We start from the raw sequence: 63,764 nt of genomic DNA, 5'->3' as shown, positions 1-63,764 counted from the left end.
AGATTTCAGCATGTCTCACTTGTTTTCAGCTTGTTTTGTGCAAAAACCGTTTGATCTTGAAAAAGTGACAATCTTTTGATAAATCACTTTCCCTCAACATTTTGTGACGGGGAACACTTTGAAATACATAAGAACATCGTAACTAAAGGAGAAATAAAAAGAATTTGAAATTTCATTTGTTTTCGGCCTCTTTTGGTAAAAACTAGGTTTGACCTTAAAAAACACACTTTTAGCTGAAACTACACTTTTCCATCAAATTTTAGCATGTCCAACACTGTGAAACACTTAAGAACATCATTTCTAGCAGTATCCTTAAAGAAAATTCGAAGTTTCATTTGTTTTTAGCTTTGTTATGTTTGACAATTAAACGGAGTGCCTTTAAAGGGTTTTTCAGCACGTGTAAGGCCAAAACATGAAAAGTTGATTCCGGACAGTGAATTCTAATCTTTTAAAACGTTCTCTTTCTACAACTTAGAAACTTCATTTCCAATACAGAAAGTTGAAGATTTCAGCATGTCTCACTTGTTTTCAGCTTGTTTTGTGCAAAAACACGTTTGACCTTTTAAAAAGCTACAATCTTGTGATAAATAACTTTCCCTTCAACATTTTCAACATCTAACACTTTGAAATACATAAGAACATCCCAAACTAAAAGGAGAAATAAAGAGAATTTGAAATTTCATGTGTTTTAGGCCTCATTTGTGTAAAACTATGTTTGACCTTGAAAAACACACTTTCTCCTAAAAGTACACTTTTCCATTAAAATCTTGCATGTCCAACACTGTGAAACACTTAAGAACATCATTTCTAGCAGTATCCTTAAAGAAAATTTGAAGTTTCATTTGTTTTTAGCTTTGTTATGTTTGACCTTAAACGGAGTGCTTTAAAGTGATTTTCAGCGCGTGTAAGGCCAAAACATGAAAAAGTTGATTCCGGACAGCGAATTCTAATCTTTTTACAACGTTCTCTTTCTTACAACTTAGAAACTTCATTTCCAATACAGAAAGTTGAAGATTTCAGCATGTCTCACTTGTTTTCCGCTTGTTTTGTGAAAAAACACGTTTGACCTTAAAAAAGCTACAATCTTGTGATAAATCATTTTCCCTTCAACATTTTCAACATCTAACACTTTGAAATACATAAGAACATCCCAAACTAAAATGAGAAATAAAGAGAATTTGAAATTTCATGTGTTTTAGGCCTCTTTTGTGTAAAACTATGTTTGACCTTGAAAAACACACTTTCTCATAAAAGTACACTTTTCCATCAACATTTTGCATGTCCAACACTGTGAAACACTTAAGAACATCATTTCTAGCAGTATCCTTAAAGAAAATTTGAAGTTTCATTTGTTTTTAGCTTTGTTATGTTTGACCTTGAACGGAGTGCTTTAAAGTGATTTTCAGCGCGTGTAAGGCCAAAACATGAAAAAGTTGATTCCGGAGAGCGAATTCTAATCTTTTTACAACGTTCTCTTTCTTACAACTTAGAAACTTCATTTCCAATACAGAAAGTTGAAGATTTCAGCATGTCTCACTTGTTTTCCGCTTGTTTTGTGAAAAAACACGGTTGACCTTAAAAAAGCTACAATCTTGTGATAAGTCATTTTCCCTTGAACATTTTCAACATCTAACACTTTGAAATACATAAGAACATCCCAAACTAAAATGAGAAATAAAGAGAATTTGAAATTTCATGTGTTTTAGGCCTCTTTTGTGTAAAACTATGTTTGACCTTGAAAAACACAATTTCTCCTAAAAGTACACTTTTCCATCAAAATTTTGCATGTCCAACACTGTGAAACACTTAAGAACATCATTTCTAGCAGTATCCTTAAAGAAAATTTGAAGTTTCATTTGTTTTTAGCTTTGTTATGTTTGACCTTAAACGGAGTGCTTTAAAGTGATTCTCAGCGAAATAAGGCCAAAACATGAAAAAGTTGATTCCGGACAGCGAATTCTAATCTTTTTACAACGTTCTCTTTCTTACAACTTAGAAACTTCATTTCCAATACAGAAAGTTGAAGATTTCAGCATGTCTCACTTGTTTTCAGCTTGTTTTGTGCAAAAACACATTTGACCTTCAAAAAGCTACAATCTTGTGATAAATAACTTTCCCTTCAACATTTTCAACATCTAACACTTTGAAATACATAAGAACATCCTAAACTAAAAGGAGAAATAAAAAGAATTTGAAATTTCATTTGTTTTCGGCCTGTTTTAGCAAAACTATGTTTGACCTTGAAAAACACACTTTTAGCTGAAACTACACTTTTCCATCAAAATTTTGCATGTCCAACACTGTGAAACACTTAAGAACATAATTTCTAGCAGTATCCTTAAAGAAAATTCGAAGTTTCATTTGTTTTTAGCTTTGTTATGTTTGACCTTAAACGGAGTGCTTTAAAGTGATTTTCAGCGCGTGTAAGGCCAAAACATGAAAAAGTTGATTCCGGACAGCGAATTCTAATCTTTTTACAACGTTCTCTTTCTTACAACTTAGAAACTTCATTTCCAATACAGAAAGTTGAAGATTTCAGCATGTCTCACTTGTTTTCAGCTTGTTTTGTGCAAAAACACGTATGACCTTGAAAAAGTGACAATCTTTTGATAAATCACTTTCCCTTCAACATTTTCAACATCTAACACTTTGAAATACACAAGAACATCCCAAACTAAAAGGAGAAATAAAGAGAATTTGAAATTTCATGTGTTTTAGGCCTCTTTTGTGTAAAACTATGTTTGACCTTGAAAAACACAATTTCTCCTAAAAGTACACATTTTTTTATCAAAATTTTGCATGTCCAACACTATGAAACACTTAAGAACATCATTTCTAGCAGTATCCTTAAAGAAAATTTGAAGTTTCATTTGTTTTTAGCTTTGTTATGTTTGACCTTAAACGGAGTGCTTTAAAGTGATTTTCAGCGCGTGTAAGGCCAAAACGTGAAAAAGTTGATTCCGGACAGCGAATTCTAATCTTTTTACAACGTTCTCTTTCTTACAATTTAGAAACTTCATTTCCAATACAGAAAGTTGAAGATTTCAGCATGTCTCACTTTTTTTCAGCTTGTTTTGTGCAAAAACACGTATGACCTTGAAAAAGTGACAATCTTTTGATAAATCACTTTCCCTTCAACATTTTCAACATCTAACACTTTGAAATACATAAGAACATCCCTAACTAAAAGGAGAAATAAAGAGAATTTGAAATCTCATGTGTTTTAGGCCTCTTTTGTGTAAAACTATGTTTGACCTTGAAAAACACAATTTCTCCTAAAAGTACACTTTTCCATCAAAATTTTGCATGTCCAACACTGTGAAACACTTAAGAACATCATTTCTAGCAGTATCCTTGAAGAAAATTTGAAGTTTCGTTTGCTTTTAGCTTTGTTATGTTTGACCTTACACGGAGTGCATTAAAGTGATTTTCAGCGCGTGTAAGGCCAAAACATGAAAAAGTTGATTCCGGACAGCGAATTCTAATCTTTTTACAATGTTCTCTTTCTTACAACTTAGAAACTTAATTTCCAATACAGAAAGTTGAAGATTTCAGCATGTCTCACTTGTTTTCAGCTTGTTTTGTGCAAAAACACGTTTGACCTTGAAAAAGTGACAATCTTTTGATAAATCACTTTCCCTTCAACATTTTCAACATCTAACACTTTGAAATACATAAGAACATAGTAAACTACAAGGAGAAATAAAAAGAATTTGAAATTTCATTTGTTTTAGGCCTCTTTTGTGTAAAACTATGTTTGACCTTGAAAAACACACTTTCTCCTAAAACTACACTTTTCCATCAAAATTTTGCATGTCCAACACTGTGAAACACTTAAGAACATCATTTCTAGCAGTATCCTTAAAGAAAATTTGAAGTTTCATTTGTTTTTAGCTTTGTTATGTTTGACCTTACACGGAGTGCATTAAAGTGATTTTCAGCTCGTGTAAGGCCAAAACATGAAAAAGTTGATTCCGGACAGCGAATTCTAATCTTTTTACAACGTTCTCTTTCTTACAACTTAGAAACTTCATTTCCAATACAGAAAGTTGAAGATTTCAGCATTTCTCACTTGTTTTCAGCTTGTTTTGTGCAAAAACACGTTTGACCTTGAAAAAGCTACAATCTTGTGATAAATCACTTTCCCTTCAACATTTTCAACATCTAACACTTTGAAATACATAAGAACATCCCAAACTAAAATGAGAAATAAAGAGAATTTGAAATTTCATGTGTTTTAGGCCTCTTTTGTGTAAAACTATGTTTGACCTTGAAAAACACACTTTTAGCTGAAACTACACTTTTCCATCAAAATTTTGCATGTCCAACACTGTGAAACACTTAAGAACATAATTTCTAGCAGTTTCCTTAAAGAAAATTCGAAGTTTCATTTGTTTTTAGCTTTGTTATGTTTGACCTTAAACGGAGTGCTTTAAAGTGATTTTCAGCGCGTGTAAGGCCAAAACATGAAAAAGTTGATTCCGGACAGCGAATTCTAATCTTTTTACAACGTTCTCTTTCTTACAACTTAGAAACTTCATTATTAATTACAGAAAGTTGAAGATTTCAGCATGTCTCACTTGTTTTCAGCTTGTTTTGTGCAAAAACACGTTTGACCTTGAAAAAGTGACAATCTTTTGATAAATCACTTTCCCTTCAACATTTTCAACATCTAACACTTTGAAATACATAAGAACATCCCAAACTAAAAGGAGAAATAAAGAGAATTTGAAATTTCATGTGTTTTAGGCCTCTTTTGTGTAAAACTATGTTTGACCTTGAAAAACACAATTTCTCCTAAAAGTACACTTTTCCATCAAAATTTTGCATGTCCAACACTGTGAAACACTTAAGAACATCATTTCTAGCAGTATCCTTAAAGAAAATTCGAAGTTTCATTTGTTTTTAGCTTTGTTATGTTTGACCTTTAACGGAGTGCTTTAAAGTGATTTTCAGCGCGTGTAAGGCCAAAACATGAAAAAGTTGATTCCGGACAGCGAATTCTAATCTTTTTACAACGTTCTCTTTCTTACAACTTAGAAACTTCATTTCCAATACAGAAAGTTGAAGATTTCAGCATGTCTCACTTGTTTTCAGCTTGTTTTGTGCAAAAACACGTTTGACCTTGAAAAAGTGACAATCTTTTGATAAATCACTTTCCCTTCAACATTTTCAACATCTAACACTTTGAAATACATAAGAACATCCCAAACTAAAAGGAGAAATAAAGAGAATTTGAAATTTCATGTGTTTTAGGCCTCTTTTGTGTAAAACTATGTTTGACCTTGAAAAACACACTTTTAGCTGAAACTACACTTTTCCATCAAAATTTTGCATGTCCAACACTGTGAAACACTTAAGAACATAATTTCTAGCAGTATCCTTAAAGAAAATTCGAAGTTTCATTTGTTTTTAGCTTTGTTATGTTTGACCTTACACGGAGTGCATTAAAGTGATTTTCAGCGCGTGTAAGGCCAAAACATGAAAAAGTTGATTCCGGACAGCGAATTCTAATCTTTTTACAACGTTCTCTTTCTTACAACTTAGAAACTTCATTTCCAATACAGAAAGTTGAAGATTTCAGCATGTCTCACTTGTTTTCATCTTGTTTTGTGCAAAAACACGTTTGACCTTGAAAAAGTGACAATCTTTTGATAAATCACTTTCCCTTCAACATTTTCAAAGTCTAACACTTTGAAATACATAAGAACATCCCAAACTAAAAGAAGAAATAAAGAGAATTTTAAATTTCATGTGTTTTAGGCCTCTTTTGTGTAAAACTATGTTTGACCTTGAAAAACACACTTTCTCCTAAAAGTACACTTTTCCATCAAAATTTTGCATGTCCAACACTGTGAAACACTTAAGAACATAATTTCTAGCAGTATCCTTAAAGAAAATTTGAAGTTTCATTTGTTTTTAGCTTTGTTATGTTTGACATTAAACGGAGTGCTTTAAAGTGATTTTCAGCGCGTGATAAGGCCAAAACATGAAAAAGTTGATTCCGGACAGCGAATTCTAATCTTTTTACAACGTTCTCTTTCTTACAACTTAGAAACTTCATTTCCAATACAGAAAGTTGAAGATTTCAGCATGTCTCACTTGTTTTCAGCTTGTTTTGTGCAAAAACACGTTTGACCTTGAAAAAGCTACAATCTTGTGATAAATAACTTTCCCTTCAACATTTTCAACATCTAACACTTTGAAATACATAAGAACATCCCAAACTAAAAGGAGAAATAAAGAGAATTTGAAATTTCATGTGTTTTAGGCCTCATTTGTGTAAAACTATGTTTGACCTTGAAAAACACAATTTCTCCTAAAAGTACACTTTTCCATCAAAATTTTGCATGTCCAACACATTGAAACACTTAAGAACATCATTTCTAGCAGTATCCTTAAAGAAAATTTGAAGTTTCATTTGTTTTTAGCTTTGTTATGTTTGACATTAAACGGAGTGCTTTAAAGTGATTTTCAGCGCGTGTAAGGCCAAAACATGAAAAAGTTGATTCCGGACAGCGAATTCTAATCTTTTTACAACGTTCTCTTTCTTACAACTTAGAAACTTCATTTCCAATACAGAAAGTTGAAGATTTCAGCATGTCTCACTTGTTTTCAGCTTGTTTTGTGCAAAAACACGTTTGACCTTGAAAAAGCTACAATCTTGTGATAAATAACTTTCCCTTCAACATTTTCAACATCTAACACTTTGAAATACATAAGAACATCCCAAACTAAAAGGCGAAATAAAGAGAATTTGAAATTTCATGTGTTTTAGGCCTCATTTGTGTAAAACTATGTTTGACCTTGAAAAACACAATTTCTCCTAAAAGTACACTTTTCCATCAAAATTTTGCATGTCCAACACAATGAAACACTTAAGAACATCATTTCTAGCAGTATCCTTAAAGAAAATTTGAAGTTTCATTTGTTTTTAGCTTTGTTATGTTTGACCTTAAACGGAGTGCTTTAAAGTGATTTTCAGCGCGTGTAAGGCCAAAACATGAAAAAGTTGATTCCGGACAGCGAATTCTAATCTTTTTACAACATTCTCTTTCTTACAACTTAGAAACTTCATTTCCAATACAGAAAGTTGAAGATTTCAGCATGTCTCACTTGTTTTCAGCTTGTTTTGTGCAAAAACACGTTTGACCTGGAAAAAGCTACAATCTTGTGATAAATCACTTTCCCTTCAACATTTTCAACATCTAACACTTTGAAATACACAAGAACATCCCAAACTAAAAGGAGAAATAAAGAGAATTTGAAATTTCATGTGTTTTAGGCCTCTTTTGTGTAAAACTATGTTTGACCTTGAAAAACACACTTTCTCCTAAAACTACACTTTTCCATCAAAATTTTGCATGTCCAACACTGTGAAACACTTAAGAACATCATTTCTAGCAGTATCCTTAAAGAAAATTCGAAGTTTCATTTGTTTTTAGCTTTGTTATGTTTGACCTTAAACGGAGTGCTTTAAAGTGATTTTCAGCGCGTGTAAGGCCAAAACATGAAAAAGTTGATTCCGGACAGCGAATTCTAATCTTTTTACAACGTTCTCTTTCTTACAACTTAGAAACTTCATTTCCAATACAGAAAGTTGAAGATTTCAGCATGTCTCACTTGTTTTCAGCTTGTTTTGTGCAAAAACACGTTTGACCTTGAAAAAGATACAATCTTGTGATAAATCATTTTCCCTTCAACATTTTCAACATCTAACACTTTGAAATACACATGAACATCCCAAACTAAAAGGAGAAATAAAGAGAATTTGAAATTTCATGTGTTTTAGGCCTCTTTTGTGTAAAACTATGTTTGACCTTGAAAAACACACTTTCTCCTAAAAGTACACTTTTCCATCAAAATTTTGCATGTCCAACACTGTGAAACACTTAAGAACATCATTTCTAGCAGTATCCTTAAAGAAAATTTAAAGTTTCATTTGTTTTTAGCTTTGTTATGTTTGACCTTAAACGGAGTGCTTTAAAGTGATTTTCAGCGCGTGTAAGGCCAAAACATGAAAAAGTTGATTCCGGACAGCGAATTCTAATCTTTTTACAACATTCTCTTTCTTACAACTTAGAAACTTCATTTCCAATACAGGAAGTTGAAGATTTCAGCAGGTCTCACTTGTTTTCAGCTTGTTTTGTGCAAAAACACGTTTGACCTTGAAAAAGTGATAATCTTTTGATAAATCACTTTCCCTTCAACATTTTCAACATCTAACACTTTGAAATACATAATAACATCCCAAACTAAAAGGAGAAATAAAAAGAATTTGAAATTTCATTTGTTTTCGGCCTGTTTTTAGCAAAACTATGTTTGACCTTGAAAAACACACTTTTAGCTTAAACTACACTTTTCCATCAAAATTTTGCATGTCCAACACTGTGAAACACTTAAGAACATCATTTCTAGCAGTATCCTTAAAGAAAATTCGAAGTTTCATTTGTTTTTAGCTTTGTTATGTTTGACCTTAAACGGAGTGCTTTAAAGTGATTTTCAGCGCGTGTAAGGCCAAAACATGAAAAAGTTGATTCCGGACAGCGAATTCTAATCTTTTTACAAAGTTCTCTTTCTTACAACTTAGAAACTTCATTTACAATACAGAAAGTTGAAGATTTCAGCATGTCTCACTTGTTTTCAGCTTGTTTTGTGCAAAAACACGTTTGACCTTGAAAAAGTGACAATCTTTTGATAAATCACTTTCCCTTCAACATTTTCAACATCTAACACTTTGAAATACATAAGAACATAGTAAACTATAAGGAGAAATAAAAAGAATTTGAAATTTCATTTGTTTTAGGCCTCTTTTGTGTAAAACTATGTTTGACCTTGAAAAACACACTTTTAGCTGAAACTACACTTTTCCATCAAAATTTTGCATGTCCAACACTGTGAAACACTTAAGAACATCATTTCTAGCAGTATCCTTAAAGAAAATTCGAAGTTTCATTTGTTTTTAGCTTTGTTATGTTTGACCTTACACGGAGTGCATTAAAGTGATTTTCAGCGCGTGTAAGGCCAAAACATGAAAAAGTTGATTCCGGACAGCGAATTCTAATCTTTTTACAACGTTCTCTTTCTTACAACTTAGAAACTTCATTTCCAATACAGAAAGTTGAAGATTTCAGCATGTCTCACTTGTTTTCAGCTTGTTTTGTGCAAAAACACGTTTGACCTTGAAAAAGTGACAATCTTTTGATAAATCACTTTCCCTTCAACATTTTCAACATCTAACACTTTGAAATACATAAGAACATCCCAAACTAAAAGGAGAAATAAAGAGAATTTGAAATTTCATGTGTTTTAGGCCTCTTTTGTGTAAAACTATGTTTGACCTTGAAAAACACACTTTTAGCTGAAACTACACTTTTCCATCAAAATTTTGCATCTCCAACACTGTGAAACACTTAAGAACATCATTTCTAGCAGTATCCTTAAAGAAAATTCGAAGTTTCATTTGTTTTTAGCTTTGTTATGTTTGACCTTAAACGGAGTGCTTTAAAGTGATTTTCAGCGCGTGTAAGGCCAAAACATGAAAAAGTTGATTCCGGACAGCGAATTCTAATCTTTTTACAACGTTCTCTTTCTTACAACTTAGAAACTTCATTTCCAATACAGAAAGTTGAAGATTTCAGCATGTCTCACTTGTTTTCAGCTTGTTTTGTGCAAAAACACGTTTGACCTGGAAAAAGCTACAATCTTGTGATAAATCATTTTCCCTTCAACATTTTCAACATCTAACACTTTGAAATACACAAGAACATCCCAAACTAAAAGGAGAAATAAAGAGAATTTGAAATTTCATGTGTTTTAGGCCTCTTTTGTGTAAAACTATGTTTGACCTTGAAAAACACAATTTCTCCTAAAACTACACTTTTCCATCAAAATTTTGCATGTCCAACACTGTGAAACACTTAAGAACATCATTTCTAGCAGTATCCTTAAAGAAAATTCGAAGTTTCATTTGTTTTTAGCTTTGTTATGTTTGACCTGAAACGGAGAGCTTTAAAGTGATTTTCAATGCGTGTAAGGCCAAAACATGAAAAAGTTGATTCCGGACAGCGAATTCTAATCTTTTTACAACGTTCTCTTTCTTACAACTTAGAAACTTCATTTCCAATACAGAAAGTTGAAGATTTCAGCATGTCTCACTTGTTTTCAGCTTGTTTTGTGCAAAAACACGTTTGACCTTGAAAAAGTGAAAATCTTTTGATAAATCACTTTCCCTTCAACATTTTCAACATCTAACACTTTGAAATACATAAGAACATAGTAAACTACAAGGAGAAATAAAAAGAATTTGAAATTTCATTTGTTTTAGGCCTCTTTTGTGTAAAACTATGTTTGACCTTGAAAAACACACTTTTAGCTGAAACTACACTTTTCCATCAAAATTTTGCATGTCCAACACTGTGAAACACTTAAGAACATCATTTCTAGCAGAATCCTTAAAGAAAATTCGAAGTTTCATTTGTTTTTAGCTTTGTTATGTTTGACCTTACACAGAGTGCATTAAAGTGATTTTCAGCGCGTGTAAGGCCAAAACATGAAAAAGTTGATTCCAGTCAGCGAATTCTAATCTTTTTACAACGTTCTCTTTCTTACAACTTAGAAACTTCATTTCCAATACAGAAAGTTGAAGATTTCAGCATGTCTCACTTGTTTTCAGCTTGTTTTGTGCAAAAACACGTTTGACCTTGAAAAACTGACAATCTTTTGATAAATCACTTTCCCTTCAACATTTTCAACATCTAACACTTTGAAATACATAAGAACATCCCAAACTAAAAGGATAAATAAAGAGAATTTGAAATTTCATTTGTTTTCGGCCTGTTTTTAGCAAAACTATGTTTGAACTTGAAAAACACACTTTTAGCTTAAACTACACTTTTCCATCACAATTTTGCATGTCCAGCACTGTGAAACACTTAAGAACATAATTTCTAGCAGTATCCTTAAAGAAAATTCGAAGTTTCATTTGTTTTTAGCTTTGTTATGTTTGACCTTAAACGGAGTGCTTTAAAGTGATTTTCAGCGCGTGTAAGGCCAAAACATGAAAAAGTTGATTCCGGACAGCGAATTCTAATCTTTTTACAACGTTCTCTTTCTCACAACTTAGAAACTTCATTTCCAATACAGAAAGTTGAAGATTTCAGCATGTCTAACTTGTTTTCAGCTTGTTTTGTGAAAAAACACGTTTGACCTTGAAAAAGTGAAAATCTTTTGATAAATCACTTTCCCTTCAACATTTTCAACATCTAACACTTTGAAATACATAAGAACATAGTAAACTATAAGGAGAAATAAAAAGAATTTGAAATTTCATTTGTTTTAGGCCTCTTTTGTGTAAAACTATGTTTGACCTTGAAAAACACACTTTTAGCTGAAACTACACTTTTCCATCAAAATTTTGCATGTCCAACACTGTGAAACACTTAAGAACATCATTTCTAGCAGTATCCTTAAAGAAAATTCGAAGTTTCATTTGTTTTTAGCTTTGTTATGTTTGACCTTACACGGAGTGCATTAAAGTGATTTTCAGCGCGTGTAAGGCCAAAACATGAAAAAGTTGATTCCGGACAGCGAATTCTAATCTTTTTACAACGTTCTCTTTCTTACAACTTAGAAACTTCATTTCCAATACAGAAAGTTGAAGATTTCAGCATGTCTCACTTGTTTTCAGCTTGTTTTGTGCAAAAACACGTTTGACCTTGAAAAAGTGACAATCTTTTGATAAATCACTTTCCCTTCAACATTTTCAACATCTAACACTTTGAAATACATAAGAACATCCCAAACTAAAAGGAGAAATAAAGAGAATTTGAAATTTCATGTGTTTTAGGCCTCTTTTGTGTAAAACTATGTTTGACCTTGAAAAACACACTTTTAGCTGAAACTACACTTTTCCATCAAAATTTTGCATGTCCAACACTGTGAAACACTTAAGAACATCATTTCTAGCAGTATCCTTAAAGAAAATTCGAAGTTTCATTTGTTTTTAGCTCTGTTATGTTTGACCTTAAACGGAGTGCTTTAAAGTGATTTTCAGCGCGTGTAAGGCCAAAACATGAAAAAGTTGATTCCGGACAGCGAATTCTAATCTTTTTACAACGTTCTCTTTCTTACAACTTAGAAACTTCATTTCCAATACAGAAAGTTGAAGATTTCAGCATGTCTCACTTGTTTTCAGCTTGTTTTGTGCAAAAACACGTTTGACCTGGAAAAAGCTACAATCTTGTGATAAATCATTTTCCCTTCAACATTTTCAACATCTAACACTTTGAAATACACAAGAACATCCCAAACTAAAAGGAGAAATAAAGAGAATTTGAAATTTCATGTGTTTTAGGCCTCTTTTGTGTAAAACTATGTTTGACCTTGAAAAACACAATTTCTCCTAAAACTACACTTTTCCATCAAAATTTTGCATGTCCAACACTGTGAAACACTTAAGAACATCATTTCTAGCAGTATCCTTAAAGAAAATTCAAAGTTTCATTTGTTTTTAGCTTTGTTATGTTTGACCTGAAACGGAGTGCTTTAAAGTGATTTTCAACGCGTGTAAGGCCAAAACATGAAAAAGTTGATTCCGGACAGCGAATTTTAATCTTTTTAGAACGTTCTCTTTCTTACAACTTAGAAACTTCATTTCCAATACAGAAAGTTGAAGATTTCAGCATGTCTCACTTGTTTTCAGCTTGTTTTGTGCAAAAACACGTTTGACCTTGAAAAAGATACAATCTTGTGATAAATCATTTTCCCTTCAACATTTTCAACATCTAACACTTTGAAATACATAAGAACATCCCAAACTAAAAGGAGAAATAAAGAGAATTTTAAATTTCATGTGTTTTAGGCCTCTTTTGTGTAAAACTATGTTTGACCTTGAAAAACACAATTTCTCCTAAAAGTACACTTTTCCATCAAAATTTTGCATGTCCAATACTGTGAAACACCTAAGAACATAATTTCTAGCAGTATCCTTAAAGAAAATTTGAAGTTTCATTTGTTTTAGCTTTGTTATGTTTGACCTTAAAAGGAGTGCTTTAAAGTGATTTTCAGCGCGTGTAAGGCCAAAACATGAAAAAGTTGATTCCGGACAGCGAATTCTAATCTTTTTACAACGTTCTCTTTCTTACAACTTAGAAACTTCATTTCCAATACAGAAAGTTGAAGAAATCAGCATTTCTCACTTGTTTTCAGCTTGTTTTGTGCAAAAACACGTTTGACCTTGAAAAAGTGACAATCTTGTGATAAATCACTTTCCCTTCAACATTTTCAACATCTAACACTTTGAAATACATAAGAACATCCCAAACTAAAAGGAGAAATAAAGAGAATTTGAAATTTCATGTGTTTTAGGCCTCTTTTGTGTAAAACTATGTTTGACCTTGAAAAACACACTTTCTCCTAAAACTACACTTTTCCATCAAAATTTTGCATGTCCAACACTGTGAAACACTTAAGAACATCATTTCTAGCAGTATCCTTAAAGAAAATTTGAAGTTTCATTTGTTTTTAGCTTTGTTATGTTTGACCTTAAACGGAGTGCTTTAAAGTGATTTTCAGCACGTGTAAGGCCAAAACATGAAAAAGTTGATTCCGGACAGCGAATTCTAATCTTTTTACAACGTTCTCTTTCTTACAACTTAGAAACTTCATTTCCAATACAGAAAGTTGAAGATTTCAGCATGTCTCACTTGTTTTCAGCTTGTTTTGTGCAAAAACACGTTTGACCTTGAAAAAGCTACAATCTTGTGATAAATCACTTTCCCTTCAACATTTTCAACATCTAACACTTTGAAATACATAAGAACATCCAAAACTAAAAGGCGAAATAAAGAGAATTTGAAATTTCATGTGTTTTAGGCCTCTTTTGTGTAAAACTATGTTTGACCTTGAAAAACATACTTTCTCCTAAAACGACACTTTTCCATCAAAATTTTGCATGTCCAACACTGTGAAACACTTAAGAACATCATTTCTAGCAGTATCCTTAAAGAAAATTTGAAGTTTCATTTGTTTTTAGCTTTGTTATGTTTGACCTTAAATGGAGTGCTTTAAAGTGATTTTTAGCACGTGTAAGGCCAAAACATGAAAAAGTTGATTCCGGACAGCGAATTCTAATCTTTTTACAACGTTCTCTTTCTTACAACTTAGAAACTTCATTTCCAATACAGAAAGTTGATGATTTCAGCATGTCTCACTTGTTTTCAGCTTGTTTTGTGCAAAAACACGTTTGACCTTGAAAAAGTGACAATCTTTTGATAAATCACTTTCCCTTCAACATTTTCAACATCTAACACTTTGAAATACATAAGAACATCCCAAACTAAAAGGAGACATAAAGAGAATTTGAAATTTCATATGTTTTAGGCCTCTTTTGTGTAAAACTATGTTTGACCTTGAAAAACACACTTTCTCCTAAAACGACAATTTTCCATCAAAATTTTGCATGTCCAACACTGTGAAACACTTAAGAACATCATTTCTAGCAGTATCCTTAAAGAAAATTTGAAGTTTCATTTGTTTTTAGCTTTTTCTCTGTAAAATTAGGTTTGACCTCGAACGGAGTGCTTTAAAGTGATTTTCAGCGCGTGTAAGGCCCAAACATGAAAAAGTTGATTCCGGACAGCAAATTCTAATCTTTTTACAACGATTCCTTTCTTAATATTTAGAAACTTGATTTCCAATACAGAAAGTTGAAGATTTCAGCATGTCTCACTTGTTTTCAGCTTGTTTTGTGCAAAAACACGTTTGACCTTGAAAAAGTGACAATCTTTTGATTAAACACTTTCCCTTCGACATTTTCAACATCTAACACTTTGAAATACATAAGAACATCATAAACTAAAAGGAGAAATAAAAAGAATTTGAAATTTCATTTGTTTTCGGTCTGTTTTAAGCAAAACTATGTTTGACCTTGAAAAACACATTTTCTTCTAAAACGACACTTTTCCATCAAAATTTTGCATGTCCAACACTGTGAAACACTTATGAACATCATTTCTAGCAGTATCCTTAAAGAAAATTGGAAGTTTCATTTGTTTTTAGCTTTGTTTCTGTAAAATTAGGTTTGACCTCGGACGGAGTGCTTTAAAGTGATTTTCAGCGTGTGTAAGGCCCAAACATGAAAAAGTTGATTCCGGACAGCGAATTCTAATCTTTTTACAACGATTCCTTTCTTACAACTTAGAAACTTGATTTCCAATACAGAAAGTTGAAGATTTCAGCATGTCTCACTTGTTTTCAGCTTGTTTTGTGCAAAAACACGATTGACCTTGAAAAAGTGACAATCTTTTGATAAAACACTTTGCCTTCAACATTTTCAACATCTAACACTTTGAAATACATAAGAACATCATAAACTAAAAGGAGAAATAAAAAGAATTTGAAATTTCATTTGTTTTCGGCCTGTTTTAAGCACAACTATGTTTGACCTTGAAAAACACACTTTCTCTTAAAACTACACTTTTCCATCAAAATTTTGCATGTCTAACACTGTGAAACACTTAAGAACATAATTTCTAGCAGTATCCTTAAAGAAAATTCGAAGTTTCATTTGTTTTTAGCTTTGTTATATTAGACCTTAAACAGAGTGCTTTAAATTGATTTTCAGCGCGTGTAAGGCCAAAACATGAAAAAGTTGATTCCGGACAGCGAATTCTAATCTTTTTACAACGATTCCTTTCTTACAACTTAGAAACTTCATTTCCAATACAGAAAATTGACGATTTCAGCATGTCTCATTTGTTTTCAGCTTGTTTTGTGCAAAAACACGTTTGACCTTGAAAAAGTGACAATCTTTTGATAAATCACTTTCCCTTCAACATTTTTAACATCTAACACTTTGAAATACATAAGAACATCCCAAACTAAAAGGAGAAATAAAGAGAATTTGAAATTTCATGTGTTTTAGGCCTCTTTTGTGTAAAACTATGTTTGACCTTGAAAAACACACTTTCTCCTAAAACTACACTTTTCCATCAAAATTTTGCATGTCCAACACTGTGAAACACTTAAGAACAGCATTTCTAGCAGTATCCTTAAAGAAAATTCAAAGTTTCATTTGTTTTTAGCTTTGTTATGTTGACCTTAAACGGAGTGCTTTAAAGTGATTTTCAGCGCGTGTAAGGCCAAAACATGAAAAAGTTGATTCCGGACAGCAAATTCTAATCTTTATACAACGATTCCTTTCTTACAACTTAGAAACTTGATTTCCAATACAGAAAGTTGAAGATTTCAGCATGTCTCACTTGTTTTCAGCTTGTTTTGTGAAAAAAACACGTTTGACCTTGAAAAAGTGACAATCTTTTGATAAAACACTTTCGCTTCGACATTTTCAACATCTAACACTTTGAGATACATAAGAACATCATAAACTAAAAGGAGAAATAAAAAGAATTTGAAATTTCATTTGTTTTCGGCCTGTTTTAAGCAAAACTATGTTTGACCTTGAAAAACATACTTCTACTAAAACGACACTTTTCCATGAACATTTTGCATGTCCAACACTGTGAAACACTTAAGAACATCATTTCTAGCATTATCCTTAAAGAAAATTGGAAGTTTCATTTGTTTTTAGCTTTGTTTCTTTAAAATTATGTTTGACACTGAACGGAGTGCTTTAAAGTGATTTTCAGCGCGTGTAAGGCCAAAACATGAAAAAGTTGATTCCGGACAGCAAATTCTAATCTTTTTACAACGATTCCTTTCTTACAAATTAGAAACTTGATTTCCAATACAGAAAGTTGAAGATTTCAGCATGTCTCACTTGTTTTCAGCTTGTTTTGTGCAAAAACACGTTTGACCTTGAAAAAGTGACACACTTTTGATAAAACACTTTCCCTTCACCATTTTCAACATCTAACACTTTGGAATACGTAAGAACATCATAAACTAAAAGGAGAAATAAAAAGAATGTGAAATTTCTTTTGTTTTCGGTCTGTTTTAAGCAAAACTATGTTTGACCTTGAAAACACACTTTCTCCTAAAACGACACTTTTCCATCAAAATTTTGCATGTCCAACACTGTGAAATACTTAAGAACATCATTTCTAGCAGTATCCTTAAAGAAAATCGAAGTTTCATTGGTTTTTAGCTTTGTTTCTGTAAAATTATGTTCGACCTTGAACGCAGCGCTTTAAAGTGATTTTCAAAGCGTGTAAATCCAAAACATGAAAAAGTTGATTCCGGACAGCAAATTCTAATCTTTTTACAACGATTCCTTTCTTACAACTTAGAAACTTAATTTCCAATACAGAAAGTTGAAGATTTCAGCATGTCTCACTTGTTTTCAGCTTGTTTTGTGCAAAAACATGTTTGACCTTGAAAAAGTGACAATCTTTTGATAAAACACTTTCCCTTCAACATTTTCAACATCTAACACTTTGAAATACACAAGAACATCATAAACTAAAAGAAGAAATAAAGTGAATTTTAAATTTCATGTGTTTTAGGCCTTTTTTAGGTAAAACTATGTTTGACCTTGAAAAACACACTTTCTACTAAAACTAAACTTTTCCATCAAAATTTTGCATGTCCAACACTGTGAAACACGTAAGAACATCATTTCTAGCAGTATTCTTAAAGAAAATTTGAAGTTTCGTTTGTTTTAGCTTTATTTCTGTAAAATTATGTTTGACCTTGAACGGAGCGCTTTAAAGTCATTTACAGCGCGTGTAAGGCCAAAACATGAAAAAGTTGATCCCGGACAGCGAATTCTAATCTTTTTACAACGATTCTGTAAGAATGGACATCGCAGGAGCCTGTTTTTGTCTTGCATAACAGATGTCTGCAGGGGGAAGTGTGACAGTTCTGTGTCGATGGTTGAGGGTGAAGATTCGACACCCCGGTTTTTACATGCCTTTTGTCCGACATCAACGTGCGAAGTATCAGCCGTCAGGACCGCCCACCCTCTTTGTCTTCACCAAATGGGAGGCACCGGGGGCGTGACATCAGAAACAACAGGTTCTGATTGGTCAGTGACAACTTCCTGTAGGCCAGTGACAACTTCCTGTAGGCCAGTGACAACTTCCTGTAGGCCAGGGGTATAAAAGTCTGCGCACATGTGGAAAGAGGACTCTGGGCTCTCTTGCTCAGAGGTTTTTCCATCGGAAACCGGAAGGTTTCGGAGTCTTTCTCTCCTCCTCTTTTTCACTTCTCCCTCTTTACTCTTTCTTCTCATTTTTACTTTCTCTGTAACCTTGGTACCTTTTTACATTCAATATTCACATGTAACCACAATAATTATTTACCGGTGTTAATAAATTAGAAACTGTTCATTTTTAACCTCTATTGTGCCATGCCTCTTTCTGCCAGGTAACATCAAATTGGAGTGGTTGAATACAGTGCTTTGTGTGGAGGGAGAAAGAGTTTTTTCTACACACTCTATTCTCTTCTCCAACACCACATGGTCATGTGTGGTTTTTTACAGATGGTGACCCCGACGTGATACCTTTGCTCGGATGTGGACCTGTGACCGTAAGTCTCTTTTATCTGAATTTTACTGCATAGGGAGGAATAGAATCTATGTGATTTAATTTAAATAAAAAGGATCTACATATCCTAAAAGCCCGGGACCGTAGAAACCGAGGCATTTCTAAATCCAGATCCACTCCGACAAGGTATAAAATGAACATAGACTAATTACTGTATCACTTACAATGTGGCATGTAGATATGGCTGGCACAATAGATGAACCCACAAACCAAACTGTAACCAGTAATAACCAGGATTTGTGACATTTTAGATTACTGGTATTACATTGAACATCATAAACCATGTCCCACGGTGAACAATTTGATAATAACTGATCAGGGATTGGAAATTGCACTGTTAAAATTAATTGTTTTTATTTTAAATTCATGTTCAGTATGATCAACATGTTTAGGATCAGAATTTAAATTTATGTGAAACTGTTTCTCTCTCTGAACACCTCAACAATGCCATAATCTCAAATAATAGCTTTTAGTGATAAAGGTGTAATTCTCTAATCACATGGCAACAAGCGGGATTTTATTTGTGTTTATTTTTCCGGCCACTGTTGTTGATTGAACTTCGTTAGCCGATGCAAATTCGCAGAGTTATGAATTCCCTAATAGAGGTGTAATTCTCCAATCACATGGCAACAAGCGGGATTTTTTTATTTATTTATTTGTATTTATTTTTCCGGCCACTGTTGTTGATTAGACTTGATAAGCCAGTGCAAATCTGCGGAGTTATGAGATTTTTCCATCGGAAACCGGAAGGTTTCTGAGTCTTTCTCTCCTCCTCTTTTTCACTTCTCCCTCTTTACTCTTTCTTCTCATTTTTACTTTCTCTGTAACCTTGGTACCTTTTTACATTCAATATTCACATGTAACCACAATAATTATTTACCGGTGTTAATAAATTAGAAACTGTTCATTTTTAACCTCTATTGTGCCATGCCTCTTTCTGCCAGGTAACATCAAATTGGAGTGGTTGAATACAGTGCTTTGTGTGGAGGGAGAAAGAGTTTTTTCTACACACTCTATTCTCTTCTCCAACACCACATGGTCATGTGTGGTTTTTTACAATTCCTTTCTTACAACATAGAAACTTCATTTCCAATACAGAAAGTTGAAGATTTCAGCATGTCTCACTTGTTTTCAGCTTGTTTTGTGCAAAAACACGTTTGACCTTGAAAAAGTGACACACTTTTGATAAAACACTTTCCCTTCAACATTTTCAACATCTAACATTTTGAAATACGTAAGAACATCATAAACTAAAAGGAGAAATAAAAAGAATGTGAAATTTCTTTTGTTTTCGGTCTGTTTTAAGCAAAACTATGTTTGACCTTGAAAACACACTTTCTCCTAAAACGACACTTTTCCATCAAAATTTTGCATGTCCAACACTGTGAAACACTTAAGAACATCATTTCTAGCAGTATCCTTAAAGAAAATTGGAAGTTTCATTGGTTTTTAGCTTTGTTTCTGTAAAATTATGTTTGACCTTGAACGCAGCGCTTTAAAGTGATTTTCAAAGCGTGTAAGGCCAAAACATGAAAAAGTTGATTCCGGACAGCAAATTCTAATCTTTTTACAACGATTCCTTTTTTTACAACTTAGAAACTTAATTTCCAATACAGAAAGTTGAAGATTTCAGCATGTCTCACTTGTTTTCAGCTTGTTTTGTGCAAAAACATGTTTGACCTTGAAAAAGTGACAATCTTTTGATAAAACACTTTCCCTTCAACATTTTCAACATCTAACACTTTGAAATACACAAGAACATCATAAACTAAAAGAAGAAATAAAGAGAATTTGAAATTTCATGTGTTTTAGGCCTTTTTTAGGTAAAACTATGTTTGACCTTGAAAAACACACTTTCTCCTAAAACTACACTTTTCCATCAAAATTTTGCATGTCCAACACTTTGAAACACTTGAGAACATCATTTCTAGCAGTATCCTTAAAGAAAATTGGAAGTTTCATTTGTTTTTAGCTTTGTTTCTGTAAATTTATGTTTGACCTTGAACGGAGTGCTTTAAAGTGATTTTCAGCGCGTCAGGCCCAAACATGAAAAAGTAGATTCTGGACAGCGAATTCTAATCTTTTTACAACGATTCCTTTCTTACAACTTAGAAACTTCATTTCCAATACAGAAAGTTGAAGATTTCAGCATGTCTCACTTGTTTTCAGCTTGTTTTGTGCAAAAACACGTTTGACCTTGAAAAAGTGACAATCTTTTGATAAAACACTTTCCCTTCAACATTTTTAACATCTAACACTTTGAAATACATAAGAACATCATAAACTAAAAGGAGAAATAAAGAGAATTTGAAATTTTATGTGTTTTCAGCTTTTTTTCTGTAAAACTATGTTTGACCTTGAAAAACACACTTTCTCCTGAAACTACACTTTTCCATCTAATTTTTACATGTTTAACACTGTGAAACACTTAAGAACATCATTTCTAACAGTACCCTTAAAGAACATTTGATGTTTCATGTGTTTTTAGCTTTGTTTGTGGAAAACCATGTTTGACCTTGAACGGAGTGCTTTAAAGTGATTTTCAGCGCGTGTAAGGCCCAAACATGAAAAAGTTGATTCCGGACAGCACACTCTAATCTTTTTACAACTCTTTCTTTCTTACAACATAGAAACTTCATTTCCAACACAGAAAGTTGAAGAAATCAGTATGTCTCATGTGTTTTCAGCTTGTTTTGTGCAAAAACACGTTTGAACTTGAAAAAGTGACTTTCTTTTGATAAAACCCTTTCCCATCAACAATTTAAACATCTAACACTTTGAAATACAAAAGAACCTCATAAACTAACAGGAGGAATAAAGAGAATTTGAAAGTTGAAGAAATCAGCATGTCTCATGTGTTTTCAGCTTGTTTTGTGCAAAAACACATTTGACCTTGAAAAAAAGACTTTCAACAACAACAACATTTATTTCTTATATAGCCCAAAAACACATACAGTATGTCTCAATGGGCTTTGACAGGCCCTACAGTTGACACCCCCCCCACACTTGACCCTTCTGCACACAAGGAAAAACTCCACACAAAAAAACTCTAGGAGAGAGAAAAAAAGAAAGGAAGAAACCTTGGGAAGGAGTGATACAGAGAGGGACCCCTTTCCAGGGTAGAGTGAGCCTGCAAATGGTGTCAGTCCTACAGTTGTAGGGTTGGAGAAGTCCAGGATGTATTCAGTGTCATGGTCTAGATTACGTGTCCATAATGATGTTACTGGTCCATTTGAAGATCCGGTGGTGGTGGCTGTGGTGACCCTCTGGTTTGTTTCATGCCTTTAGCCCACCAGTCTCGGAGAAAAACAAACAGAAACAGCGGCAGACGGTTGCACTGTACGACCGATACTGAAATATGTGGTTATAGTGGTATATTGGTACTACAGTTAGGCTGTCCTAAGTAGGACAGCCTAACTAGGGTGAATTTAACTTTCTCTGTGTCTAACAGGGGGACTCTGTGATAAACTGGACTTTATAATTGACACTGCGTCAAAATGAAATGAAATGAGGGTCTAGGACTTTAACAAAAAGCCAGAGAAAACAGATTGGATTTAAACACTGAGACTGTGTCTGAGTCCCGGACACTGACAGGCAACTGTTCCACAACTGCGGAGCTCTATAGGAGAAGGATCTGCTCCCAGCTGTGACCTTCTGCACCTTTGGTACCAGTAGTGACCCTGCACCCATTGATCGAAGGGGGCGTGGTGGTTCGTAAGGAACCAAAAGTTCACTCAGGTACTGTGGGGCGAGACCATTTAGAGCTTTATAGGTTAAAAGTAGGATTTTGTAGTCAATCCTAAATTTGATGGGTAACCAGTGCAGTGATTGTAAGACTGGGGTGATGTGGTCAAATTTCCTGGTTCTAGTTACAACTCTGGCTGCAGCATTCTGTACTAGCTGGAGTTTACTCATGCATCTACTAGAGCATCCAGACAGTAATGCATTGCAGTAATCTAACCTTGATGTAATAAATGCATGGACCAACTTTTCTGCATCATGCATTGAAATTATATTTCTTATTTTCGCAATATTTCTATACAGTGATGGTCTCGACTGTTAGGGCGGTTGCAGTATCGTCCTTTTTCCCGGTTTTAACACTTCTGGTAGCCATTATAAATTAAAAGTAGATAGCCGTGGGGTAGAGTATAAAGTTATTGTAAACCAAAGATTTAATTTAACATTTAAAGAAGAGTAAGGAAGTAAAGAAACCAAAAATTGTCGAAGCACCTAACTCACACGTCTACTCCATATGGCTGCTAACCTTAAGTCCCGAAAACTAGTCATTTTTAAAACCTTTTGGCCACTGTCACGTCCTCGTCTAGGTGTTGGGAAACCTGACAACAAACAAGGGGAATGTGTGCGGTGGGAATACACAGATACCAGGCCCAAGTGAAATATTGTGCTTTTATTTACAGTGAGTAGTGAACAACCAACCAAACCTAAAGTGCTATATACAACAACACAACAACCCACAGGAGGACAACACACCATGAAAGGAGAGACTATACAAATACCCAACAAAGTCACCACTAACTAGACTAATCACTAACACACAACAAAGGCTTATCTCAAACTCTACAACAATCCAAAACTCCAAACTCTCCTGTGTTGTGTTGATTGGCTGGCAGTTGACGAGGGAATTACTATATGGGCTAGGATGCTATATGATTAAAGGGGGTGGGGAATCAGCTTCCCGTCTGATCCCTGGTCTGCCAGTCCACTCCCAGCCCACTCCCCTCCATTCCCAGAGGTGGACCTCGACAAGGCCACGGTCCAAAAGGGTTCCTGTGCATATACCGTCTGGGTTGTTCTCTTGTGTGCTTCATCCTCCCTTCTGTGACTCTCACCTTGCCCTCATTCCTATTTTGAATTTTTATTTGAGTTCAGTTTATTTTTAAATTTGTCATGTAATTGTACACATGCCTTAAGTCAGTTGTGACATTAACAATGTTCATAAACTTTCAAGCACCACTTTGTACTTTATGAAAATAATTATGAGGAAGAACATCCCATTAAATGTAACAAAATATTCAATCAGATTCCTTTTATTACCAATAAATTATTTGATACAAAATGAGATGAGAATTACTTGACGTGTATAAACACATAATAAACATACACATGTATACATGCCTACATACAAAAAGATTAAAACACATTAAATAATGCACATCACGCATGAGTGCAGAAACTATCCAAGAACTATTCAAGAACTCATTCTGGACAATTATTAACAAACTTTGGCTTTGTTTCTATGTTTCTGTTATGATTTTATTGGGGTGATTTTACATGCACATTCCTGAACTCACAAAGGTTTTTATCTCTTGGTCCAAAAATCCACAAATCCTTCTAATCACAGGATTGCATCACACTCTACTCCTGATGTGATTCACTAGACCATGTGGGTTTAGATTGCTTGTGGGTGCGTCGGCCACGTGAAGCCCCACCCTGGGCAAGCTGGATACGCTGGCATTCTCGTAGGTTCTGGGCTCGCAGCTCAAAATTCAGGATCCCCTCAACCACACGGCATGGGAACCATCCTCTCTCTCCATCATGTAGTCTCTCCCCTAATATCCAGCCTTAGAGAAGATAAGTAGTATAGACTCACTTTTACTATGATGATCAAGAATTAAAAAATAATGTTGCAAGTTCAGGGTTGGGGTTCAACCTGATTATTATACTGTAAAACAATTTCAACTACATTTTATCTGAATGCAGGCTCAGATAAAATAATAGATTAAAAGGTTCAGATAAAAAGGTTGAATATGAATTACCTTAAACAATTAAATCTCAAGTGTTCATTTCATTTTTAGAAACTTTTGAACTATTAATGCTATTACCTGTAAAGAGGTTATCATTTTAATGATAATCAAGTAGAAAAACACCCTGTATAGGGAATTATATCGACAACATGTAAAATAAATTTGATTGAACTGATGAACTGATTATCAATAATAAATAATTATTATTATTATTATTATTATTTCATATTGATTCCATAATCTGCATCACTAATCTGAGTATCAGAGAATCACTGGCCATGTTATGGTTTCATTTTATAAATCATTTTAATAGTTTTTTATATGAATATGGATTTTCCACTGTAAATAAAGTATTTGGTCTCATATGTATTCTCACCATCCTCTGTTTTCTCTAGAACCTGAAGAACGTCCGCCATTTCTATTGAAAGCTCATCGGGCTCCTGAGATGAATATGACTGGATACACTGCACCTGAGGACAGTCTAACACACGTATTAAAACACTGTCCTGCCACTCTAATATTTGGTCCAACCACCTTCACCTTTGTTTAGAACATGTGTTAAATGCGGCATTGTTTCCATAAACGTATGCAATACGCTTTTGCTTTTTTTTCAGAATGGGAGAAATAAACCACAGATTAATGTCTTCCTAGTGTTGTTAAGGTTGTGACATGGCCAATCCATGTGTAAAAATTCTGTCTCCCTGAACTGTTCTTTTAACAGTTGGAGCCTAGTGAATCCTTGTAACCAATCTCTGTGCTTCCTAAAACATTGAAGCTATTTTTAAAAGGTTACAAGGACAGTCTCCCTGGAGACATTCAGGGTTAAGCATCTTGCTCAGTCACAATGGTAGTAAGGTGGGACATTGTTGTATTTTAATTCATAAACCAATAGGCTTCTAGAAACCTAGTCCTCAAAGTTAAGTTACATCTTTTTGCAGGGCAGGGTACAAGACACACATTTCATACAAGTGTATTACCTGTTTGGTGAGCGCTTGCTGAGAGGAACCTTGTGCGCAAGTTTGGTGTTAAAGCATAGATCCAACGCAGTTTATCACTCCTACAAAGGGGGATGTAGAAAAGCAATGTGCATTGATATCAGTCTAAATATCTATTCAGAACCAACATTTGTACACCAGCTTTACATATTTAATTTTGCCTAAATATGTGTCTCATAAGCGACACCATGCACTATTTAATCATTTTTTTTTTTTAGAATTTTGTGCATGCAAGGTGCTCATGGTGATTATTTTGTAGTGTCATGGTTCTAACTGTGTGTGTTGAGGGTCTCCGGTGCTGTGTCTATAGAGTTTTCATGATATCCACATATTCACTCTAATTACCTGACGTTGTGCACCTGATGTCTATGTATGAATATTGCCTTGTTGTATCTAGTCCTTTCACAGCCACCGCGCCAACTCCTGGTCCACAGGGGGCATGATGGCGGCTGAGGGGTCAGCGACCCAGAAGCAGAAGTAGACAGGGTCAGCGTCCTGTATAAAACTAAGGCTGTCATGTTGGACACTGCACACTAATTGTTGGGTTTATTCAATTTGCTGCTCCCCATCGCTGATTGAACCTGGCCTGTATTACCACTGCCAGTACCTTTATTACTCTCTTTGAACGGCCCTTAAACTGATTGATTGATAGTGATGTTACCAAACAACCCCTCCGTCTCTGACCATTCTTAAGCCTGCAGCCTTCAGTAACCCAAATCTCCACTCCTTTAACGTGTGCACCGGAGCTGAAATCTGGGTTCTGAACTCCCAATCACTGCCTGTTACATTTACATTTACGGCATTTGGCAGACGCCCTTATCCAGAGCGACTTACAACATGCTTTCAAGTTACCGGTTCACTAGGACCCCAACTATGAATACAATCTTTTTATTCACTCTGTTGTAGATTCTGTACACAAGTTCGACAATAAGAAAGTTACTAGTTAATCTAAATATTCTTTAAAGAGGAAGGTCTTGAGCTGTCGTTTGAAAATACTCAGTGAGTATTTTCTCCCTGATCTGTTGTCTCTCTCCTGCAATCCTAACACCACTGCTCCACGCTCCCCTGTCCTCCTCCTAACCCTAACCCTAACCCTTATTTCAAGTACGGTTCTGTCTGTATGTGTGCCCCAATCCCTGAACCCTAACAAGTCCCTGTTAGGTCGTTGAATGTTAATTTCTGAAGGAATATGTATGTCTCTATAATATGTAAGTTGTGTGTTTGCATCCTTCACTTCCTGCATTGACCCACTGTCCCTAACATGTGGTTATGTTGGTTATTTCTCTGGTAGTTGTATTGCTCCTGGATAGAAAGAGTGGGGATGACACCTCAGGGGGACCTCATCGGGAGCACCAACCTGCAGGTCTGCATTTACCACCAGTGTTGGACACATTCTTTCAAAACGTAAGTTAGTGATTGAGTTACATAATTTGTAGTTTTACTTTTAGCTGTACAATGTTTAAGTTTAAGTTTTAACTGCTGTACTGACAATAAACCAATCTTGAATCTTGAATCTTATTGTTACTTTAGAGCCGCTTCATCAAATTTGAATTATGGATACATCAAATTTCATTATGGATACAGATAAATACTTTGTTCCAGGGCATAATATACATTTAACATATAAATTCTTACCTTTAAATCCAACAAAGGAAAAGTCATGTCTGTATTTCTACTGTAAAAATGCTACTTTGAACTTGTCATTGCCATGTCCATGTGTTTGTGTAAAGACCTGCCCAGCTCTGCCTCTGGTTGGCTTACCGTGAAGTTTAACTCAACCTTTAACTCAACCTCATCATCACTTATGCAGTTGTGGACATGGAAATAGTAATTGGTTAGATTACTCGACAATGAAATTATATATTTTTTCAGTAATGTCATTATTTTAACACCCATCACGGTGAGCCACCAGGCCACCACTGCCACCACCACTGTATTTGCTGTGCAGCTTATACATGGTCTGATGTGTTCAGTCTGATAGTGTGGAAGATCTTACATGCAACTGGTTTTCATCATATAACTGACTGTTCGTTCCTCTTGGTTTTCCAGCAGTTTAAGCACGAAGACACAGGCCAGCATTTGTCCCTGGTCATCCATATCCTCAGTACGTAACATGGAGCGGGAACATGAGTCCAACACTTGAAACTTCTCATTGCTAAATACAAAGAAAACGAATTATACAAATTTTGTTCATGCCAATTTGATATGCAACATTGTGGTATATTCAACCTGGAGCTATGTTTGGTGATGAGCAGCAGGTTGTTAAAAAGGAAGAGATATATTGGCTGGTAAAGTTTCTTGCTCCGCAGGGTTCTAGTGTTCTTGGGACCGGCCATCTGCAGCACCTCACCCTTCTTCAACAACCATCGTGAATGAGAAATAACTGGCACTGACTGGCACAGGGAACAGAAATGGAAATAACAAAGAATTAAAGAGTAATATGCAATAGATGAGGTGAACGTTGTATGTATGTTTCTGTGGTATGCCTGGGGATGTAAAGTGAATCTACCTTGGACTTGAATTCAAGGGTTTTTTCAATGCCAATCAGTTCTTCAGTGCGGTTCATTTTCCTCACTCCTTCATTGCACTCCTTCACTATCTAACACACACAAAAATGTACATACAGTGTTGATTGAATACTTCTACATGAACAAATGAGAGAAAAATATAACAACTGATCACCCATTTAGCCCTTTAAATAATTTAAAATAAATAAAATAGATTTAAATAAATAAATAGATCTGAGTCCAAACTATCCAAACTAACTTAAGACGACATTTGGAGGTAGCCTGAAGCACATTTCCCCAAAATCAGAAATCCATACTGTAAATGAATCTTTTCAAGTCATTAACATGTAATAACCTTTTAAATTTTATGGTGAACTGAAATGGGCTTGTGTTTTCTCCTGTGTGAAAAAAGGAATCAACCGCACAGAAATGCAGCCTGTTCTTGTACAACATTGACATCTTACATATACATTTAGAACAATCTTGAATGACAGTTGTACTACTATTGCACTGCATGTTGTCCTGTTTTGTTCTGTGGAAATTGTTTGCACTTGTATTCTCTATACTCTTGTACTCTTTGTATTCTTGCATCATGGTCTCAGAGGAATGTAGACAGAAAGGAATGTAGAAAAAAAAAAGAATAAATGAGAGGATGTCACATGACTTAGATCACAGGGAGATGCGAACTCAGAACCTAGCGTCTCTGGTGAGTAATCTCATTCAAAGAGCAGGCGTGTCTCCTCGGGATTATCTCACTTTTATACTCTTTGCCGCCCGTTTCCATTTCCTCTTCCGGGTCGTTGTCTCCCAGGCTTGTCCAGCGCCCTCTGCCGGGCTGAAGGCGCGTTGGCCATGACAAAAAACTTAAAGCCGTCTTCAGCCATCCAGACACCTTTCACCGCACGTATTGCATATTACTCAGCTGTCATCTGTGCCACGGTACTACCTCCATCAGCCAGTTCACTGCCAAGTTTTGTACCATGAACCTCCACCCGGACCATGTACTATGAAGGTCTATGAAGTGAGATGATCAGTAGGGAGATGCCATCTACCTTCAAAGCGCTGGTACAGTTCAACCTGTGGATCAACCGCCACCTGTTGGCGCAACCCAGGACTGCCAGCCCCTCGTTCGCAGGTCACTGTCCTCCTCATTGCCACCTGGAACCAAAACCAACCACCCCAACAACCTGGGGAACCCAGCTAACAACCGAAAGCTAACAACACTTCCAAGAGGTCTCGGAACTGCGCCTCCCCCACACATCATTGGCCCCTCTGTCCCGTCCATCCGGGAAACGTGCCCTTGAGCTGATCATGTGGCAAGGTTGGGGGCTCTGGCTCCATAACCTCACCATGTCATCTCACTTTGCCTGCTGTTATGGATATAAATATAAACAAAAATTACTTATAATTTATGTCTTTCAACATAAATTATAAGTAACGAATAGATGTTTGTACTATAATATTCGTAGTGGCATGAAGATGTTCAAATTGTGTGTTTATCCAGAAGTTGTTTGAAACGTTGTGTCACATGATTCCATCATGTGACTGGGAGCAACACGGAAACGAGGTAACGTGACTCCTATAAATTGGCTAGAGAGCAGCTGCCAGACGTCATTAGACTCGGCTCCGAAATCCTCAACCAAGTAAGACCGTACCTGTCCTCTCTATTATCCTAAATCCTGAACTCCTTCCTGTCGTCCTGTTCTGTCCTGTCTTGTGCCTTAAAACGCAAACGACAACATCAGTGTGGTGTTGCGGCTCACGTCGTCCGCGTTCGCAGATTAACGCGGAGGGAACTTACCTGCCTCCTTGCGTCCCGCCGCACCAAGGTTTCTCGTCTCCTCCTACACGTCTCTATCGGAGCACTGGAACGGGACAGAGGGGAGCGGCGAGGTGCTCCTCACCACTCTTTCGTTGATTTTTGAGCTGCAGCCTCGCCGCTACCCCAGCTCCCGATCTCGAATCGCCCTATTACTCACCCTACTCTTTGGTCCCGTGGCGGAGTGGGCGTCACGAATCAAATCCCCCAGTTCTGCATTAATTTCATATTCTGAATTCGTGGAGGAATTGAAAAACACCTTTTTGCCATCCGGACGGTGTGAAAGACGTCGCATCGCAGCTTTACCATCTGCGCAAGGGTTCTTCATCTGTCAGCCAGTTCACCGCACAATTTCGAACCCTGGCTGCAAAAACTCAGCTGGACGCCCACACCCTCCGGATGATTTACTATGAAGGACTGGCCCCGCGAATTCGTGGGGAGGTGGTCAGCTGGGAGATGCCAGCAACGAACACACGTGGACAAAATTGTTGGTACCCTTCAGTCAATGAAAGAAAAACTCAAAATGGTCACAAAAATAACCTGAATCTGACAAAAGTAATAATAAATAAAAAATCTATGAAATTTAACCAATGAAAGTCAGACATTGCTTTTCAACCATGCTTCAACAGAATTATTTAAAATAATAAACTCACGAAACATGCCTGGACAAAAATGATGGTACGCCTAGAAAAGACTGAAAATAATGTGACCAAAGGGACATGTTAATCCAAGGTGTGTTCACTAATTAGCATCACAGGTGTCTACAATATTGTAATCAGTCAGTGGACCTATATATAGGGCTCCAGGTAGCCACTGGGTTGTTTGGTGACATGGTGTGTACCACACTCAACATGGACCAGAGGAAGCGAAGGAAAGAGTTGTCTCAGGAGATTAGAAAGAAAATTATAGACAAGCATGTCAAAGGTAAAGGCTATAAGACCATCTCGAAGCAGTCTGATGTTCCTGTGACTACAGTTGCACATATTATTCAGAAATTTAAGATCCAGGGGACTGTAGCCAACCTCCCTGGACATGGCCGCAGGAGGAAAATTGATGACAAATCAAAGAGACGGATAATACAAATGGTAACAAAAGAACCCAGAAAAACTTCTAAAGACATCCAAGGTAAGCTTCAAGCTCAAGGAACATCAGTGTCAGATCGCACCATTGCTTGAGCCAAAGTGGACTTCATGGGAGACGACCAAGGAGGATACCATTGTTGAAAACGAATCATAAAAAAGCCAGACTGGAATTTGCCAAACTACATGTGGACAAGCCACAAGAATGTCCTATGGACAGGTGAGACTAAAATTTAACTTTTTGCCAAGGCACATCAGCTCTATGTTCACAGACGGAAAAATTAAGCCTCTGTTATGTTCTGGGGCTGCTTTGCTGCATCTGGCACATGGTGTCTTGAACCTGTGCAGGGTACAATGAAATCTCAAGACTATCAAGGGATTCTAGAGTGAAATGTGCTGGCCAGTGTCAGAAAGATTGGTCTCAGTCGCAGGTTATGGGTCTTGCAACAGGACAATGACCCAAAACACACAGCTAAAAACACCCAAGAATGGCTAAGAGGAAAACATTGGACTATTCTAAAGTGGCCTTCTATGAGCCTTGACTTCAATCCTATTGAGCATCTTTGGAAAGAGCTGAAACATGCCGTCTGGAAAAGGCACCCTTCAAACCTGAGACAACTGGAGCAGTTTGCTCATGAGAAGCTGGCCAAAAATACCTGCTGAGAAGTGCAGAAGTCTCATTGAGCGTTACAGGAATCGTTTGATTGCAGTGATTGCCTCAAAAGGTTGTGCAACAAAATATTAAGTTAGGGGTACCATCATTTTTGTCCAGGCCTGTTTCATGAGTTTATTTTTTTAAATAATTCTGTTGAAGCATTTTCTTTCATTGACTGAAGGGTACCAACCATTTTATGGGCACCATCCGCACATCGACCTCCCCGGCCGCGGCAGGGTTCTTCTTCGTGACCAAGAAGGATGGTTGTCTACGACCGTGCGTTGATTATTGTGGACTCAACAAAATCACTATCAAAAATCGAACGCCATTACCCCTCACCAACACCGCCCTCGACGCCCTCTTGGGAGCGAAGTACTTTACGAAGCTGGATCTCCGTTCGGCCTGCAACCTGATTCACATTCGAGAGGGCGATGAGTGGAAGACCGCCTTCATGGTCACTGGTCACTGTGAATATCTGGTCATCCCATTTGGTCTGTGCAATGCACCCGCCGTCTTCCAGCAATTCATCATTGATGCTCTCCAGGACATGCTGGGACAGTGGGTGTATGCCTACCTGGACGATGTGCTCATCTACTCACCCACCCTGGAATCACATATCCAACACGTGAGAGCAGTACTGAAGAGATTGCTCGCCCATCGACTGTACTGTAAGCTGGAGAAATGCGCCTTCCTCCAGCGCTCCACCACGTTCCTGGGTTTTACCATCACATCCCAGGGTGTGGCCATGGAGCCCAAGAAGCTGGAAGCAGTGGCATTGTGGCCCCTACCCACGACGCTGAAACAACTGCAAAAGTTTCTTGGGTTTGCAAATTTTTATCGTCGCTTTATGGCTACAGTACAGCCGCAGCACCCCTCACTGCTCTCACCAAACCTTCATCAGGTCCGTTCCACCTAACCCCTGAGGCCATTCAAGCTTTTAAATCCTTGTGTCTTCATTTCACCACCGCCCCCATTCTTCAACACCCAGATCCTTCCAGGGTACAGGGTGGGGGGCAGTGAGCTGCTGGCAGTCAGGTGGGCCCTCCAGGAGTGGCGACACTGGCTGCAAAGCTGTGACACCCCCTTTCTGGTCTGTGAAAGTGAAGTAATTGTCACATGTGATACACAGCAGCACAGCACACAGTGCACACAGTGAAATTTGTCCTCTGCATTTAACCCATCACCCTGAGTGAGCAGTGGGCAGCCATGACAGGTGCCCGGGGAGCAGTGTGTGGGGACGGAAGCTAATGGTATGACCACCATCCTGACCATTATGGATGGGTCCACTTGGTTGCCATGCCCAGCCTACCATCCTCTGCCACAACCGCTGACCTCGTGGTTCTCGTTCCCCCAGGACATCGTCTCCGATCAGGGACTCCAATTTGTCTCAGCTGTTGTTCAGGTGTTCTGTTGTCTCATTGGATCAACCTGCAGCCCCTCCTCTGGCTACCATCCCCAGACCAACGGCCAAGTGGAGAGGGCAAACCAACAGCTGGGACGATACCTGCGGTGCTTTGCGTTGGAACACCAACACACCTGGCTCGGGTTTCTCCTTTGGGCGGAGCTGGCCCACAACCTGCAAATCTCCTCCGCCACCGGCCAGAGCCCCTTTGAAATCTGCCATGGATATCAACCCACCATCTTCGCTCACCAGGTGCCTGCAGGTGGGGTCCCATCGGCCCGTCAGATGATCCGTGGTTGCCGAAAGGCCTGGAAATCAGCGCGGTTGGCCCTCCTTGCCGCCTTACGAAGGATGTCCACCCAGCATGACTGCCGGCACCCCCGTCGACTGCGCTTCCGAGTGGGACAGAGTGTGGCTATCCACACAAGACCTGCGTCTCAGGACTGAGTCACACAAACTGTCCCCTTGATACATCGGGCCATTCCGGATCCTCAGCCGGATCAACCCCCTCACCTACCGTCTCCGTGTTGCTCCATCATGTGATTGGGAGCAACACGGAAACAAGGTAAGGTGACTCCTATAAATTGGCTAGAGAGAAGCTGCCAGCTGCTCGGTCATTGAATGACACACATCATTAGACTCGGCTCCGAAATCACTGTCAAGTGATTCCGCTCAAGTGACCGGGAGCGCCGGAGAAATAGGGTGATGCGACTTCTATAAAAGGATAAGATGGGCATCTCCCATGGCCAGTCATTGAATGCCATTATCTGGACTCAGTGACCCCCTCCTACTCACCTTGTACCTCAAGTAAGATCGTTTCATTCCCTGCCTGTTTTTCCTGCCCTGACTCCCTGCCTTCCTTTTCCTCGTCCTGTCTCCTTTTTCCTTTCGGCTGGCTTCACACTTGCAGAATAAAGTTCTAGAAATTCACCTGGACGGATCCAGGATGAAGTGACTTGGCAACAGGACAGTTCTTCAGAGACCGTAAGTGGCTGGGTTGATGGGGTTCAGGATCCAGTAGGGGCCGATAAATCACTGGGCCAACTTCTGCAACTCCGAGCGGAGATGGAGGTCCTACGTTACAAATGCGGATTAGGTTGTACGCTGATCTGAGTTCAAGTTTGAAAGTTTTTAACTGCTCCAGATCCAAGCTGGCCAAGAGAGATCCTGAGGAAGAACAAAGGACACGACATGAAGCGGCAGCTCCGGGAGAAACAAGCCGGCATCAGGAACAGGTTGCACACTGCACACCTCTGCCAAGCATCCTGCTCGCCAATGTCCAGTCACTGAAGAACAAACATGATGACCTCAGGGCCAAGATAAAGTTCCAGAGAGCCATTCGAGACTGCAATCTCCTCTGCTTCACCGAGACATGGCTGAACCCAGCAGTGGCGGACCACGCCATCCAGTCGGCAGAGTTCTTCTCGGTTCACCGAATGGACAGGACACAGGAATCGGGGAAATCAAGGGGAGGTGGCATGTGCTTGATGGTGAACTACAGCTGGTGCAACAGTGCGAGCGTTGTTCCTCTTGTACACCCAACCTGGAACTACTGTCCATCAAATGTTGTCCTTTTTACCTCTGCACATCAGCAAGACAAATTAGTTGATAGTGGTCTTTAGTAATAAGCAGTATAGGAACTACCAGACCCCTGTAATCAACAGGAGCCCATTGTAGAGAGTAAAGAGCTTCTGATACCTCTGTGTTCACATCACGCAGGACCTGTCATGGTCGTGTCACATGAACATCGTGGTGAAAAAGGCCCAGCTGTGACTCTACCACCTCAGACATCTGAGAGACTTTAGACTGCCCTCCAAGGTGCTCAGGCACCATAGAGAGCATCCTAACGGTGTCACGATCCAGTCTGAAATGGGGGTTACTCCGGTCCGGGAGTTTCATTGTTGTCATGTGAAATGTTCCCTAATCGTTTTCACCTGTGTTAATTGTATAAAGCTGCCCTGTTTGTTTCTGTTCGCTGTCAGGTCTTTGAAGTTATGTTCCGTGTTCACCAGTGTCTACGTCTCGGATGTCTCCCCTGTCTTGTGATTCACCATTAAACCCCTGTTCTGTGATGTCAGGTGAAAGCGTCCTTCATTCCTCGTCATTCCTCGTCACTCTTCGTCTTGCTCTCCGTTCACCCGCCGCGTCATGTCCGCATGGACGTGACAAACGGTGGTTAAGGAACAGCAGGAACAGCACCATGCAGGACAGGCATGGTGGTTTGTTCAGTTGTACACATCATCTGTACCGAGCTCCATGCATTTCAATCGATCTACAGCAAGATGTGCTGGACCAGGGTCAGGAAGATAGTGAAGGACCTCAGCCACCCCAACAATGGACTGTTCTCTCTTCTGCAATCAGGAAAGTGCTTCTGCTCCCTGAAGGCCAACACAGAGAGAATGAGGAGAAGCTCCTTCCCGCAGGATATACGACCTCTTAACCACAGCACTACATATGACAGAACACTAATACATCAGCTGGGGATGATTAGAACACTTGTGACTGGCATCACCTGGCTAGCCCAGGGCTGCCTTGGCATTACAAATTGGCTAATAGAAATGACTTCTTTCAACATTTGACTTAATAATATGCAACACTGACACACCAGTGATATAGTATTATCAGTATGATTAAATTTGATTTAACTGACATGTTCTCAGAATTTTCAAAAAATCATGAATACAATTTAGCTTTACTTATAATCACATTTGAGTGTGTTCTCTTCTTAAGAGAAATTAGAGAATTTCCTTTTTCTTTTCTTTTTTGCTCCAAAGACCTAAGAGCTCTTCTAGCATTTGTGGGATGTTTGGTTTACATTTACATTTACATTTATGGCATTTATCAGACGCCCTTATCCAGAGCGACTTACAATCAGTAATTACAGGGACAGTTCCCCCCTGGAGCAACTTAGGGTTAAGTGTCTTGCTCAGGGACACAACGGTAGGAAGTGGGATTTGAACCTGTGACTCTGTAGTCTTCTGGTTCATAGGCAAGTGTGTTACCCACTAGGCTACTACCACCCCCAGGTTTACATGTTTATTTTGTTTGTGTTGAATTTCATGTGTCTGTATTTTCTGTCTGTTTGTCACCCCTCACAGTAAATACTATGTAAATATACTACATATTAATCTTAAGGACTGTCACGACCGCGAGCTGAGGGGGGAGGGAAGTGCAGCTGAGCGGCCAGCTTCCCTCCCTGCACCACGCAGGGAGGCGGTCCCGGAAGCTCCGGCGACCATTGCTTTCACTCCAGGCTGGTGCCTTCTGGGACCATGCAGCCCCTCTCGCTGCACATCCCCGCTGGTAGAGCGGGCAGCTTCCCTTCCTGCACCACGCAGGGAGGCGGTCCCACAGGGAGGCTCCACCCCTCTGGAGGCGGACGCAGGCCCATGCCTGGCCCGCCCTCCTCACCTACCGGAGGACCCAGCTCCGTCGCTTCCCAACCCACCCTCCCCTCAGGAGGAGCCCCACACCCGAACTGCACCCCCCCAAAAAATTATTTGTGCTGGACCAGGGTCAGGAAGTGACCCTGGTCCAGCACAGCCAGGATCTAGGGAGGCGCGACCTTCTCGTCGCCCGCCAGTGCTGAGTCTTCTTGCCCCGGATCCTGACTGGCGCTGGAAGTGGTGGAGGGGCAGAGTTCGATCCCTGGCTCAGGCTCTAGCCGATCAAACTCAGTCTCTGCAGGAAGTCCCGAAAAACTCATTCTGTCTGTCTCTCCCCGCTGCCAGAGGGCTGCGTCACAGCCCCATGCTGACCCAGTCAGATATGCGAGGATGGTGGTGATCTTATCCGTGTCTGAAAGGGAGGGAAGAGCAGCAAAGTACATGCCACAGGATGTTATAAAAGACTGGCACATACTTGCTGCTCCACTGAAGGGTCCTGGGACCATTGGGATGTTCAGCTGGGGAACATCCAGGCAGAGGGAACGCGGGTCGGTGACCGGAGCTGGAAAGGCGGATTCCGGCAGCGCAGTTGCTGGCTGGCAACTTCACGTTGCCATGTTCCACCAGCTGTTCTCACACTGCTGGGAGGGACGTGGGTCTCCACGGACCTTGTGACGATCCGGGACGGGCACGATGGGCGGAGGCCATTTCGCGTCTTCGTCATCGTCCGTGTCTTTCTCGTACCCCTGGAAGTCACGTGGGTCATCACGGACGTTGCGACGATCTCGGACGCGTGCGATGGGCAGAGCCATCCCGGCCCTGACCGGCCAATGAAAATCCACCTCATCGAGGCTTTTGTCATCTGTGTCCTCCCACCAGTGACTCCGAGGGTCGTCCGATCAGCTCCCACGGGCAGTAGTCAGGCCATTGTCCACTGGAGGAATGCCTCCGTTGCCACTTCCATGTTTCGCTGATGTCATCACAAGGCGCCGCGCTATGGCTCGCTGGGAAGAAAGCAACCCGATCCCGGCGCACCTCGCGGCGAATGCTGTCCGGATTGGGCACTGTTAATGAGTCTAGGTGCCGTCAATCCTGACAAGGAGTGGCAAAATGCTGATAAATTTTTTTTTGTAATCATATGGAATGCTTGCGGAAAGGAGGTGACACGACTTCCATAAAAAGGCAAGATGTCGGCTGCTTAATTGCTCAGTCATTTTTGCCTTCAACTTCACCTGGTGGAACTTCACCTGCCTCCTTGCATCTCTTTGCTCCGGGGTTATCATTTCCTCCTTCACGCACTCGCTCACCTGTGTCACGCCTGATTGTTGTGACACTATAGTCATAACTTACAGGTAGAGAACATTTGCACAACACACACACCTGCTCTAGTTCCTTGTGTGCTTTCACGGCATTCATTTCCCTCTCAGAGTTTTCCTCAACCTTCTTCAGAATGTTCTGGAAAGCATAATTAATATAAATCACAATTTTTCATATATACATTAAAATATATTCTATCAAGCGTGTAGACACAGACAAATATTTTCACAGACCTGCACCAGCAGTTTGAGACGTGTGATCCTTTGGAAAGGAAGGATGAGGAAGGAAGTAAAGGACAGGCCTCTCACTCGTGGGTGGTTCTCCAGTTGGGACATAATCTCACGGAATGGCCCATTCTCTTGTCTATTAACACACAAATATGTGCATATACAGTATGTACACACAAGAACATTACACCTACAGACAGAAATATAGATAGAGACCTACACATATTTATTTAAATAAATGTTTACACACTCATTTGGACTCTTAACTGCGCAGCCTTGGCAGTCAGACACTTAATTGTGTAAAATGACAAAAAAGAAAATCTCTTCATTTACATTAACAGAAAATAAATGAAGGAAAAGAATGAGAGAACCACATTATTCAATAAAGGTAATAAAGTAGCTATAGAGCTAAGAGCTATAGGAAATACACTATTCTCACGATTAGGCGCTGCTGGAGACTCACCTGGCACCAATCTACATGACAGAAGGGCGGTTATAAGGTGCGTATGAGCAGCCATTCGGGACTGCGACATTTTTATATGGACCGTGCAACTTTTTTTTTTTAGTTTAGTTGTTTTCAGATCTGGCAATTGCCACACGCCTGCGGGATAGTTTATGTTCTCCCCTTTTGTTTTCCCTGTTTTCAGCCCTCGCACCGGTTTGATTTCTGTTGTTAATAAATGCCCCTGTAACTACTGATTGTAAGTTTTCAGATAAATGCTGAAAATGTAAATAGGTCGAGCCATGCCGAGGAGAGCTGTGTATGACGCTGATCCCCGTAAAACCCGGAAGCTCGCGGACGTGACAGCTATGAAAATTTCAAAAATTAGTTTTTGCATTGGTTGAACTGAATCTATCAAGCCTAAATGGGAAATGCATTTTTTGTTGTCTTTTTTTGTTGTCAAAGCATGAAAAACGGTGTTCACTTTACTGTAAGTTATGTATTTTATTTTTGAAAATACTGTCAGGATTTGGAGATTTGTTCAGCAATATTCCTGTATTCCTGTACTGTAATGGCGGATAACTTATGATGACTGTCATTTGCATGGACTATCTTAGAAAAATATTATTTGCATAATAATTTGGAACTTGGTGATCAATCAAAACTTTGATTTGTGTGTGCTTTAATGCAAGTGAGACAAAAAGGCTTTGAGTATATATTCATGTGTTATGTGTGTATTACTTTATTTGCATTTTTATTTGCATGAATGTGTAGGTATTTTTGGTACACCTACAAGATCCGGCGATAGCTTTTCTCCTGGTAACCCTGGTTAATGACATATGTAATGAAGACGCTGAAGTAGTTAGCAGCATGGTGATGAACAATGTCACACACATCTGATATCAGAATGGATTCTTCAATTCTGTGTTCGAGATCCATCAGGAACCTAATGCAGGTTTATAAAGCAGTTAGTTATAGCAGTTCAGTATTTTAAAAGCAACAAATATAACATCCCATAAAAATTGTTATTTCCTGAACAATCAATTAGCAAATTAACATACATACATACACGTGTTGGACAGTAACAAACTAAATGCAATTATTTTGTTAACAATTTTACAAAACATTTTTATTTCTGAAAACAAATTTATGATAATTCCTATTATCACAAGTAACTTTATGCAATATAGTTTAATTTATGAACCTTTGTTTAGGCTTAAACTAAATTTAAACTAAATTACTAATAAATCTTAACCTTGCCTGTTCTAAAAAAAAAAAAACCTTTACAGACACACCTTGGTCTGCTTACACTTTACAAATCTACTAATAATATTAGCTAATTTTCCATTTTTTCTCAGCAGAATTGCAATATTTGTCTATTTATATTTACTGATCTGGATACAGATGCTCACCGCTCACTTGCTTTTATCACGTCTTCAATGTTGGAGAAGAGAAAATGCATGTCTGAATGGCTGAGAGTACTGAATAAGCTTGGGTTCCGTAAAAAGTGGGTCTCCAGCAGCTCAAGACTTTTGTAGTATGATGCTTCAGATGTCACCAGTTCAAATATGGCCTTGAGAAAGAATATCTCATTAGTTATTACTTGCAAATAAAACATATACAAATCTTAAACAATTGAGTTTTATCTACAGCAATAGGAAGGAATCTAAAACTATTGGGTACATCATGTCACTTGCAATATCTTTCCTAACAGTAGATAGTAGAACAGTAGATAAATATCATATATTTCACTTCCAATTTCTTTTACCCAGCAATGTGAACAGGTCTAGGAATGTCACAGGTATTTTACTGTCATCCAAATGTCTCTGCTCTGCTGCTGTATGATCACCAATTGCTTTTTAATGTATAGAGGCAAGAAAGGTTTGTGAATTTCATGGTTTCCTGCATTAATGTGTCATAAAAGGTAATCAGATCTTCATTTAAGTCAAGGGTATTGACAAAAGTAATGTGCCTTTAAATCTTTATTGACCTCAAGTTATGTAATATATTTTTGAAAATACTGTCATGATTTGGAGATTTGTTCTGTAATATTCCAATGAAACTGTAATGGCAGATAACTTGAAACTTATGATGACTGCCATTTGCATTGACTATATAAGAAAATCTGAGAAAAAATATTAATTGCATAATAATTTGTAACTTGGTGTATGTGTGTGCTTTAATGCAAGTGAGACCTCAACCATGTCATTCCTGTATCTGTAGATCAGACCTGCACATGGTTCAGAATGAACTTTGGCCCATTCCTCCTGGCAGAACTGCTTTGGATTGCTCATATTATTGCACATTTTATGTGCATGGATCTCTCCAAGTCATTCCATGGCCTCTGAATTGTGTTGATAATTGCTCTAAATGTTGAGGTGTGGCCTCTGACCTGGCCACTACAAAAGATGGATTTTGTTTTTCTGAAGCCATTTTATTCTTTGATGTTTTGGGTCATTGTCCTGTTGCATCACCCACCTTCTAAAGAAATTCGGATGACATACAGACAACTTATATTATCCTGCAGTATTTCTTGTTTTGGATGATGTTTTCATGATGATATGCAGATGATAATGATATCTTATGCCAGAGTTCATAAAATCACAATTGGAATACGCTTTATTGCGTTTCACTGGAACCTGGTGCTACATTTGAATTATTAGAGTTACATACTGACATACATACTGACATAACCTACTGAGACTAGATTATGAAAAGTATGTGAATTAAACACTCTATGGCATAATTTAGACTCTTCTGTTCTTCCTAATTACATTTTCTATCAAAGGTTTTAGAGAAGCTGCACTTAACACTAACACTTCTGAACACTAATGTCAGGAACCAAATTCCAATAAACATAATTGTCATTAAACTATGCAATGTTCTGTCTGTTCATATCTGCTGCTCAGATGCTTGAAAGTTTTAAACTGATTACTCCAAACTGATAGCTCCAGCACTCCATCACAACTGTGATTATGTGTCCACTTGACATGTATTGTTTAAACTATTTTTAGTCAGCCACATTATCCTATCTTGTTATTCTTATGTTTTAATCAAGAGTGATGTTTTTGTTTATCTTAGTGTAGTGTTGTTTTATTTTTATGAATAAAATAAGATGGGTCAAAACAGTATTAATATATGGTTTATTGCATTATATGACTAGAGTATAGCCAAAAAGCATGATAAATTACTAAAAAAAAGCCTGACACCACTATACTCTTTTTTTAAAAAAAGAGTATAGTGGTGTCAAAATACTACAAATGGTTCATGACGCTTCACCTGTTTCAAGTGTCACAAGTGTCATTTGTTTCTAATACCACTCCTTCTGAGATCTTGTGGAGTCAGAGCTGATTTAAAGCAGAGGCTTTAAATGGGATTTGAACATATAATTTCTGCTGCTTTACAGACGTAGTTGTCATACATCGCCATGGCAGGTGTGTATATGTGTGTGCTTGGATACCTCCTGCAGTATAACCTCTTTCTGAGGCAGGTGTGTGAGCAGTCCGCTCTCCTGCACTGCAGGAAGGTTCTGCCACAAGCTGAGGGAACGTGTGTGACTTCGCAGCTGCAGCTGAAGTGCAGGAGCCTGTGCAGCTGTACCCTCACACTGTCGCCGCTGCTCCACCTCCTGCTTCTTTGACGAGTCCCTGTACTCCTGATACAGGCATCCTGAAAAGATAGCACCTACATTACATACCAAAGACTCATTCTCAGTACGTATTCAGCCCATTATCTTCATCCTTGTATGTTGGAAAAGCCAATTAATGATTAATTACTATTAATATAATCTGCAATAACAAGATTGATGACAAAGAAAGAAAAACATATAACTTAAGAATTTCTGATGGTTCATGAATTAGTACATCTTACTATTTCTATTGCAACACCTACTCAACTCTACATCTTTTGCAAACATGTTTTTCATTTTCCAGTGTAATGTGATGTCATCAATACAATGCACAATGCACACATACAATGCAAAAGGACAGCAAATGCAATCATAAATTTTTAGGGTCACGTTCATAGGTAATTCCAGTGTTACAAAATGTTTAATTAACACTTGTATTACAATGTGTATGATGTGCAGCAGTGCATGGGCGGATCTGAAATAAAATGGTGCCGACAGTTATATTCTGGACATTTGTGGGCAGATCTGCTATATAAATATTAATTGGTTAGGGCTAAATTGAATTGTAGTGATTTGTGTCTTGTGAATCGACTACTTAATCAGAGAATGCTGTCAAGTGTTTGGGTTGTGTTCAGAGCTTCATAATTACACACAGTGATAGTGACACTGCTGTCAGGCCTGCGCATAGTCTGCAGTGGTTTTCATCTCACCTTTCCACATTTCCTACTCAGGGATATCAAATTGAATGTAGAATATAAAATTTTGTCGAGGTGAGCTGAGCCAGTATCATGCAGTGAAAAAAGGGTCTCTGTTGTATGTTTGTCTGACCTCAAAATGAATACACACATACAGTGACCTTCGAACTAATGATTGTGTAACACCATCTAGACAGATTCACATCCTTCAGGTGGGCGTTTTCTTATATAAAGCGAGAGCTGGAGTGAGCGAATGAAAACAGTGTGGGAGGAAGAGAGCAGAGAAGAAGTGAGAAAACAGAAAAAGGTGAGAGAGAGAATGAGGGATCTGCATTTTTTTAGAAAAACACAAATAATTTGCACATACATTAGTGTACACTGTAAAACATGTGCAAGCAGTATTTCTGTCTTAAATCGGAATATGTACATTTTATTGTGCATGATGCTTATGTTTTACATTTATGTGGTACAATTCTGACTATTGAAAAAATATATATATATTTTCCCAAAAAACAACAAGCATACAAAACTGTTAGATTATGGTAAGTTTCTAAATTGTATTTTTCACAAAACTTTAAAAATAAATGTGTGTATCTGAGTACTTACCCACATTCTTCATGATGTTAAATTTGATGTGACTAGCATCTTCTTCCATATTTTCTAAGGCATCACTGTTGGGCCGGGGGGAGTGATATATACACATATCATATACATTCAAGCTTAGACATATGGACATATATAATGTGTGTATATATACACACACACACACACACACATTATTAACAATACAGATTGACCCATTTACACAATTTTATCTCAGATGCATTTTATAAAAAGCCACACATACCGTAGTGTGATATCGTTGGTGTCCCTGGTAGTGTTGTGTTGAAGCGTGTTTGGGTGCGCGTATGCATCTTGTAGCGAGCAGTTTTCTGTGCGTTCCCTCAAACCTTCCATCGCTCCTCTAAGCCGTGATTCTCCTGTCGTTGCCCATGCTCCGCCTCGCACTGAACTAGGACTGTGCGCTGTACCGTTGCTTAGCAACGAAGATTTAGAACAAAGAGGTGAATAGGACCCACAATACATACAAAAAGAACCAGATCAAATATACATAACCTACACACACTTGTAGTTACAGTGACACAAACACAGCTTCTTGCACTCACATTGTCACTGACTTAAGGTTTCAGTGACCTTCTAGATTATCCTGATATCTCAGCTTCATGGCACAGGTAGGCCAAGAATTCACAAGTGTGCTGTGTAAAAGGGTGATAGAGAAAGAGTGTATCCATGTGTGTCTACTTACTGAATTGGTAAAGATTCTTTAGGAGTTTTTGGCATTTGTCTGTGGATCGAGGGGTCGTAGCTCTGAGATTGCCAATGTGGCATGGTGGGGCCTGCAAACCAGAACAGTCCACATTTACATCTTTCACAGCCAGAACCCCCTGCTGTTATAAAATGAATTTGCATTGACACAATAATGTGATCAACAATGGTCAACATGGTGACAAAGATACACTGTTGGATCCGAAAGTTTACATAATCCTTCAGTTTTGGTCATCTTTAAATGGCTAATTTTCAGCACACAAATGCTTCACGCTCAACAATCTTGAAACATATGTGGCATTTGTTTTGTCCCTGGACAAGTGTGGAAAAAAGTGTAAATGGAAAAAAAAAAAATTCAAAACTCCAATTTGACAAAAAAAGTTTCAAATAAATAAAAAAAAAAATTTATGTTTAGGAAGATTTCTGGGTTGATAGTTCATGGCGCAGATGTAACTGCAGGATTTTCTATTCTATCAAAACCCGTTATTTTACACTGTTATGGTTTGGAAAATGTCATCAAAAGCAGGAAAATCTCAAAAACCATATATAGGAAGATGTTAGCCATTACTGCATGCTCAAAGAGTACAGAGATGCTCTACAAGAAACACAACTAACAATTCAGCTTTAAATCATAATCATCAAATATTGTCATGGCCAACGCGCCTCCAGCCCACTAGAGGGCACCTCACCAGCCTGGGAGACGGCAACCCGGAAGAGGAAAGGGAAGCGGGCGGTGGCAAGTATAAAAGGGAGGTAACACCAAGGAGACACGCCCGCTCTTTGTATGAGTTAAATGAGTTTACTCGCCAGAGACGCTAGCTCTCTTACCCACGACCTACGATAATTGAGATTCCCGTAATACGACCTTCGCCTGCCCACGACTTCGAGAATTGCCTGATCCCCTGGAAACCACGAAAGGAACCGCGACCGGAACTTCCTGACTCCAACCTCTTCCTGCCCCTGACCTTGAACCTACCTGACCCCTCGGCTAAGACGGGATTCCATGCTCCCCTACCTTTCTGCCGCCCAAGACCTACTCCCGTCCTCCCAAAGATACCGAACCATCCTGAAACCCGCCGTCTTCCGGTTCTCCTCTGCCCCGGTCCTTCCCAAAGATCCCGAACTGACTCCCCGCTGCGTTGCAGCGCGTCCATTACTTCCTCATTCCTCGCCGGCCAGGCGCCCCCGGTCCTCCTGCCCCGCTCGCCCAGCGTCCTCTACCGGTACGACGGCTTATCCCCACGCCGAAAGTATGTCTGCAAGTACGTCATCGTATTCCCCCTGTGACAAATATGTTTTTTTGAATCCACAAATAATAACCTTTGTCAACAAATAATGCATATAGAAAATCTTTGTGCTTGTCTGAGTGAGAACTACACAAAACTTCAGATAAAGATAGTGGATTTGTAGAGGTGAAGCAGGTGACAGAACATTCTAATTGGTGGAGTCATCATTGGAGAGTGGGTATCTCTGAGATTTCCTTAAAATGCAGAGAAAAGAGATGGCTGTGCACTGTAAAAAATTCTTGCTACACCAACTAAAAATATCTAGTGACTCCAGAGGGGTTGTGCTTGCATTACCTATTATCAGAATCAGAATCAGAATATCTTTATTTTCATTGTAGCAAATAGGTCCCTGACATTGAGAGGTGTCTTAAATAGTGTATGTAAAAACGCTTTTAAAAAAGAAAAAAAGACATATACTAATAGAATACAAAACAGGTGAGGAACAAACCTTATTGCACATGAGAACGAAATAGTTTTTGTTGGTGGAAACCTTGATTAAATGACATTAAGTGCCCTGATAGCAACAGGGTAGAAAAAATCTCAGGAAATAATATCTCTGCTGAGCCTTCTTCACCAGCTCTGTTCAGCTCACATCCCAGGACAGGTCTTCCATGATGTGAAAGTCCAAACACCAAAAATTTGACACCCTCTCCACACAGTCTCCACTGATGTAAAGTGGTTCATTTCCTTTTCCTGAAATCCACAACAATCTCCTTGGTCTTTTCTGTGATCAGGAGGCAATTGTCTGTGCACCATGATTTTTTTGGTAAGGGGACTATGGTGGAGGATTTCAGCCAGGGTGGGACAGAGACCTGGGACAGTGGCATCTTGAAGATCTTTGGCAGGTTCTGACAGTGATTCTGGACGTCTCCTGCAGCCTTCCTGGGGTTGATAACCTGGAGAGAGCATCTCACTTTATGTTCCTCCACCTTAAGGGAGGGGGTGGAGTTGATGTGAGCTGCTGCTTCTGCAATTGGAACAGCTGCCTCTGGTGTCTCCATCTCAATGTGGGCAAAGAAGTGGTTCAGCTCCTCTGCCATTGAGGCATCGCCGTCAGCATCTCTTTTACTGGTCCTGTGGTTAGTGATGTGCCGGAATCCCTGCCAAACCTGCCTGCTGTTGTTACTGTCCAGGTGCTTCTCAATCCTCCTCCTACAGGCCCTCTTGGCCTTCCTGTGCCTCTCTTCAGGCTTTATCACCATGCCTGTGCAATCTGAAGGCGGTGTTTCTCTCCTTTAGCAGCTGCTGGACTTCCCTTGTCATCCAAGGTTTCTGGTTAGGCTAAAACCGGATAGGTTTCTCCACTGTGACAGTGTCCATGCAGCTCTATATGTAGCACAGTACACTGTCAGTGTAGAGTTCCAGGTCAGGAGGTTTGAAAATGCCCCAGTTGGTACTGTCAAAGCAGTCCTGCAGCTTTAGAGAGGATGTGAGAGGTTGTGATGGATCATGTGACTGCTTAGCCGGAAAACCACCATCCTCGGCACAGTCAACAAGATTCGCCGGGAAATTCCTCAATCCGCCAGACAAACAGATCGCAGTGAATTCACCACTCAGGTATGTTGCTGGTCTTTTGTGGTTTTTAGAATCAACAGCTCCAAGTGTGTCATTGTGTGTAAAAGTGCTATGATAATAACAATTTCTTATTTATTAGGTGTTTTCAACCACTGCTGCCACACTGACAGCATATTCGGCCAAACGGAAGAAGACCGTCTATGTTCTTAGCAGCATGCACAGCGTGGTTCAGACTGATAATACCACCAAAAGGAAGCCAAACACTGTCACCCTTTACAACACCACAAAGTGTGGTGTGGATGTGATGGACCAGATGGAGCGGGAGTACACTGATTACAGGGCCACTTTAAGACACTTCCGGGGCCAGTGGAACACGATGCTGGCCAGTTGCCGTGTTCTATAACATGATTGACATGGCAGCATTGAATGCACATGTGCTATATCAAGCATGCACCGGGAAGCAAGAAAGACAGGTGGACTTCCTGGTGGAGCTTGCACGAGAGTTGGCTAGCTCTCATATGGCTGCGAACAAGACAAGAAATGAACAATTCGGACACAACCCTCCACACCTAGCCCTGGAAAAAGAGCCATGTGCCAGGTCAAACACCAGTGCAAGAACAATCATGCCACTGTGCGATGTGTTCACTGCTACAGATACACATGTGGTAAATGTAGACGGGAGATGCCATGGCAATGCCAAGATTGTGAGTGATTGCTGAAATGTACTCAGTCAGTTTTTATTATTATTTGTAAATATTTGTACAAATGATTGTTGTTTATTTTATTTTGTACTGTTTTTATCAATAAATCTCTTCAACAAAGGAAAAAAACCCATGTGTGTTAAATTCTCCCCAAGATATCAAAGTGAAACACAAGTGTCCTTGAAGTGGCTCAGCATGGCCCCGCCTTGTTTACATGACAAAAGCATCTGTTCACAGGTGATTAAGGATATTAGTTAAATGTCTTCCAGTCAAATGACTGTCCTGTGGGTTTTATAGGTAGAAAAGCCAAATGGCTGCTCTCTGGGACTTCTAGTGTTAAATGTTCATCAGGGCAGTGGCAACCTAGCGGGTAAGGAGTCAGACCCGTAATCAGAAGGTTGCAGTTTCGAGTCACGAACTGCCAAGATGCCACTGAGGTGCCACTGAGAAAAAAATTCCCACACACTGCTCGCCGGGCGCCTTTCATGGCTGCCCACTGCTCCCGCAGGGATGATTTTACTGTGTGCACTGGGTGCTGTTCTGTGTCACATGTAACAATTCATCACTTTCACCTTTTGTGCTTTGTCCTCATCGGGTCATTAACATGTCTGTCATGTATTGCTATGGGGTCCTGTTCTCTATATTAAACCCCAGTTTGTTGTATGCAGTGTCGAGTGTGTCCATCTGTTTACCCCGACACCATGACAATGACATTATCAAATTCAAAACCAAAATTCCAAAATAAATTTTGATGGGCCTGTCCGAGCGTTGGTCGCAGGAGTGGGCACTGGCCTCCAAAGTTGGTGCCGGCACAGTAGAAAATGGTTTGTAATACTGACAGGTATGCTGTCTGGGCTTTTGTCTCAGGAGTGGGTTGTTCTCATAAAGCATTTATAATGGGGCACAAGGAGCAGGTGGTCATAATAGGGGCAGTGGTAGCCTAGCGGTTAAGGAAGTGGCCCCATAATCAGAAGGTGGCTGACATTAGCAAACAATTCTCACCCCCTAATCCCAGACCCACTGTTACTTCTGAAACCAGAACACTGTCTTCCTTTACCACGCTCTCTGAATCTGACGTGTCTAAACTTCTCCAGTCTAGTCACCCAACCACCTGCCCCCTGGATCCCATCCCCTCACACCTCCTTCAGTCCATACAGCCCACCATAACATCTGCTCTGACACACGTCTTAAATTCCTCACTCACAACAGGAACATTTTCCCACTGCTTTCAAACAGGCATTCATGGCTCCCCTTCTCAAAAAAGCCACATTAAACCCGTCTGTATTGGATAGCTACCGCCCAGTCTCCAACCTTCCTTTTCTTTCAAACATTCTCAGGCAGTCCTGGGTCAATTTTCTTCATTTCTCCACGAGCATGATCTTCTTGATCCTTTTCAGTCTGGTTTCGGGAAAGGACATTTGACTGAAACCTCCCTCCTGGCCATGACCTTCGTGCTGCAAGAGCTGCCCGCAGATCATTTGTCCTCATCCTACTTGATCTATCTGCTGCCTTTGACACAGTTAATCACGAAATTCTTCTCACCACACTCTCAAATTGAGGAATTACAGGAACCATACTAAATTGGTTCACTTCTTATCTTCAAGACAGGTCTTTCAAGGTATCATGGGGAGATGAGACATCTGTCCTCTCTAGGGTAACCACAGGGGTTCCACAAGGCTCTGTCCTTGGCCCTCTTCTATTCTCAATATACCCTCGCTTACTTGGTCACATCATCCAATCACATGGCTTCTCTGATCACTCCTACGCTGATGACACCCAGCTCTATTAGTCTTTCCCACCAGAAGATACCACTATACCACAAAAATCTTGGCTTGTCTCTCGGACATATCGGCATGGATGTCTGAGTGACACCTCCAACTGAATCTATACAAAACTGAGATTCTGATCTTTCCGGGCAACAACTCCCCTCAGCAAAACCTCTCAATTCAAATTGGCTTTCTACTGTTAACACCCACGGCGTCTGCAAAAATCCTTGGAGTTTGGATTGATGACAAACTGAGTCTGAACCATCACGTTGCTGTGATCTCCAGATCCTGCAGGTTCACTCTCTACAACATTCACAAGATTAGACCTTTTCTTTCACAACAGGCTACGCAGCTCCTCGTCCAGGCAATTGTCATCTCTAAACTGGACTATTGTAACTCTCTCCTGGCTGGAGCCTCTGCAGTCACCATAAAACCACTCCACATGGTCCAAAATGTGGCAGCCCGCCTCATCTTCAATCAGCCAAAATACACCCATGTCACGCCTCTTCACACCTCTCTCCACTGGCTCCCGGTAGCTGCTCGCATTGAGTTCAAATCCTTGATGATTGCCTATAGGGCTGTAAATGGAAGTGCACCCTCCTATATCAATACACTACTAGCTAGCTACACTCCTGCACACCCTCTCAGATCGGCAAATGAAATGAGACTGAAAATTCCCTCTTCACGGGGTCTCTGATCCCAATCAACTCTGTTCTCCTTTGTTGTCCCTGGCTAGTGGAACAACTTGCCCTCCTCCATTCAACTAGCATTTAAAGTATTTCAGACAAATCTAACACTTACACACGCACATGCACACACACTGCACAAAATCATTATTTTTTTCTTGTTCGTCTAGCACCTAACAATTTCAGAGTTCTTTTGCTGACAATTTAGGCCTTATCAGGGCTCTTGCAACTTACAAGAAGCAACTTACAAGAAGAATTGCAGGTGTCTTCCTCTTGTAAGTTGCTTTGGATAACAGCGTCTGCTAAGTAAAGTAAAGTAAAGTAAAGTAGGTTTCCGGTTCGAATCCCGATCTGTCAAGATACCACTGAGGTGCCACTGAGCAAAGCACCGTCCCCACACACTGCTCCCTGGGCACCTGTCATGGCTGCCCACTGCTCACTCAGGGTGATGGGTTAAATGCAGAGGACAAATTTCACTCTGTGTTGTGCTGCTGTGTATCACAAGTGACAGCCACATCACTTCATTTCACTTCACTAATATAGTGGCCAATGGAGCAGTGAAATTTGGTGATGTTTGGAGCATGTTAAAAAAATTGACATGTTAGCATGCTAATGCTTGCATGCTAGTATAAAAAATTATAACCGGTCATGGCCACGATGCGTCACATAAAATTAGGTGACGTTTGGAGTATGTTGAAGAAAGTGCCGAAGGAGCAGGTGGTCTTAATAGTAGTTAATTGCCACTTTTTTGTCCGGGCTTATGTCTCAGGAGTGGGCTGTTCTCATAAAGTGGCTGCAACTCCAGGCAGTTCTAATAAAGAGGCAGTCTGCTCTGGCAGTCAATCTTAATGAAGTGGCCGATGGAGCAGGCAGTCATAATAATGTGTCAGAAGGAGCAGGCAGTCTTCATGTGAATGTGAAGTGATTGTCTTTGATTGTCTACACTCTAGCTCAGCACATAGTGCACATAGTGCTTTTAACCCATCACACTTGGTGAGCAGTGTGCAGCCATGAAAGGCACCCGGGGAGCAGTTTGTGGGGACGGTGCTTTGCTCAGTGGCACCTTAGGGGCACCTTGGCAGCTCAGGATTTGAACCGGCAACCTTCCGATTATGGGTCAATTTCATTACCTGCCAGGCCACCACTGCCTCGCCATAATGACACCATTTATAATGGGGCAGAAGACGCAGGCAGTCTTAATAACGTGGCTGAAGTTGCAGGAGGTCTTCATGAAGTGGCTGATGGACCAGGTGGTGGTAATAAAGTGTCTGCTTTGTGATTGTGTAGTAGGCCAGAACAGCCAGAAAAATTAGTGCAGGTTAGATTCAACCCCATTTACTCATTTAGGACATGTGTCCCCATACACAACAAAAATATATTTATCAATATATTATGTGACTGTCAGAATTGGGTGCACTTGGAGACGCACCTGGTGGCAATCTGTATGACAACATGGTGGTTAAAAGAAACTTCGGAGCAGCCGGTTGGGCTGCGACATTTTATGTGGACCGTGCAACGTATGAGAAGTGTTCTTTTCAGTTTTGGCCATCGCCACACGCCTGCCGGTTCTCCCCTTTTGTTTTCCCTGTTTTTGGCCCTTGTGCCATTTTCCTTTGTTGTGTTATTATTAATAAGATCCCATTCCCAGTATATCCCATTTCTGCGCTTCCTTCCCCCGTCAGCCTGCGGACGTTACAGTGACAATATACACTACTCACAATAGGTTAGGTATGAGACTTAGTGGATGTCATACATATGATGTTTGTTTCACTTCAGACATTTTGGGGATAGGGAGGGAATTGTATTGGGGTGACACACCTCATTTAGTGTTTTCCATGTAATGGTCTCGTTGTGTACAGGTGGGCGTTATATTGGGGACAATACCAAGAGAAAACCTTTCACAATGTGTCATCAATTTCAACATTGTGTGGGTATAATAAGCAGTAAGTCATTCCAAGATTTACTCAGAGGTATAAGATTGGGAGATGACCTGTCAAGTGATGGATCTAAACAGCAATTAAAGTCACCTCCTAATATGAGAGAGTATGAGCTCAGATCTGGTAAAGCAGAGAAAAAATTTTCAAAGAAAGAGACATCACGTTTTTCGTAGGAGCGCGGGCATAACCTGCTGAGCTGGTCTCAGCTGTGAAATCAGGCGGTGTTATTAAAGTATCCGATAGAGCAGTCAGTGACGTGAAATTTGTTGACGTGTAGAACATGTTAAAAAAATAGCATGTTAGCATGTTAATACTAGCATGCTAACATCAAAAATGCTAACAGGGCGTGGCCAAGGTGTTTCACATTAAATTTGGTGTTGTTTGGAGCATGTTTAAAAATTAGCATGTTAACATGCTAATGCTAGCATGCTAACATCAAAAACGCTAACAGGGTGTAGCCAAGATGCGTCACTGTAAATTTGGTCACGTTTGGAGCATGTTAAAAAAATTAGCATGTTAGCATGCGAATGCTAGCATGCTAACATAAAAAACGCTAACAGGGCGTGTCCAAGATGCGTTACGTTAAATTTGGTGATGTTTGGAGCATGTTTAAAAATGAGCATGTTAGCATGCTAATGCTAACATCAAAAATGCTAACAGGGCGTGGCCAAGATGCGTCATGTTAAATTTGGTGACGTTTGGACAATGTTGAAAAAATTAGCATGTTAGCTCAAGGCGTAGCATGTTAATGGCCGAAGGACAGGGCGTCCCTAATAAAGTGGCTGTAGGACAGGGCGTCCCTACTAAAGTGACCGATGGACCGGGCATCCCTACTAAAGTTGTTGAAGGATTGGGCGTCCCTAATTAAGTGGCTGTTGGACAGGGCGTCCCTAATTAAGTGGCTGTTGGACAGGGCGTCCCTAATGAAGTGGCTGTAGGACAGGGTGTCCCTAATAAAGTGGCTGTAGGACAGGGCGTCCCTACTAAAGTGACCGATGGACTGGGCGTCCCTACTAAAGTGGTTGAAGGACCGGGCGTCCCTAATAAAGTGGTTGTAGGACAGGGCGTCCCTAATAAAGTGGCTGTAGGACAGGGCGTCCCTAATAAAGTGGCTGAAGGACAGGGCGTCCCTTATGAAATGGCCAAAGGACAGGGCATCCCTAATAAAGAGGCAGAAGGACCGAGCGTCCCTAAAAAAGCGGCCGAAGGACAGGGCGTCCCTTAGGAAATGGCCAAGGGACAGGGCGTCCCTAATAAAGTGGTTAAAGGACAGCTCATCCCTAATAAAAAGGCTGTAGGACAGGGCGTCCCTAATAAAGTGGCTGAAGGACAGGGCGTCCCTTATGAAATGGCCGTAGGACAGGTTGTCCCTAATTAAGCGGACCAGGCAGTCTTAATGATGTGGCTGTTTGGCACCCTAATGAAGCTGCTGGTTTAAGATTCCATTGAATTACAGTGCTGGCGCTGCTGCTGTATCAGTACCCCTTGTAGGACCCCCTTTGCTGGCAATGACACAGTAGCAGTACCACTTAAAAGGGGCCCCATTTTACCAATGCTACCAATGCTAAAATTAGCATTCAATGCATTCTAATGGGTAAATGACCCTGTTTGAGCGTTAATAGCTCGGCCACGCCCGGTCCAATCGCTTATAAAAGTAATAGCACACCTCACACAATAAAGTACTAATTTTTGATATTTTTGAGTTTTTTTTGCCCATTGACACTTTTTTGTTTTTCCAAAATTGTGCATGATCTGTAAATCAGACAGAGACTAATCATATGTCAAAACGTCAGTTTTGTATGTTAAACCATCTGGACACAAAGGATAATAAACGTGTTCTGAAAACGCTTTTTAGGGAATTGCGCGCAAACCGTAAATCCGACCGAAGCAAGCCATATGTCAAACCGTGCGGTGACCTGATGTGAAACTTGTGTGTGTGCTGTGAAGCGTTTCATCGCAAATTTTAAGAAACCAAATTTTTTCACACTTTTAATGTTTTGGTCACAATTTGTGGCCCTCCTGTAGTCCCCAAAGAAGCAATCAATATGTCATTTTGTGCGGAGTCAATTTTGTGCGGAGTCAATATGTCATTTTGTCCTGTCCTTCCATTTTTTATGTGCGTCTCACGGTCTTAGAGTGGCAGCCACAAATGCAAGACATGGCCTTTTTTGCCTTTTTCCATATTTCCCATGTTTTCCTGACAACTGTTGGTGGTAGCAACACATCCAATATGTCAGATTGTGTGTCTCTAGCTTTTACGGCTGGTCACGGGGAGCCAAAAACGTGTTCCCAGCACAATAGTAAACAGTACTTTTGCAGTGTTAAGTTGTTTAAGGTGTGAGAGCACCTTCCTTCTCTTGACCGGATGGTTTAAACCCTTAACATTCCAGCTCACAAAGTTTAAAAAACTATTCATTCTCCCTGAGAGGAGATGCAGGTAGATTGACACAGATAATAATGAAATGCCTAACGTCAGTCTTAAAACAGAAATGTATAATAATAAAACAGAGCAACATATTGAACATACACCATGTACACTGAACTAGCTTTGGAGATCCCCCACCCCTAAACGATGATTAAAATTCAGCCGCTAACGCTTCATGGTGTTTATCTAACAGCGCAGAGATGGTCTCGACTGTTAGTGCGGTCGCAGGCTAGTCCTTTTTCCCGGTTTTAACACTCCTGGTAGCCATTATAAATTAAAAGTAGATAGCCGTGGGGTAGAGTATAAAGTTATTGTAAATTAAAGATTTAATTTAACATTTAAAGACGAGTAGGGGAGTAAAGAAACCAAAAATTGTTGGAGCACCTAACTCACACGTCTACTCCATGTGGCTGCTAACCGGAAGTCCTATTATTGCCGTTTTTATATATTGAATAAACACATTGTTATACTATCTAATATATTATTATATATACTACATTAATACTACTATACTACATATACCTACATTAAATTAGATTATACATTGAAAAAGGATTGCAAATATATGGAGAAGTTTCTCGTATATTGAATTATATTTATCAAAGTATTGCAGTATTTACATTTACATTTACAGCATTATCAGACGCCCTTATCCAGAGCGACTTACAATCAGTAGTTACAGGGACAGTCTCCCTGGAGCAATTGAGGGTTAAGTGTCTTGCTCAGGGACACAATGGTAGTAAGTGGGATTCGAACCCGGGTCTTCTGGTTCATAGGCGAGTGTGTTACCCACTAGGCTACTACCACCCTAAATAAGTATAAATTCTAGAATATAGCAAGAATCATTTGTTTTGTAAGGGTCTGACCCACCATGCAAAATTTGATGGGTTTTGGTTGTAAGCATGACAAAGGACCAAAATCATGGCCAAAAGAAAATGGGATTCTATGTTAAAAGAGGGATGCCAGAAAAATGTGAAAGAAAGACGACGGTTCCAAAATGACACTTTGAATGCGTCAAGGGTGTCTCCCGGAAGACCCAAAAATTTGCACATTTCAGTCAAAGCATCTGCGAGCAGGGAGTGTTTATAAAAAATCCTACCAATGCTAAAATTAGCATTCAATGCATTCCTATGGGGACTGGAACCTGTTTGAGCTTGGTTGTCAACAGACCTCACAGGTGTCATACATCCCTGGACAGCGTCGGCCACCAGAACGAATAAAGAAGATGGTCCGATGGCATCCAGGATGGCCTGAGAGGGTGGAAGAGTGGCCCTGCAGGAGGAAAGCTGACCAACAGGAATTAGGAACATACAGGCACCCCGGTGGTATGTTGGATGGAACAGGATCAGGGTGGTTGTAGCCTAGTGGGTAACACATTCGCCTATGAACCAGAAGACCCAGGTCAGGAAGATAAAGGACAAGATCAGAAAAAGCAGGTATGATAGAGCAAGAGCAAAAAAAACAACCTCCAGATTGTATTCCAATGGGGAGTATATTGTGGGAATTGAAAAAGAAACACCTCAGCAGCATAAGCACATACAATCTACACAACAGTAAAAGTCAATTGCAAAAGGGGAGGGGAAAATGACTGTGGATGTAATCCCGCGTAAACGAGCATTAGTCCGGTTGCGCTGAAAAAAAACACCCACCAGTTCACACCGGGAGGTAGCGGGCGGAGGTGTGGAGTGGGGTGAGTGTGTGTATATCAACTGGTATGTAATTGTGTGTGTCCTTGGGTTGGGGAAGGGAAAGAGTCAATGAGAGTGTCAAGATGCCCTGGCCCTGACAGGGAGATGTTGATTCCACAGTAGGTGCTGATTAAGGGGTGCCGAATGAACATAGGAAAGAGTTGTTTGGGTTTTTTTGGCAGAACAGCTGAAATTTTCGCAGCTGTTCTATAGTCTCTGGTCTGCTCTATCCAAATTTCTGTCTGTTGGACATGAGCTTCAAGTCATGATGAGTATATGAGCATGGTTTGGAGTGCCTCTGCCACAAACTGCTCCATGGTAAAATTTTCTGCTTTGGACAATGACTACAGGTGTCCTCTGGGTGGTTTAGTTCGAGGAAGCAGATCAATGGCATTGTCACCTGGTCGATGAGGTGGTAGTTGTGCAGCTTTGGATGAACTGAAGATGGCGTCCAGTTTGTGGTAGCAGGTGGGTACTGTGCCAAGGGTTGGTAGTGTGATGGTAGGTGTGGGTGTCGAAGACAGGGAAGGTTGTGGCTGGAAGCACCAGTGAAGACATGCTGGGATTTGAACCTGGGTCTTCTGGTTCAATTGAAGTTGAGCTATCCATTTTGTTTTTGTTGTGCTTATTATATCTAAATGTAGACTGTACATTATGTCAATAAAATGTTCTATGCTGACTAAACTAGACAGGCCAACATGCAGACTCAAATTGAATTTAAACTGCAAGCAGTGATGGGGCATGCCACGCACTCAATGTTCTTATCAATATTATTAACCCATTAAATCCCCAATTCTTTCTGAATATTTCAGTACATAGATTTTACTCCTGAGACCTTCATGATACACATTACATTAAGCACTTTTTAAAAATATAAATTGGTCAATAAAGCCTATGTGCACACTTTAAATTTAAAATAAAGAAGTAATGCCAGTGCTAACTTTTTTGCACTGAAAACTCAGTTGTTAAGGCTAAAATAGGATGTGTAGAAATAGTATCAACTGAATATGATGTGGGGGCAGCTATATGAAGCCAGTGAAGGCAGGGCTGGCCAGCCTAAAAAAAATGATCCATCCCCACAAGTAACAGGTCATTTTTTGACCAGGGGCTGTGACCTAAAATCTTGCCTAGGGCTCCAAATTTGTTAGGGCCGGCCCTGCCTAATCTTATATAAACTTTGTCATAGCGTTTTTGTGTGCACTTATTGTTCACAGTGCCTATTAGACCTGTGTGTTCAGGGGGTTACCCTCACTCTTGGCATTTTCAATGTGTATCTTACATTTACATTTACAGCATTTATCAGACGCCCTTATCCAGAGCGACTTACAATCAGTATTTACAGGGACAGTCTCCCTGGAGCAACTTAAGGTTAAGTGTCTTGCTCAGGGACACAATGGTAGTAAGTGGGATTTGAACCCGGGTTTTCTGGTTCACAGGCGAGTGTCTTACCCACTAGGCTACTACCACCTCAGAAAGGACCCATCTTCCTTCTATTACACTGTATTTCTTAATAAATAAATAAGCAGAATAAAACAATTGCACGTCTATAGACACACATACACGCAAAATTTACACACTGCTAGATGATTGAATTGTTTGGCTCTACATTTTCACTCGACAGCTTTAAGCAAGAAATCCTTCCAGGAATGTGATCAAGCTCTGCTGATCCCTGTGATGTAAGATGTTTGAAGGGGCCTTTCTGGCCTACCCCTGAATCAACACAACCCTAAAGCTGCACTTGGTGTCTGGATCATTGGCCAATCATGTTAATATGCCCCCAAATCTATGGCCCTACAATTCAAGATTCAAGATTTGTATTTGTCACGTGCATAGTTATTGCAATGCAACATGCAGTGAAATTTTGACTGTGCAGAGTTAAAGTAATAGTAATGAACGGTTAAAATGGATAACCCTTTGTTGGGCTTTACATGTCTGATGTGAATGAAAACATTTGCCCAATTACATCGACTTGACGATGGAAGCAGATAGAGAAACAACTGCAACATTGGCAACAAATGATGAGGTGGTGACTATGAAATGTTGTGGGTCCTTTCTGCTGCTACTACATTACTCACACTTTTTAATCATTAAATATTGGCTTTGATAATGTAGATGTCATAGATAATGTATTGTAGCTATAGATAATGTTTCTTATTTACATCTGAATTACAAATATACTGCTGAATTATGCAATAATTAATTCTACATGTTTGGATATTTCCTAAGTTAAGCATTATTTGCATTATTAACAAAGGAAGTATGTGGCATGCTGGTTGTGGCATGTTACAGGAGATTGTTTAGTAAATTAGTTAACCAATAATACAAAATAAACCAAAGACAACACTGCCACAAATTACAAGGCAAGTTTTAAGTCAATACTGTTGCAATACTGCAAAAATAATAGGCCTGTGTAACTAGTGTGTGACCCTCTCTGATTTCTTACTTTTTCCATGTTAGTCACATTTAAATATTTGAGATCATCAAAAAATATCATAATAAAAAAACATTATTACATAAAAAAGCAGTTCATTCTTTTCTTTAAAAGCACAGTGGTAATCTGATGCAATGAAAAAATATATATTTTTATTCCTCAAGAAACCCAGGTGAAGTGTTTTTAAACGTACTTCATGAATTATGCTGTTTATTGACTTCAGCTCAGCATCCCTGAGTATGGTAAGGAAGTTGGACATATTGGGAATAAGCTTTCCACTATGCAGCTGGCTTTTGGATATCCTACATAGGTGCATACTCAGCCCACTGCTGTTCATGACTGTACTGCACAGTACAATCAAGTTCACAGTACTATTAAGTTCATAGACACAACAGCAGTGGGCTTCAACAATGTTGAGTCTGCATACAGAGAGAGATAAACCATCTGGGTGATTTGTGCCAGAGCAACAACCTGACTCTCAATGTCCAAAGAGATGGTTGTCAACTTCAGGAAGAAACTGACTGTCCCCACCCCACTGCACATTGATGCATCTTCTATTGAGATCATCAGCAGAGTGAAGTTCCTAGGTGTTCACATGACAGATGAGCTCTCCTAGAGCCTCGACACCACGTCTACCACCAAGAAAGCCCAGCAACGTCTACACTTCCCCCGAAAGCTGAAGAAGGCCAACCTCCTTCCTCCCATCCTCACATCATTTTACATGGCACAATGAACAGCTACTTTGAATATCTCAAATATTGTTTTCCTTGTTTAGTGTACCTTGTTTTATAGTTCTTATAGGCTTTATGGGTATTTAAGTTTAGTTTAAGGCCATTTAACCTAAATTCATGTATACAGAACAGAAAGTATTTAGACCCTCTTAAATTTTCTACTCTTTGTTATACTGCAGCCTTTTGCTAAAATCGTTAATATTTCCTTATTAATGTACACACAGCACCCCATATTCACAGAAAAACATTGAATTGTTGACATTTTTGCAGGTTTATTAACTAAGAAAAACTGAAATATCAAATGGTCGTAAGTATTCAGACCTAAATAGGTGTTTATTTAGCAGAAGCACCCTTTTGATCTAATACAGCCTTGAGTCTTTTTCGGAAAGATGCAACAGGTTTTTCACACCTGGATTTTGTAATTCTCAGCCATTCCTCCTTGCAGATCCTCTCCAGCTTTGGCAGGTTGGATGGTAAACGTTGTTGGCTAGATATTTTTAGGTCTCTCCAGAGATGCTCAATTGGGTTTAAGTCAGGCTCTCACTGAGCCATTCAAGAACAGTCACAAGCCACTCTATCGTGGGGCAGTGGTGGCCTAGCAGTTAAGGAAGCACCCCATAATCAGAAGATTACTGGTCTGAATCCCTATCCGCCAAGGTGCCACTGAAGTGCCACTGAGCAAAGCACCGTCTCCACACAATGCTACCCGGGGCACCTGTCATGACTGCTCAGTAAGGGTGATTGTTAAAAGTAGAGGACACATTTTGTGTGCGCTGGGTGCTGTACTGCAGACAATCACTTCACTTTCATTATTTTAACTGTGTACCTAGGGTCATAGTCTTGTTGGAAGGTAAACCTTTGGCCTAGTCTGAGGTCTTGAGCACTCTGGGGAAGGTTTTCGTCCATGATATCCCTGTACTGAGACGCATTAATCTTTCCCTCAATTGAAATCAGTCATCCTGTCCCTGCAGCTGCAAAACACCCCCACAGCATGATGCTACCACCACCATGCTTCACTGTTGGTAGCAGTGATGAGCAGTGCCTGTTTTTTCCACACATACTGCTTAGAGTTAAGGCCACTGATCTACCTCTGTCTCATCAGACCAGAGAATCTTATTTCTCACCATCTTAGAGTCATTCAGGTCTTTATTAGCAAATTTCATGTGTCTTGCACTGAGGAGAGGCTTCCGTCGGGCTACTCTGCCATAAAGCCCTGACTGTTGGAGGGCTGCAGTGATGTTTGACTTTCTAAAACTTTCGTCCATCTCCCTACTGCATCTCTGGAGCTCAGCCACACCGATCTTTGGGTTCTTCTTTGCTTCTCTCACCAAGGCTGTTCTCCCCCGATAGCTCAGTTTGACTGGACGGCCAGCTCTAGGAAGGGTTCTGGTCATCCCAAGCGTCTTCCATTTAAGGATTATGGAGGCCACTGCTGCAACCTTAAGTTGCAACAGAATTTCTGCCTCTGAGCTCTTCAAGCAGTTCCTTTGATATCATGATATAATTTGCTCTGACATGCATTGTGAACTGTAAAGTCTTATATAGACAGGTGTGTGGCTTTCACAATCAAGTCCAATCATTATAATCAAACACTCAAATGAAGGTATAGAACCATCTCAAGAAATGGACAGTACCTGAGTTAAATATGAGTGTCACAGCAAAGGGTCTGATTTCTTAGGACCATGTGATATTTCAGCTTTTCTTTGTTAATAAATTTGCAAAAATGTAAACAATTCAGGGTTTTTCTGTCAATATGGGGTACTGTGTGTACATTAATGAGGAAAAAAATCAGTTAAATGCTTTTAGCAAATGGTTCCAATATAAAAAAAAAGAGTAAAAAATTTAAGAGGGTCTGAATACTATACCCACTGTATATAGGTTTTGTAATCACACTATGGGAGTCTGTGTGAAACAGCATTTTAAGATTCTATATACTGTATATACAGTATGACAATATGTTGTATTGACAATAATCCTCTATTGAATTAATAACTTCTCTCAAATATTTTCTTTATTTTCTGTCAGCTTCATCTTTATGCTCATATGGTAGTATGTGAGCATAGCTGGGAAGGGAAGCCAGTGGAATGGGGGACGTGAGGCATCTTCACTTGAATGGGGCCTTGAGAGGTCCCACGTGCTGGGGTGCTATACTGGGCAGGGTTCGGCTCCTCTATGTTACCATGGCATAGCTGTATGAAACTGGTTTGTAAAACATTAATTAAATATTAAACTGCATTTCTCTTACAATGTCTAATTTTATGGGGTAGTGGTGGACTAGTGGTTAAGGAAGCGACCCCGTAATCAGAAGGTTGTCAGTTCGAATCCCGATCTGCTGAGGTGCCACTGAGGTGCCACAGAGCAATGCACCATCCCCACAATGCTGCTCCCCGGGTGCCTGTCATGGCTTTCCACTGCTCACCAAGGGTGATGGGTTAAAACCAGAGGGCACATTTCGTGTGCTGTGCTGCAGTGTATCACAATGACAATCACCTCACTTTTCACTTATAAAAATGTACAGCCACATTCATAGAAGCACACCCACTCTCACATTTCTTTAAATAATTGTGTCAGTTTGAGAAGTGTTCTCAGAATTTACATAGCAGTGTAGGGAAAGGTGTAGTTTTTAAAAATGTACTTGAATGCATTTACAGTACCACTTAACTGACCCTGAGAATCCAGCTGACTGATCTCTCAATTAACCTCTCGAATGCTATTTCTGGTGAAACTTACATATTTAATTTTTTATGGTCCTTCAGTGCATAGTATTTGTAAGAAACAAAACTGTCTCTTTCATAAACGTCCGCATATCTTCACTGTATACACACCTAAGAGCACAGCAAAATTAAACCAGTTTTGCAGGTTTCCATAGTTTTTTTTGTTGTTGTTTTTTGGCCCAGAAGGACAGAATGTCTAACTTTATAGGGCAGTGGTGGCCTAGCAGTTAAGGAAGCGGCCCCGTAATCAGAATGTTGCTGGTTCACGATCCACCAAGGTGCCACTGAGGTGCCACTGAGCAAAGCACCGTCCCCACACACTGCTCCCCGGGAGCCTGTCATGGCTGCCCACTGCTCACCATGGGTGATGGGTTAAAAGCAGAGGACACATTTCGTTGTGTGCACCGTGTTTTACAATGACAATCACTTCACTTCCACTTCACTTTCACTTACATATCTGATGCATATCTGATTGGGTGTGCTGTGAAAACACTTTCTTTCCCATCCTTGGACATGATGCAAGGATCTTTACAACCACATATTCTTCATGACATGACTTGATTAACTGAATCATATTTTCAATATTTTGTTAAATATGTACAGTGGAGAGAGATCTGTTACAAAACTATACACTGTTTTGTGTCTATGTATACTAATGATCTTACTAGCCCAGACACTGGGGATGCAGGTGACAGTATGACAGTCTTGGTGCTGATCACAATCCCAGGTAAATGGGGAAAGTTGCATCTGGAAGGGCATCCTGCATAAATCTTTTGCCATGCCAAATATGCAGACAACCAGACTGGCTGATCCGCAGTGGCAACTCCTAATGGGAGAAGCCAAAAAAAGAAGTAGATACCAATGATCTTACTGTTCTGCTGGTAAGATGAAGATTTTTCTCGATTTCTCTTCTTCCTCATGGAACGATAAAACCGTGAATTTCGCCGGATTGGCTCACTGCCCCTCAGTAAATCATCTTCATCATCCTCCTCTTGATGCAATGGTGGTGTTGGCACAGATGACTGTTTCACTTGGATCTCCTGCCCCTTCTTGCCTCGAAATAATGCAGTCATCGCCATAACTGCCCCCACTGACCCTACAACTGTTACTCTGTTATTCAAACAATGACTACCAGTGATGGGCAATTTTCATGGAAGCAATGAATATACGTACAAAGATTCATCAGATCAAAAGAAAAATAGTCCATAAAAAACATATCCACACTCACACTGCTGCCAGTGAAAAAATGCTCCCTGTGAAAAGACTCTGAGAGAGAGGGAGGGAGGGACATTCCTTACAGTCCCACCTCTTTCTCTCTCACTGCCTAAGGGGTGGGTGTGTACAACAGGTTATTCTGAGTCACTAACAACCACCTCCCTCACTCCTTAAATCTCTCCCGCCACACTGTCCCCAAACACAGACCGAAACAATGTGATTTCTCTACCCCTTCAACACACATTCTCATCAAAAAGTGAAACAAGTGACATGAGTGTGAAACACTGCAGCACAGAACATGCTGATGCAATGAAATGTGTCCTCTGTATTTAATCATTATCCTTAGTGAGCAGTGGGCAGCCACGAAAGGTGCCTTAGCAGCAGTGTGTGGGGACAACGCTTTGCTCAGTGGCACCTCAGTGGCAACTTGGCAGTTCGTGATTCAAACTGGCAACCTTCCAATTAGAAGTCCACATCCTTACCTGCTAGGCTGCCACTGCCTAGGCCGCCTAGCCTGTCACACAGAATCTCATGAGAACAATAACCTAGTGTCTATTTAATTCAGACATGGTTCTTTTCTAGAAAAGAAAAAGAACTCTTGCTCAGTGCTCAGTAACTCTTCCTGTCAGCTGATAGGCTCCTTGTTCAAAGGTCATTCTTTGTTTTCCTGCCTCATTCAATACATAAAAACTGTTAGCTATATAACCATTATTGCCATTACAATGTTTTAAAAAACAACATTCATATTACTGTAATGCATAATAAACAAATCTAGTGATGCTCATCTGTGACTTTGTGTGTTTAGTGTAGTGAAAGCACTTTCTTTGCAATCTGAGCCATTCTGTCCTTTAACATGATATACAAACCGTAACTAATTGAATAACCACTAAAGCCACATTATCCAAAACCATTACATACCA

At 39.5% G+C, this 63,764-nt stretch overlaps 1 protein-coding gene across 4 annotated transcripts; it reads right to left on the bottom strand.

Annotated features, from left to right (window-relative positions):
- Positions 1–22,899: 22,899 nt before the first annotated feature.
- ngef (neuronal guanine nucleotide exchange factor) lies at positions 22,900–62,907 on the bottom strand. 4 transcript variants are annotated; one of them, XM_028961143.1, is made up of 15 exons: positions 62,489–62,907; positions 43,730–43,820; positions 43,271–43,459; positions 43,030–43,094; positions 41,561–41,769; positions 39,513–39,673; positions 38,894–39,046; positions 37,665–37,794; positions 37,495–37,569; positions 27,776–27,865; positions 27,496–27,659; positions 27,263–27,421; positions 25,249–25,328; positions 24,648–24,752; positions 22,900–24,088 (listed from the first exon to the last, which is right to left on the bottom strand). In XM_028961143.1, exons 1-15 carry the CDS (start codon positions 62,706–62,708, stop codon positions 23,883–23,885), a joined length of 2,097 nt encoding a protein of 698 aa, XP_028816976.1. In that variant the 5' UTR covers positions 62,709–62,907; the 3' UTR covers positions 22,900–23,882. The 4 variants fall into 4 exon arrangements, with proteins under 4 accessions (XP_028816976.1, XP_028816977.1, XP_028816978.1 ...); XM_028961144.1 differs by having other exon boundaries at positions 62,501–62,906; XM_028961145.1 differs by having other exon boundaries at positions 62,803–62,868.
- Positions 62,908–63,764: the final 857 nt, after the last annotated feature.

The sequence above is a fragment of the Denticeps clupeoides genome, chromosome 19 (genome assembly GCF_900700375.1).
Source record: "Denticeps clupeoides chromosome 19, fDenClu1.1, whole genome shotgun sequence".
In the NCBI taxonomy this organism is placed as follows: domain Eukaryota; kingdom Metazoa; phylum Chordata; class Actinopteri; order Clupeiformes; family Denticipitidae; genus Denticeps; species Denticeps clupeoides.
This window is presented reverse-complemented; position numbering and strand designations above follow the sequence as displayed.

Bases quoted from the DNA above. Each gene is read 5' to 3' on its own strand.
- ngef (XM_028961143.1), bottom strand. From the start codon at position 62,708: ATGGCGATGACTGCATTATTTCGAGGCAAGAAGGGGCAGGAGATCCAA. The intron at 41,770-43,029 runs GTAAGTACTCAG...CTATCTTTTCAG, and splicing joins TAACATCATGAAGAATGTGG to GATGCCTGTATCAGGAGTAC. The intron at 39,674-41,560 runs GTATCCAAGCAC...TTCTTTCTCAAG, and splicing joins AAGAGGTTATACTGCAGGAG to GCCATATTTGAACTGGTGAC.